Source organism: Dermacentor silvarum, chromosome 2 (genome assembly GCF_013339745.2).
Source record: "Dermacentor silvarum isolate Dsil-2018 chromosome 2, BIME_Dsil_1.4, whole genome shotgun sequence".
In the NCBI taxonomy this organism is placed as follows: domain Eukaryota; kingdom Metazoa; phylum Arthropoda; class Arachnida; order Ixodida; family Ixodidae; genus Dermacentor; species Dermacentor silvarum.
The window spans coordinates 16,235,013-16,307,101 of record NC_051155.1 but is presented as its reverse complement, the minus strand read 5'-3'; the positions used below and the strand labels follow the sequence as shown (position 1 = coordinate 16,307,101).

Below are 72,089 nucleotides of genomic sequence, written 5' to 3'. Positions count from 1 at the left end.
GTTTCAGGGTCTTTCGTGACAGTGGCTTTATTGCGAACACTTTGGCGACGTCTTTTTTGTCTGTCGCTTTCAGAGTGAAATTGGTTAATATTGGTGAAATTCGTAAGCAACAATTTGAGCAAATTCTCTTGGTGCCCTGGCTTCGAACACATCAAAGCTTTGTGCTCGCGGAGGATTTCGGCAGCATTGTTCACAGCCTCCTTTAGAGGGTGATGCATACGCCTTCTTCTTGCTAGAAGAACTTCGACGAACTTCTGTAGTGCGTAGAGAACATCTAGAAGTTGTGCGGACGGGTAAAGAAGTCCACCGCGGTCTTGGTGTTTAATGAGCGATTCCGATGGTGTCGAGGCGTTTGGCTTTGTTAAGAGCGCAAAGCACGACTCACATTCGAAGTTTTCTCGTACGGCTCTTGCGAGGTAGCCACCAAACATAGCCAATGCGGCCACATCTGGAGTGGGAAGTAGAGGCTTATCTTGGTTTAGTCGCTCTATGAGCTCTCTGCGTGCATCGCTGGTTTGCTCCCTTGTGTTTTTCTGTTGCGGCAGCGTTGACAAGCAATCACTCTCTTCTGCTACCATTATGTTGCTTGTACTCAACGTCGATGCGATACCGGTCTTGAGGGTTTTCTCAATGCCTGTGAGCACGGCGCGGACGTCCGTTTGGTCATTTGATCCTGCTGATTTCCTCAGCCAGCCAAAGAACGACTCGATTGGGTCCGATGACATTTTCCTCGTCAAAACGAAGTGAAAAGACATCTCTTCAAGAAGATATCTAATGCACTCAACATTCGAACGAGTTGTGATCACAAGACCCTCATAAGTCTATTTGGTTAGGAAGTTCTTTGCCAGTCACTGCCTTTTGAGATCGGCCAGGTAGTCGAGGAAGCTTGTCTCTAGCCAGATTAGCCATTCATCGCCTGCAGATTCAAACTGCTTGCAGTCTGCATTCTTCTGATGTTTGTGCTGGGTACAATTACTCACGTCCATGAGCACGAACCAGCGGTGCACGGTGTCCATAAATTGCACCGTCGGTCCGACACCCGCGAAGCTTGCGTCGCACGTGTGGCCCGCCTGCTCTTGCAAGAGCTTCATTGCAGCTGTCACGGGAGGAGAAAAAACTTGCACTGCTCTCTGCACGTTCATTTTTTCCATATTCGTAGGGAATACGTGCTTTCTCGTCAAGGCTGCCTTGCTGCATTCTGTAGAGGCTCTTCAAGTGGTTCACTGATATTTCGCCGCCTTTTCCGATGTCACGGGACAAAAACTGTGATCGCAAGTTTTTGATCAGGTGGCACTGATCGAATGCAAGAAAGAGCTTTTGATTCGGTTTTCCAGGGTGGTCAATGCAATGCTTGCGGCTTCCGTTGCACAGAAGTTGCATAGCCAAGACATTGATCTTGTGGGTGTCTGTGACAATGCGCACGACGAAAAATCCTATTTCTTCAACTTCCTTCAGAACGTGTCTCATGAGCATGTGCAGCTCACGGCCAGTGCAGTTTCTCGCGAAAAAGTATGCCACGGGTATTTTGAACGAAACTGAAAGGCCGTTAAGGACGAAACACAAGAGTGAGTTGGCCAACACAGGCTCATTTGTTGTTTCTTTGGGGAAGTTCACACCTTAGTCCACTTCGCCGATGAAGGCATCTCTTTGCTTGTGATACAGTAGCCGTTGTTTGACGTGCAGTTCCTGTTTGTACTTGTCGACGGTGTTCTTGAGTCGCTCAATTCGCGTGTTCAAGTCTCGCTTCTTACGTCTCCACTTTCGTTTGTCCATTGCCGAAACCGAGAATAATGACGACACCTGCACGGTCTTAGTGATGCAGCGCTCTCTTGCACCGTTTTCCAGAGGTAGCGGCAGTTCGGTTGCGGAGCAATCCATCGGTGATAACTCTTGAGAGGCGACGTCGACGGATGGCAAGTCATTGAGAGGAAGCGAAGGAGACTCCAGTTGGCTCTCAACTGCTCTTCGTTTCGGCTGTGGTGTGTTACTGGCGCAGCTGCCTCACGTTTTCTCACAGATGCGTCGCTTGTCTCTCTATTTTTCGGAGGCTGCAGGTAGGCAGGATACTCTTCGAAAATGCTGGGAACAGCGTCTTTCCTGAGTTTGCGAATTTAGCAGCCCTCCTTGAAGTCGGAGGAATCGAAGTGTCGGCTGCATACAGTCGAGTAACACGACGTCGTATTCGGTGTCCAATCGTCCAGAGAAATGACCTTTAGCCATTTCGCTCGCAGTTCCAGATCGCTTGGTATCTCGTGGAACGATATGCCCGGCGTTCGTTGTTTGCTCGATGACTTGCAGCGTGGTATGCAGCAGTGCGGCATCTTGTTGGGCGCAGGGCACCCCAACTGATTCCACACTGCAGATAGAAAACCAAATTGGTATGTCGAAAGTAATGCAGCATAAAATATGCACCGTAAATCACGGTTTTTATAGTAGTAAATAATATAGGTTGTGACGGCGCTAGCAGCTCGCATGTGGTTCCGTAAAATCGAGTAAACAAACGGTCGCTTCATTCAGTGACACTGAACCTTAACGCTCAGAACGCTGTTTCAACAATAAACGTTCATGTAATTAATTTATTGTACAATGCTCAAGGAATTAAAAGCGATGATTTAGGGCTATGTATTAAACGTACTTCCACTTCCAGCGTCCTGAATTTGTGCTACGATGGCGTAGTGCTGCCTCTTACACTTACATCAGAGCCCACGTTAACATTATCGGTCAGATTTGCAGCGATATGACGTTCTTATCACATGGAATTGCACATACCATTTGTTGTTTTTGAATGTTTACAAGTCGCGTTTTATTCCGCGAGCACTGCACACACTGATTGCGAGTTATTTCATGCTTCCCTGATAGTTCAAACAAAAAAAAAACATAATTAAAACCGTTGCTTCCGCAAGACACACAAGCTTACCTGCGGCCATCACGACGGACACGGGACATTTGCTTGTAGAGCCACTTTGGTAGGTACTTCGAGGAGCCTGAACACGTTGCAGCGTAGCGAACTATGCTTGGTACGCTCCGCAGCATGTACAGGCAAGTATGGGGTGCGAGCGCCTCTTGCGGAGAAGGTAGGCGTAAATCGAGGAGGCAGGGGGAGGGCAGCGGACGTAAAGCCCCTATATATAGGAAGTAGCGACACTCTCCTCCTCCGCCTTCCCTCCTCCTGGTTTCTCCTCTCTTTCGCGCTCCTTTTTCGACCGTTGCGCCGCCTACATCGCTTGAAATACGTGCACTTGTTTATCTTTCGCCGCTGATCAGATTCGACGATCGCCGACTGTGTTCGCCGCTATCGTTGTGCTCCTCGCAGTCGGTAGACGCTTCTCGGGCGAAAATGGCGATGGAGCGTGATCGTAAACAAACGCAGCCAGCGCCCGGCGGCGCGACGGTCCACGTGATGCCATTCCAATCCAATCCAATCCAATGGCTACCGCATGTGTGTTTTTGCGCCTCCGTCTCCTTTTACTTTTTCTCGCGCTTTTACAGCTCCGCCACCAAAGCTTTAGTCATCTCCGACCTCGTGAGTGCTCCCGGCGTCTTGCTACAGATTTCTACGGAGCCCCGTTTCCGAGAGAGACCGGCGCTCAGCCGAGTGGTCGCTTAGCTGCTGCTAGGCCTACTCCCCCGCTGCCCCATGGCTACCTCCTCGCCCCATTGGCTTTTCCACATCGGCGCAACTCTCCCACAACTGCAGTCACCCGCATTGCCCAACACCACTACCTCGCCATATTCCTCCTCCTCGCCGGTGACGTTTCTCCCAACCCGGGCCCGCCACAACCCACCTGTGCATCCTGCACTAAACGAGTGCGAGACGATCAAGCTGCGCTATGTTGCGATTCCTGTGACGGCTGGTTTCATCGTCGCTGCGTGCACCTAACTATGGCTCAGTATCGCAAACTGGGTTCCTGCAATGACCCTTGGCTGTGCCTCGTTTGCTCCTTGCCCCAGTTCTGCGACTCCCTCTTCACTGATCCGCAGCCGCAGCTCCCACACTCACCGAGTCATTGTACTACATCCCCCCCAAGCACGACTCCAGGACCCCCGGGAAGACCCCGCATGGCACTGGAACTGTGGTACACAAACTGCCGGAGCGTGAAAAACAAACTAGTTGATCTGCAGTCCACAATAGCTGCCCTTCCAGCCAACACAGTTATCCTGCTCACTGAGACGTGGTTGGACCCTGGAGTGCTCGACGGTGAGCTCATGGATATCTCTTCCCACACTATCTTCCGTAGGGATCGCCGTGGTCGAGGCGGGGGTGTCCTCGTTGCTACCCCTGTAGGGATTTCCGCGCACCGTAGGCACGACCTTGAGCACGACGACCTTGAGGCAATCTTCTTGGAGCTTCACCTTCCCCGAGGGACTCTTCTTGTTGGATGTGTCTACTGCCCGCCCAAGCTCCGAGATCGCTCCTACAGGTTGCTTGATGCTGCTCTGTCCACAGAAGCTACTAAGCCGTACATTGATGTAGTGCTCATCGGCGACTTCAACGCTCACATTGACTGGTGGCAGCACGACGAGCCTCTCTCCAGTGATGCAGCCGATGACACACTCCTTGATACCGTCACTACCGCTGACCTACATCAAGTCTGTCAGCATCCTTCTTACTCATCGCAAGGTCGGGCCAGCTTCCTTGACCTCGTCTTTGTCCGCAACATCAGCCGGGTCACCTCCTGCGAGGTCCTTCCTGGTCTCACAGGGAGCGACCATTCTGCCATTGAGATTTCTTATGCGACGACCCTACCACGCAAAGGTCACTTTGCACGAACGTTGTGGCATTTCGGGAGGACAGACCTGGCTCATATGGCTCAGCTAGCTCATCTTGCTCCCTGGTGCTTAACCACTGGGAGTGACTGTTCCACGAATTTCGACCTGTGGTGCGACTTCATCCAAGCAATCCAAGCAGACTGTGTTCCTCAATCCACCAGGAAAGCTCGTCGACGAAGACCGCCTTGGATTTCTCTTGATATTATTAAGATGGCCAGCCACAAGCGAGCCTTATTTAAGCGTGCTGCGCAGCTCAAGTGCCCTGTAACACTAAAGAAAGCCAAGGATCTCCAGCGCTCAATGAAGGCTACCATCCAAGTGGCCCATGATGATTACGCACGAAAAATTGCTCTCAAGGCTAAGGAGGACCCCAAGCTCTTTTGGTCGTATATTAAACGCTTTCAGTCCACTTCCCACAAACCTTGCTTTATGGACAACGCCGTACCTGTAACCGAACCCTCATCGATAGCACGGTTATTTGCTTCGCAGTTTTCATCCACATATAGCTCTGCCACTTCTCTTGATCCTGATCTCCTTGCCCAAGAGGTAGAAACCAGAGTCACTACTCCTGCAGCCTCCATCAGTACCATCTCCTTCTCACATGATGACCTGCACGAGGCCGTGCGTTTCATTAAGCCGTCCCAAAATCCAGGCCCGGATTATATTGCTCCTTCCTTCCTGAAACTTATCTACCCACACGTATCCTACTCCCTCCTACTTATGTTTCAGTCTTTTATGGACAACGCCTTTGTTCCCCAGAAATGGAAGGAATCCTTTGTCACCCCTGTCCACAAGGGCCGAGGGAAGCCCACATGTGAGATGTCCAGCTATCGCCCAGTCTCAATCACCTCCATCCTTTGTAGGACCTTCGAGCGTCTCGTCAATCGCTCCATTATAGCCTTCCTTGAGCAGAACAGCATTCTTGCTTCCTCTCAGCACGGATTCCGTCCCAATCGCAGTTGTGAGACCGCCCTAGCCACGGTCGCACATTATGTCAGTTCCAACATGGATAGCGGCACGCCAACAGATCTGATCCAATTGGATCTCACTAACGCATTCGACACACTCGACCACGCCATTTTGGTGACAAAAGCAGCCCAAGCTGGTCTTCAAGGCACATTGCTCCTCTGGTTAGCACGCTTCGTGGTGGGACGCTCACAGCGGGTCCATTACCACGGATCGCACTCCGAGAGCCACCTTGCCCTTTCTGGAGTTCCCCAGGGTTCTGTGCTAGGTCCGACTCTCTTTTCCCTCTATGTTAACGACATGCCGCAGTCGAACGACGTTCTCCTGGTGCAGTATGCGGATGACACATCTATCTTGGCCCCTGTCTCATCGTGTGATAACTCCTCTGTCCACCTGCAAGACTACCTCACCCATGTTTCCCAGTGGGCATCGGTCAACCATCTCTCCATCAGTGAAACTAAGAGTGTCGTTCTCCGTTTTCATAACAGCAAGAGAGCTACCTCGCCTGTTTACACGCTTGAGGGCCATGTCCTGCGTAATGTTTCCTCAGCAGCAATTCTAGGAGTCACGTTCACCCCAACTCTTGATTTCTCACTGCACGTCTCCAACGCAGTGGCCAAAGCGCGTCGCACACTCGGTTTCGTGGTACGCACGTCGAAACCGTGCGGCCCGGATGCTTTCCGTTCACTTTATACTGCCCTTGTGCTGCCACGACTGGAGTACTGCTCTTCTGTGTGGAACCCCTTTCAGGTTCACCTAACCAATATGCTGGAGAGCGTCCAGCACCGTGCCACCCGGACATTGTTCACCCGCCTCGGCTGCAGCCGCGAAGCACTTCCACGGTATGAGGCACGACTGCAACGCCTTGGATGGCAGACGCTCCAGCAGCGGCGCACTGTCGCCCGGATAGGCTTTCTCTGCCGCTGCCTCGATGGATCCCTTGACGACTCCTACATCAGCTCAGTCGTCCGCTACAGCAAGCGAACGGGTCAGCCCGAACCAATGTATGCGAGAACAGTCCGCCACCAGAATTCACTCATTCCGGCTGCAGTGCGGGACTATCTTTCTGCCCCCCGACATGTGCGAACACCCCTCCCTTCGGACCGTGCGTCATCTAGGGAGCTGTGCAGAACAGTGGCAAGAAGCCTCCGTGACCGGGCCTAGATCCTGAATTAGCTGGTCAATCATTTGCCTTTTGTCTACCATCCTCCACAGTGTTTTCATCCTCCTCCCCCCTCCCCTGGGTGGATGGCTGGCAGGCGCTCCGCGTACGGGTTTGTACCTATCTGCCACGCCTAGCACGCCACCCAGGGCGATCCCCCTCTTTCTCTTTACTCCTCTCCCCCCCCTTTTTTTTCCCTTCAAGTGCAAATAAAGATTATTATTATTATTATTATTAGGCCAATACCGACGCTGCGTCGGCCTCGGACAGGGTGTGCGAGGAGGCGGCGGCATTCTTCAAAGCGTGACGCTACTTTTTATATATAGGGGTTTTAAGCGGACGGCCTCCGCCGCTCCACTGCGCGGGCATGAAAAAATATAGGAGGCTATGGTAGAGCACTGCACGGGCCGATTTTTTCAGCCCGGGCACGTTTTTACGTTGGGCTGCCGCCCGAGCCTGACCAAAAGTTTTATGACGAGACCTGGGCCGGGCCTGGAAGTAATCTACGTTACCCACCCGGCCCGAGACCGAAAAAGATCACCGAGCGGCATTAAAATATAAAGTAAAGAAGAGAATGAAATGAATTTATTCTTAAGGCATAAATAAATACATGTTATGCATATATGAACACCATTTGAGCGGTCTGAATGCAAATACCAGCGCGCGAAGTAGTACGAATGACCCTGCCGAGCAGTATCGCCAGTAGTTTCCAACGGCGCGACCTTGATGCGGCCCAATCCACTTCTATCGCAGCGCCGCCACAGTATTTTTCCACGTCGGGCGCCTCACTGCAAAGTATGCGCACTTAGCATGCGCCGCCCCAGCCGCTTGTCCCACTCAACCGTATTCTAAGCGCAGCCACGACCGGTCGTGAGCGCAGCGCATGGATGGAGCTTCTTGTTCCTCCATGGTGCAGCGTAATGCGCTGCTGCTAGGCCGCCGGTTGGGAACACGCGTGCAATCATGGATGGACGCAGTGCCATATTTCAGCCGCGTGACGAATTATCTTGTCTTACCAGTCATCGTTTTACCAATTCGCCTATGAAGAATCAGAAAGTCGCGAACGCGCTTGCACCACGCTGAAAGCATTAATTACATTTATTTAGGTAAGGAATACAATGGCATCCTTTAGTTTGAGGCGACTTCGGTCTTTCTGGACTTTTACATTCTGTTCAAACAGCGCAAAATACGACGGAAGAAGAAAAGGGAGGTACACAGAAGTATCACTGCTAGCTTCCAGCTGCGTCGGGGCAACAGATTTTTCAGAGTCGAGACGCGCGAGGATAACTCGCTGCACGTTACATGCACACCACCAGAAAGTCCGAGCCGGGCCCGCGCCCGCGTCAAAATGCCCGGCCCGAGCCCGTGAGAAAACTGCCCTATCCGGCCCGGCCCGCGGGCCGGGCCCTGGGCTTTTGGGTAAGCCCGAGCCCGTGCAGGGCTCTAACCTGGAGTCACATAACGCTAGGAGCCCCATCCGAGCACAAAGTTTCAAGGGCGTTTCGATGGCAAGCTAAGGTCCCTGTATTTTTCAAAGGTAGCGCAAACTCCACCTCTCCGCGCCGTTTCCTCCTCGCTCCTTCCTCTCGGCCGCCATTAGAGAGCGAAGCGCGCGGCCGCTGCCGCTCGCTTCATATCGTATCGCATGCGGCGCGTTGAATCGCTTGCTTGAAACGCGACTGTTCTGGGCGCATTTTCACAAGGTTGTTCGTACGATATCTACGTAAGATATGTAGTACCTTCAATTATTAGTAGAATCTGCATCGCTCAGACAAGGAAAACGATAGGTATAACATGTTAAACGCAATCCTAAGCAGTCTTTACCACTGCCGATTGTTTCTCGGAATCGAATGGTGTTCTGTTTACCTGACACATTTACGAAAACAGAGGTACATCAAACTATGCACATACAACACGGCAGAGACATTTATGTGCTAAATACCATCAAAGTGTTTTTTTTTTTTTTTTCCAAAATGCATCCGCGTGCTTTTCTTTCCCGCTCAGTTATATGCCTTGGTTCCCGGGTGTGAGCGCGCTTTCTGCGCTTTCCTCTTTAATTGGCAACTCTTCCCTTATGCTCATTTTATGAGAAGTCATGCTGGTATTTATATTGCGACAATGCGTCCTTTTGTTCGCCGCAGAGCATAAACCAAGACTTTTTTTTTTATCAGTCGGCTGATGGTGAACTCGCGAACACACCCACCTTACCCGCGTTCATCACTAACTGGGTGAGAACAGCGATCAGAAATCCCCTCAGTCATGACCTCCCTCGGTGGCAGTCAAATTTCTTTCTTTCCGATACGGTGAAGCCATATCGCTCGCCGTTTGAGGCTTCGTTTGCCACGATGAACCTCAAAAAGCTTGCCCCTTTTGGCAATGCTATGCGAACATCCAACTGCACAGCAAATTGGCATCGTGCTGCAGCCGAGCGCGTCTTCAAAAATTTTAAAAGCCTACGTTCACGCACAGCGCACATGTGTTCCGGCGTTTCTACGCTCACTAATGGCGCCGTTTTCCCGCGATAACGAAAGCCACGCGGTTTATTCGTCACGTGTTTAGCCTCGTCTAATGGGAGAGCGCAAAACGACGAAGTCAGGAGAGGGGTGGAGGGCGGGGAGGAGGGAGGAGGAAATAACTTTAATGAGTCCTGAGGAACCCCTCCCCACCCACTCTTTGTTTAGTGGTCGGCAGGGGTCGCGGGCCGCACCCACGTTGGGACGGGAAGACCGTGAGCCTCCGCCCTTTCGTGAGCCCTCTGGACAGCCTGGAGCTGGGTCTGGTGGTCGTCGCTTCGCAGGGCGTCCTCCCAGTCTTCTTCTTTACGGAACATGGTGCAGCTTAACGCGGAGCATTGCCAGAGCATGTGCGCTAGCAGTATGATTCGCCACAATCCGGACATTGCGGCTCTACCTCTGGTGAATAAAGGCTCAGTCTGCCTCTCGAGGGGAACGACCCTGTCTGAAGCATTCTGAATATCGATGACTGTGGTCTATTGAGTTTAGCGTGGGGGAGCGGGAAGGCCCTCCTCGACAGCTGATAGTGCGTTGTTATTTCGTTGAAGGTGAGCAGCGGGTCTCGGTGCTCCCCTCCCTCCCCGCCACTTCGCTCGCCACGATCGCCGCGGTGCGTGAGTCCTCGCGCGCGGTCGTGCGCCAGCTCGTTAGCGTTGGGAAAGTCGGGGTGCACGTCGGCCCCCATGTGGGCCGGAAACCATTTGACGATGTGATGACCCGCGGCTCCCTCGATGCCGAGGACGGCCGCCGCTTCCCGCGATATGGAGCCCGAGGCGAATGCTCTGGCCGCCGATCGCGAATCTGTGTACACGTAAGGACGTTCGGGGTCCCTCATTGCCATGGCTATTGCCACCTGTTCGGCCACTTCGGACGTTACCCCCTTGACCGATGCCGCGTTAATGATCGTGCCATCCCAGCGTATCGAGACGGCCGCGTACCGGTCGCTGCGCCCATACTGAGCCGTGTCTACAAATGCCGCCAGTCCCGGGCAGTTGGCGGTCGATTTCAGTAGTGCTCGGGCCCTCGCCTTTCGGCGCCCCTCGTTGAATTGCGGGTGGACGTTTCTCGGAAGCGGTTCAACCTTGAAAGTGCCCCTGACCGACGCGCTGAGCGCGACCTTGCGTGCGTTGCACTCTGCCTGTGCATTTATGCCTACTTCTTCTAGGATGCGTCTGCCGGCCCTGGTGGTCGACAGCCGCACGACCTGTGCCTTGGTCTGTGCTTCGATGATTTCTGCTAGCGAGTTGTGGACCCCTAACCGATCGAGCCGCTCTGTGCTTGTAGTAATCGGAAGACCTAGCACCCTTTTGATGCTCTTGCGCATCAGTGTCTCTATCTTGGCCGCGTCTCTCTTGGTCCATTTTAACGCCGAGGCTACGTAATTTACGTGACTCATGAGGAAGGCGTGGTAAAGTCTGATGAGACTGCTCTCGCTGAGCCCTCCCCTGCGGTTGGTCACCCTGAGGATCAGCCGGAGCATGTTCTCCGTTTTGGACGTGAGTTTCATGACGGTTTGCGTGTTACCGCCTTTAGCCTCAATTAGCAGTCCCAGGATTCTTATAGCGTCCACTCTAAGGATCGGCTGGCCGTCGGTCGTATGTAATTTGATTGGGATTTGATCGATCGGCGTCAAATTCCTCATGCCCTGTTTCGAGGGCCTGTACAACAACAGTTCCGATTTCCTGGGTGACAGGCGGAGTCCCGTTTCCATTAGGTACTCTTCCGTTGTGTCCAGCGCCTCTTGGAGAGCCCGCTCGAGATCTGCGTCGGACCCTCCCGTGCACCACACCGTAATGTCGTCTGCGTACAGGGCGTGATTGACATTGGTCACTCTTGTCAGCCGGTCCGAGAGCCCTTTCATTGCTAGATTGAATAATAGTGGGGAGAGCACCGCCCCTTGTGGGGCGCGCGCCCTTCGCACCCAGCGTATACCAATCGGACGTGGCCTGTCCTATTTTGATCGTGGCATTCCTGTCTCTGAGGAAGGAGCTTATGTAAGAGTGGAATTTCCGGCCGAGCCCCATCACCGAGATCGTTTCCAGTAGAAATCTACGTTTGACCGTGTCAAACGCTTTCGTTAGGTCCAGGGCCAGTATGCCCCTGGCGTCTCTGGTCATGCCGTCGATTATATGCTTCTTGAGTAGTAGCATTACGTCCTGTGTGGAGAGGCCCGGTCTGAAGCCCACCATGTTGTGTGGGAAGAGGCTCTCTCTCTCTCTCTATGTATCGCGATACTCGGTTATGTATGGCATGTTCCGCTGTTTTGCCCACGCACGAGGTTAGCGATATCGGCCGCATGTTCTCCGGCGCAAGTGGTTTACCGGGTTTCCGTATTAGTATGACCGAGTCCTCTTTCCAGACCTCGGGTACTCGTCCCCTTTCCCACGCTCTGTTGATTTCTTCAATGAGCTTCTCGACCGACTTTCCGTCTAGGTTTCTCAACAGTTTGTTCGAGACCCCATCCGGGCCCGTCGCCGAGCGTCCGTTGAGGCCTTGTAAGGCATCCCAAATTTCTGATTCCGTGAAGGGCGCGTCGAGTTCTTCGACCTCTGCGCCAGCGTATTGTGGATAGTCGCCGTCGCCCGACGGGCTCAGTGGCAAATACGTCTCCGCCAGCTCCTTTAGGAGCTCGCTCTCCGTTTTGCCCTGCTCCTTTTCCTTGTGTAAAATCCTATCGATTGCCAATCTCTGATTACCTTTGGATTGGCTGTCGTCTAACAGTTTTTTTAGGAGGTTCCATTTGTCTCCGGCTCGCATTTGTCCGTCTACCGACGCGCACACCTCGTTCCACTGTTGCTTGGAAAGCTCGATCGAGTGCGCTTCGATTTCCCTATTTAGTGCAGCTATTTTCTTTCGCAGTCTGCAATTAAGTCTTTGCGTTTTCCACCTGGCCGTGATGGAATTCTTTGCCTCTAATAGGTGTGCCAATCTCGCGTCCATCCTTTCCACGTTCAGTTCGGTTTGGACGACACTCGTCGCGGTGCTAACGTCCTCTTTGAGCCTTCGAAAGAGGCTGTCTAGGTCCGCGTATTCGCTTGTGTCTTCCTTCCTTATTTTGCGTAAGGCGTCCCAGTCGGTGACCATAAATTCTCTCGGTGGTGCCGCCCTGATGGGGATCGTCACCGCCAGAATGTAGTGGTCGCTGCCGAGGTTCTCGTGCAGGTTGCGCCATTCGGCCCCTCGCACGTTTTTGACGAAGGTCAGGTCGGGCGTCGTATCCCGCGCCACCGACGTGCCTAGTCGAGTCGGATAGCGGGGGTCCGTCACCAGCTGTAGCGAGCACTTAGTGACTGCCTCCAATAGCCGCTCTCCCTTGGGCATTGGCCTTACGTAACCCCAGGCTTCGTGGGGCGCGTTAAAATCTCCAGCCACTATTAATGGGGCCCCCCTGGCCATTGAGGTCGCCTTCGTTATTATCGATGCGAACGGCTGTCTGTGGTCAGAGGGCGAGCTGTAGACGTTCACTACGAATACGCTGTTTTTCAGCCAACCGTTCGGTATGATTTCGATCGCGGTTGCCTCCGCTTTCACGTTGCCTAATTTTAAATCTAGTTCCTGGAAAGAGCATTTGTTCGCGACGAGGGTCGCCACTCCGCGTTTACCCCGTTCGAATTTCGACGAGCCGACCCGGTATCCGGGCAGGGTCGCCTCGCTACCCAAAGTTTCTTGTAAGATTATGACGTGCGGTTTGTCCGCCTGTGAGGCCAGGAACTGCAGCAGTGGAGCCTTGCGCTTTTTGAAGCTAGCGCAATTCCACTGCCACACAACCAGCTCTCTAGTTGAGTTGTTCGCCATGATTGACACCTTGGATTTGTTTAGCACCTGCAGGTGCCATGTGTGCTTCGATACGTGTCACTCTTGCCGCGAGCGCTACCATGCTTTCCGCTAGTTGCTGGACCATTAGCTGCAAAGAGCTAATCGACTGCTGAATTCCCAATAGGATGCTACTGGACTCGGGTTCCGCCAGGTTTCCCTCCTCCGTCAGAGGAGGGGCCCTGCGTTTGACCGAGCGAACCGACTGCTCCCCTTGCGGGGTCGGTGTATTTTGCGACACCTGCTGCTGCTGTTGTTCGACTAGCTGGGGAGTGGAACCTTGTTTCCGAAACGATTCGAAATCCGCCCTCATTTGCTGAATCTCCGCCTTGAGGCGCGCGTTTTCTTCCACAAGTTGAGCTATTCTAGGGTCTTCCCTGTTATGCTTTGGCAATGCTACCTGCGTTACCTTTGGTTGTGGTTTCGGCTGCGGCTTTAGCTTGACCCGGTCCGCCCAGGTCGGCCCCTCTTGAATGCGTACTTGGGAGCGGGAGCGCCCCCTGGAGCGGGAGCGACCTCTCGATCGGCTGCGCTGTCGTCGTGTCGGCGTTGTCGAACGTCCCCGTCTGGGGGCGCTTGCCACGCTGGAATCCTGCATGCTGCAGGATCCTGTATGCTGCATGCTCCTGTATGCTGCAGTAAAGATCCAGAGACCACTCAGCACATCCTAATGGAATGCGACGGGATCCACCCAGCGAGAACCGTAGGTAACGTGCAACTCCCAGAAGCGCTTGGGTTTAAAGTGGAAGGAAACAAACAGATCAGCCGTAGAGATCAGCAAGAGACGATTAGAGTACTGGTGGAAAAAAAGTAGGGAAAAGATGGATGCGACCTGATCTCTTAAAATCATAGGCAGCGGTACAAGGTAAATTTTTGAAAAAGAAAAATAATGATAGGTATACAAAAATGCTAGATAAAGAACATGTATAGTATACCTGATTAAATCAAGCAGGCTAGGTGACTATTTGTCAACGCCCCGTTTCAAAGGGGATGCCAATAAATCATCATCATCATCATCATCCGCGCTGGAATCTCTCGAGTGAAGCCGAACAGGACGGTCGTGGCCGATTGGAGCTCAGCGCAGCAGGAGCAGTGAATAAGTTCAATTTCTGTTTATTCTTATTTGGTTGATAGAAGTGTTAGGGTACCCGAGCTATCTATATATATTGTTTTTCATGCTTTTTTAGTTTCTTGGTTAGTTTGGTAGGGCGTTAGTAGGTAGCGAATAGTTCAATTTTTTAATTTTTTTGGAAGCGGGTTGTGGCGCACGTGCTGCATGGTGAAAGCAGTGTAAAGCGGCAGTTTTAAGCCGCGTTAGGGAAGCTAGCGGAGGTAGCCGGATAGCGAGTTTGCCGTACGGCTTACCGTGGGGCTTTGTTCAGGTATTTTGGTGGGCTTTCTCGTTAGGTGGACGGGTGGACAATGGTGCGGCAGGCTAGGAAGGACAGGGGTGATGACGAGCTGGTGCAGTGCGAGGAGTGCAAACGTTGGTGTTATTTGGACGAGACGCACTTCGCCAGTTTAGCCGACGCTGAGGAGGCTAGCTTCGCGTGCAGGTCGTGTGAAGGATTTAAGGCAGCTGTGCGGCGGATGGAAGGGGAATGGGCAGTCAGTGTGGAAGAGCTCAAAGGGGAGCTGAAGGTGGAGCGAGAGCGGCGAATTGAGCTCGAAACTCGGATCGGCGAGTTGCTTCACAGGGAGGGGGCCGAGGCCGTCCTGGTAAAGCGAATAGCTGGTGAGTTACAAGAAGAACGGGAAAAACGTGCCGTGCTGGAAGAGCGGGTGGAGGCGCTAATGGTACAGGCGGCGCGTAATCCCGGGTCAGCTCAGGCGGGCGGCGGGGACAGCGCGGAGACTCGGGCAGAGGCATGCCACGAGAGCAGGGAGGGACGCCTAGGGGCCGTTGAACAGCAGGCGAGAGCCGGCGGCAACACGGCGGTTCCACAACTCTACAGCGAGGTAGTGCGGCAGGCTTCGGGTGGGAAGGGACGAACGGCAGGGAACACATCGTCACGTGTCAGTGGCGCACGGCGGGTGGAGAACCAGCTAGCGCGAACTGGAGGACAATCGCAGGCGGGAGGCAAACGTGTAGAGCGAAGGGTCCTAGTGGTGGGGGACTCCAACGTAGCTAGGGTTAAGGAGGGCGTCCTTACAACAGTGAAGGCAGACGGGCGGGTGAGGGTGGAGGCCCAGTCAGGGAAGTGCATGGTTGACGCAATGGCAGAAGCTCAGAAGGTGGTATCGGACAACCTCGAGCATGAACATCTGGTCGTTATCCATGCTGGTCTCAACGATGTGCTGAAGGGAAGGAGCCAGAGCCTAAACGGACAGTTAGAGGTTGGGTTGCGTAAACTCAGAGAAACCTCTGCGAATGTGCATGTGACCATATGCACAATCCCACATGTCCGGGGCCAGGCTAGCGGGATGGAATGCAGGGTGCTTGAGGCTAACCGGGTCATTAGGGGTCTGAGCAGACCACTTGGGTACGGCATAATGGAGGTAAACCGGGAAGTGTACGAGTCTGGCTCCCACCCTTTTGCACAGGATGGCATTCACTACAGTGGTGCCACGGGCGGGAGCGTAGGTAGTAGGATAGGGCGCCAAGCTACGGCTTTTTTGGGGGGACCCAGAGCCCTAAGACCACCAGTGTAGACGAAGACGGACCCAGAGAGGCTCCAAGATTCAAGAAACGTAGAATCGGTAGAAGAAATAGACGTAAGCACCAGGGGCAAGGTCATTCTGACATAGGGTACATTAACATGCAAGGTGGCAGGAATAGGCTGAAGTGGGAGGAGATAGACGAGCAACTAAGGCAAGAAAAGCTGATGGTATACGGGTTTGTGGAGACACATCTTAGGGACATGAAGCAACCTCCCTGTAATCCTGACTATGCATGGGAATATTGCAATAGAACAGAGGGCAGCAGAAAAGGGGGTGGAATTGGTGCATTCATTCATAAAAGTATGAACTGGCAAAGGGTCAAACAGGAATGCAAGGAGCATTTATGGCTAAAAGGGAAAGTTGCAGGAGAGCAGACACTCCTTGGCTTTGTATACCTGTGGACAGGAGCAAATGCCAAAGAGGAAAACAAAAAAAATGCTGGAATGCATATCAAGTGACATTAATGAGCTAGGAGAAGGGTGCGAGATTATTATACTAGGAGATATGAACGCACACATAGAAGACATGGATGGGTACACAGACTCAACAGGCAACATGATGCTGGATATGTGTGAAATGCATGACTTAGTTGTATGCAACAGTACTGAGAAGTGTGAAGGGCACATAACATGGGAGGTAGGGAGCCTGCAGTCGGCGATAGATTATGCACTAATGTCACATAGGATGCACGATAGGCTAAATGTAATGAGCATAGATGAATATGGCTCCAGAAGTCTAGGTAGTGATCACAAACGTATTAAGGTGAGTTTTAGAAGGGAAATGAAAGTAGGTAGGAGGCAAGATGAACAACCAGGTGGGATATTTTACTCGGAAAAGCAGCTTGAAATAGCAACCCAGCAAATTGAGGAAGTAATTTCAGAGGATACAAAAACAGAATGGACATATGCAAATTTAACAGGACTATTTGAGCTAGAGCTTACTAAGGTACAAGTCAGGACAAAAGGGAACAGAAGACGTAAACCCAAGAGCTGGTGGGATGAGGAGGTTAAGAAGGCCATAGAGAAACGTCAGGAAGCATCCAGGGAACACAGATATTCAAAGCAGAGGGGTGAACCAGAAGCTGATGTAGGCAGAGAATGGAATAACTTCTTAAACTGTAGAAGGGAAGCATCCAATTTGATCAATGAGAAGATCAGAAGAAAGGGGAGTCAATGGTTGTCAGAAGTAAACAAAAAGGATAGAAAAGCAGCGAAGAAATTTTGGAAACATCTCAACTCCTTGAGTAATAAGACTAGCCTAGAGCAGAGGTTTATAGTTACAGCTCAAGGTGTTCGACTAGAGGGAGATGAGGCAATGGAACATATGGTGACAGAAAAATTTAAAGAACGAAACATAGCATGTGCTCAATCAGGTGAGGATGGACTAGTCAGTGCAGTCGACAGGTCCTGATGGCATCCCAATTATGTTGATAAAGACATTGGGCCCAAAATCTAAGAAAGCATTAATAGAGGCAGTGAGCAAAATGATAATGGACGGTAAAGCCCACGACGGGTGGAGACTGAGCAGGATGAGCATGATATATAAGGGAAAGGGGGACAAAGCCGACATAAACAACTACCGTCCCATAACAGTGACGTCAGTGGTTTACAGGGTGGTGATGCAGATTATAAAGGACCGACTGCAGGCATGGGTGGAGAGCTAGGAGGTGCTGGGGGAACTACAAAATGGGTTCCGAAAACAAAGAAGGTTAGAAGATAATCTGTTCTCATTGACACAGTGTATTGAAATAGCAGAAAAGGAACACAGGCCCCTATGGCTTGCCTTTCTGGATATCAAGGGAGCCTATGACAGTGTAATCCAAAAGGATTTGTGGGACATACTGGGCACTCTAGAGGTGGAAGATGGAGTAAGAAATCTTTTAAAAGATATCTATAAAAGTAACAAGGTGCTTATAAAATGGGAAAACAAGGTATCTGGGCCTATAGAGATACAGCAGGGGCTTAGGCAGAGGTGCCCTCTGTCACCTCTGTTGTTCATGCTGTATTTACAAGGATTAGAGAAAAAATGAGAGAGGAGCGCACTTGGCTTCAACCTTTCCTATTTCAAGCAAGGAGAATGGATTAAACAGTCATTACCAGGACTGATGTATGCTGATGACATTGTACTTATGGCTGACAGCAAGGAAGACTTGCAGAGATTCATGGACATCTGTGGTAAAGAGGGAGATAGCTTAGGTTTGAAGTTTAGTAAAGAAAAATCGGCAGTCATGACTTTTAATGATAATCAGGGCAGCGAGCATAGGATACAGGAGGTTACGCTGGAGGTGGTGCATAAGTACAAATATCTTGGAGTGTGGATAAACAATGGGGCTGAGTACCTAAGGGAACATGAAAAATATGTGACGGCTAAAGGTAGCAGAAATGCAGCTGTGATGAAAAATAGGGCACTGTGGAATTACAATAGGTACGAAGTGGTGAGAGGGATTTGGAAAGGGGTGATGGTCCCTAGTTTGACTTTCGGCAATGCGGTCCTGTGCATGAGATCAGAGGTTCGAGCAAGGTTGGAAGTTAAGCAGCGAGGGGTAGGTAGACTGGCTCTGGGAGCACACGGAAATACACCAAATCAGGGGGTACAGGGTGACATGGGATGGACGTCATTCGAGGGCAGGGAAGCCAGCAGCAAGATAGAATTTGAGGAGCGATTGAGAGAAATGGCAGAAAAGCGGTGGGCAAGGAGAGTTTTCAGTTATTTGTACATGAGGAATGTTGATACAAAATGGAGGAAGCTGACCAGAAAACTGTCAATCAAATATTTGGACTGCAGGAGGGGTGCAAACCAGGAAACAGCGGTTAAGAAAAAGGTTACGGAAACAGAGAGGGGTCTGTGGAAAACAGGGATGTAGACGAAATCAGCACTGGGAACATACCGAACTTTCAAGCAAGAAATTGCCAAAGAAAATTTGCCAAAGCTCTTTGTTGTTTGAAGCCAGGACGGGAGTATTGCGGACTAAGATGTACCGAGTCAAGTACCAAGGTATAGACACGTTGTGCTGTGCGTGTGGAGAAGAAGATGAAACGGCTGAACACCTCATACTTTTCTGTAAAGGGCTTAACCCTACAGTGCAAGGCAACGGGGCTGATTTTTTCAAAGCATTGGGGTTTAGGGACAGTGAAGGCAAAATAGACTTTAAGCGGGTAGAAATAACCAAACAGAGGTTATCTGATTGGTGGATAAAATCAAGGCAGGGGTGAAATTTCACCCACCACAAAGTACAAAATATGTTAATAGTCATGGCTAGGTGGCGTATGCCACCGCCCGGTTTAAAGGGTGAGCCTCATCCATCCATCCATCCATCCATCCATCCATCCATCGCGTGATCTGCTCTCCAGCCGTTGTGGCTGACTTTGCAGCTGCGGTTTCTTCGCCTATCGGCGTCGGCGCCTCCTGCGCCGCACGACGTAAGGAACTTGGTATCGTTGCTTGCACTTGCCGTCCGCCGTCGGGTGTGGGCCCCCGCAGAGGGCGCACTTGGGCGAGCACTGGTGGTCTTCGGCAGGGTCGTTGCCTCCGCAGCCGCGACACCTCTTTTTGTCAGGATTTGGGCAGACGTCGACTCTGTGGCCCAAGTCACCGCACCCGTAGCACACGTCGTTCTGCCGCCTGTATAGCGTGCAGCGTATTAGGCTTACGCCACACATGACATAGTCCGGCACTTTTATGACGTCGGGGTGTTTTTGATCCGCTTGGCTTCCAAGACCTTGGAATTTCTTTGGTTCACGATCATGGCCTGAAGCTGGGCCTCGTTGATTTCGGGGTCCACTCCTCTGATGACCCCCTTGCACGTGTTGTCCGCACGTGCTGTCCGGCGCCGCAATGTATGCGGCCACTTTGAATGCGCCTTCTTTTAAGTGAAGCTGGTGAACTCCGGCGTATGCGTTCGCGTTTTTCTCGGTCGGCGTGGACACGACGAGAATGTTCTGGGTTGCGTTCGGGCAAACGATGTCTTCCTCGGCCTCGTTCGGCGTGAGCGAGGCCGCCATTGCTAGCGCTTGCGCTAGGCGAATTTGACTCACCTTTTTCACGTCGAGGCCGTCTCTCAGCCTCTCTATGATGCGAATGTGATCCCTCGGTAGCCGGGGGAGCCTCGATGCGGCGACGAGGCGCTTGACCGCGCTCTGCGGGCCGGCCGTGCGGCGGCCGCCCTTCGTCTCTGCTCGTTCCTCGTTGCCTCGGTCGGTCCCGGTTTGGCCTTCTTGTTTCTGCCCATAGCCGTCGTCCAGCCCGGGCGATTCGCTTCTTCTCGGGAGATGTCCTCTCCCTCCACGACTGTCTCCATAGCGGGCATACTGCCGCGCACACGTACGAGCGAGGCCTGGGCCTGCTCGCTCGATCCTCACCGCCGACGATAGGCCTAGTCGGGCAGGGCTAGCCGAGCCGCGGCGTAGTCCGAACTAACACGTCTCGAAACTTGAAAAAGGGTACACTGACCGGCAAACATCAGTCATCGGCGTGTTCCTTAGAAGAAACTGCGTCGAATAGTGCACATTTCGCTGCTAGGAATCACAAAAATCAGTCCGAAAACGTGTGCAGAAGCGGGAGCCGAAATTTCCACGTCCGCACTGGTCGCCTTCTCCTTGCGCTACCTTTGGAACATACAAGGACATACGGCAGGCTAAACGGCAGGCGGGCTCGTCGCGGCATCTCGCGGCGGCCGCGGAATCTGCGGAGGGTAAAATAGCGAGGGATTCTGGGATGCGCCGTCTGCTAGCTGTTTCCGGTTCGAGTCGGCGCAGCCGCCGCCACCGCTTCGCCGTTGAAGTCCATTGATGCGTTTGCAGTCCGTTTTTCTTTCTGAGGTTTTACGTGCCAAAACCAGTTATGATTATGAGGAACGCTGTAGTGGAGGGCTCCGGACTAATTTTGACCACCTGGGGTTCTTTAACGCGTACTACAACGCAAGCACACGGGCGTTTTTGCATTTCGCCCCCATCGAAATGCGGCCGCCGCGGCCGGGATTCGATCCCACGATCTCGTGCTCAGCAGCGCAACGCCTTAGCTGTCTAAGCCACCGCGGCGGGTTCAAATTCAAGCGGTAAAGGTGAACGCATGTAACTACTGCCTTGCAGCAACCCTTGCAAAGTCAGCTGTGCACAAGCATCAGAGGAATGGCTGCCACTTCCAAAACTGTAACAAGGCAGAGACCATCCGTGAACAAAAAGAAAACCTACAGTGTCACTTATCAGGCGGCGATTAGCTGTGTAAGGGCCGACACGGAATGATTCCCCAAGATATTTCTTTCTCTAACATTGACTCAGGCAACCAGAACTATTTCAGTACTCGCATGCAGATATAGAGGTACTATGAAACGAGGTTTTACAGCGCGAATTTAAGCGGGACACAGCGAAATACATACATAATACTCATAACCAACTAGCCCACCTTAGCTCCTTCAGCATAGATAGAGATAATGCGCAGCCGTAATATAACGGCGATACGGTCATTGTTGACAGAAAAGCGAGAACGTCTAACTACCTACCACCTCAAATGAACCTAGAGTTTCGACCGAGAAATGCAGATGACAGTGCGCAGAGTTACCATTTTCAGCGTTGGCTGCGCCGTTATACCGACGATAACGGTTTTTAGCTACGATTACAGAGCAGCATGCACCGCTGTATACGTATATAGCCATCGCCTCAGCACCCGATTTTCTAAGTAATGCTTCTAACGCTTCTAAGTAACGCTTGATAAATTATTGGATAACGATAACTTTTTCACCTGTCTGACTGACCCGCAGGCAGAGCAGTCAGTGACGGTGCGTCCAAGCAATGGCAAATGTCGTAGAGCTAAACCTCGCAGAAACAAAAAAGGCCGCCGAAACGAAAACCAGAGTTCCTTTATGAATAAAAGCGTATCCTTGCCTTTCTTGGCTCGTCATCGACGCGCCCAGAGTGAACTGAAACCTAGAAATCAGCTGCATGAATGGTACGACATTGCTTGTCGACAAAGCGGATGGAAAGCTTCGCAGGACTGACAGTTGAAACCGCGTAGAAAAACACGTGCGCCGGGGATGCCGCTGATGCCGCCGCGTCGTCCGTCGAACCGGAAACTGCTAGCAGACGGCGCGCCCCACAATTCCCTGCGATTGCTCGTTTTACGGGTCACCTATTGCGAAGCTTTATGGGTGTTGACCACGGAGTAAGTTCTTACTCCGTGGTCTTGACCCTTTTCGCGGCGATCCCGTGGGCGCTGCCATGTTTGATCACGTGGTGACGCGCAGGGCCAGATGCAGGTTTTTTTTCTGAAGGGGGAGGGGGGGGGGGGGTCAGCGTCTGTCAATGATGATGATAGTAGTCTTTGTTTATTTACCGGAATTCACCGTTTCTGTTCACAATAAAACCGCCTCTTACGGCTAGTGTAGAGTGTACTAGACAATGGTTGAGTGGGCCGAACGGGGCTCTTCCGCTGAGGCTCCGCGTGTGGAAAAGTAGTGCGAGGGCGCTGCGAGCGAACTGGATTGGGGCGAAGACGGTCCGCGGCATATTTAACGTACTTTCGCTGGTTGCGCTTAGTCCGCTCTTAAAATAGTGCTTTATTTCTACTGTAAATTTACGATCACACCATTTTTCCAAACATATATATTTGAGGCATGGATTATACAACGCGACGTCTTCAATTTTGCTGTTGTTGTCAAGCGCGTCGTCTGCTAGCGAGCGCGCGTTCGCTACACGGACGCTGGCGGACGCCCAGTTTTTCTCGCAGAACGTCTGTAGTACATTTTGTTTTATGTTTTAGTTGCTTTGGTGCGCCCATGACTCTTGAAGTCCGGTACAAAATGTAGTTTTAGCCAGGTGAACTGCTGTTTTTACCACTGTCTCCTATACGTAACTGGCATATCTACAACATGAAGCTACGTAAGAAAATTTTATTATTGCTATCGTGTCATTTTACGCGCGCTTGTTGGTGGACATTTATCAGGCACAATGATCGAAGAAAACAGTATTAGAGTGAAATAAACCAGGTTTATTAACTGCGTGGCGTGAAGAATGACCAATGTATTTCTAGGTAATTAAATCAAAGGGTACATAGAGATATATATTGTAAGCACATATATTTAACGTACTTCATCGTTCTCATTTGTATATAGGCATCATCATCCCTGTTCTTCTTCTTCTTCGTGTTTGAGCCTGGGCAGTGCCTGCGGAATAAACGGGTCTGCCAGTGCTGTCTGTCCTGGTCGTCTTCCGTCTTTCAAAGTGGTGGAGGTGCGTCAAGATCCCGACGTCCTCCTGCGTTCCTGCCCTACCTGCTATACTATATTACCTTAGAGTTTGTCACTATATTACCTAGAGGGAAAACTGGCGCTGCTGCGCTGTGGTATCCATGGGAATGCCGGTATATTGTGACTTCGGATTGGCATCGTTCTTGGAGAGCCAGAACGCCTTGAAGACGCGCCTGGCTAGCACCATTGCGTATGTCACAATGATTCGTTTCCTGCTAAAACAGCACGTAAAAACTGCTTTAGCTTTATTATTACACAAAAACATGTCTTGTTTAATTTTGAGGACTTACTATTGGATGCACAATTATATGAAACGCGAAAAGTATCAGCTGGCCGCTAAAGTCGGAAGGTAGACGACAACATTATCGCTCGCTCTGGAACAACTTGTCGTCTATTCTTGCTTTTCTTCGCTTGATTCTGCATTATAGGTGAGTAAACTTTATTGAGAAATGTAATATGGGTAAATGAAAGCATTTTATGTAAATTTTACTTTAAGAACGCATTATTTGTGTAGCCATATCCACGTTTTAGATGAAGCCTCGTTCAACACCAGCCAACACAAGCCTCGCAGACACATATCCTACCCATCTAGCCACCGTACTAGGGTGGCTAGAAGGGGAGGTGTGAATACCGGCGGCGCAAGCGTGACCCCCCAGCGCACCGATGCCGCAGGGCGGCGCTGCTGACCGAGGCGCGGGCATAGATGACGATTTCGTGGAGCTGCTGAGGGAGATATTCGAGACAACCAAGTACAAGTGGCATGGGAAGGCCGAAAAGGAAATGAAATGGTGGGAATTCACCAAGGATTGAAGCAAGGATACCCTCTGTCACCATTGTTGTTCACGCTTTACGTCAAGGGCATAGAAAGACGACTGGAAAACAGCGAATTAGGTTTTGATTTATCCTACATGCGTAATGGACAAATGGTGCAACAGAAGGTCCCTGGATTGATGTACGCAGACGACATTGTGCTACTAGCGGACAATAAAAAAGATTTACAGATACTTGCGAATATCTGTGGGAACGCAGCGACAAATCTAGGCCTTAAGTTTAGCACAGAGAAATCAGGGATTATGATCTTTAATGAACACACGAGTAACTTCGTGGTGTCAATTCAACAGCAAGTAATACCCATAGTGAAGCAATATAAGTACCTCGGCGTACACATAAACGAAGGAAAGAATTACTCAAGCAACCACCAAGATAATCTGAAAATAAAGGGGAAGCGGAATGCAGCACTAATGAAACACAGAGCACTGTGGGGCCACAATAAGTATGAGGTGGTGCGTGGAATCTGGAAAAGAGTAATGGTGCCAGCGCTAACATTCGCAAATGCCATTATATGCTTAAAATCGGATATATTGGCGGGTTTGGAAGTTAACCAAAGATCAGTAGGCCGGTTGGCTTTGGGAGCACACGGTAATACGACAAATGAGGCAGTGCATGGAGACATGGGTTGGGCCTCTTTTGAAGTCAGAGAAGCACAAAGCAAAATTAGTTTTGTAGAAAGGCTCAGGAACATGGATGGAAATAAATGGGCGGCTAAAGTGCACAAGTATCTCTACATGAAAAGCGTGGACACAGAATGGAGGAAGAGGTCAAGGAAGTTGGCAACCAAGTACAGGATAATCGAAACTGTAAATAGACAACCAGGGGTCATCAGAAAGAAAGTGAGAGAAATAGAGACCGTGAATTGGATGCAAAGAATGGAAACGAAAAGGACAATGGAGATTTACAAGAATGAGAAGAAAGAAATTAGAAGGAAAAATCTGTACACAAAGGGCAGTGCCTTGCTATTTGAGGCTCGAGCCGGTTGCCTAAGGACGAAAACATATCGGAACAAATATTCGGAACTAGATGAGACATGTGTATGCTGCAATAAAGATCCAGAGACCACTCAGCACATCCTAATGGAATGCGACGGGATCCACCCAGCGAGAACCGTAGGTAACGTGCAACTCCCAGAAGCGCTTGGGTTTAAAGTGGAAGGAAACATAAACAGATCAGCCGTAGAGATCAGCAAGAGACGATTAGAGTACTGGTGGAAAAAAAGCAGGGAAAAGATGGATACGACTTGATCTCTTAAAATCATCGGCAGCGGTACAAGCTAAATTTTTGAAAAAGAAAGATAATGAGAGGGTATACAAAAATGCTAGATAAAGAACATGTGTAGTATACCTGATTAAATCAAGCAGGCTAGGTGACTATTTGTCGCCAACCCGTTTCAAAGGGATGCCAATAAATCATCATCATCATCATCATCATCGGGAAGGCACGCAGCCGAAATGAGCGCATCGCCAGCCTCGGGTATCGCGCGCTTTCTGCGAGCGTCATGGAATACGTCTTTATCATGAAATCAACGTTTTATCAGCCCACATCATTACTCCTGTGAGATTTTCGGGCCCAGTCCGCATTGCGTCGATAGATTCAAACGCGTTTTTTTTTTTCCTCAGGGTCATATAGGGGCTGGGGGCTCTGGAAAGTTTTCGACCACTTCGGGTTCTTTAACGCGCACTGACATCTTACGGCACACGGGTGCCTTGCACTTCGACTCCCTCAAAATGCGACCGTCGTCCTCGAGGTCAGCAGTAATCACCGTATGCGTGCCGTACGTACGACCTGTAAACTGCAGTCATTACCCGATTACTTGTCGACGTACAAACCACTTTATGCCAGCGCGTGCTGACCTGTAGCATGTCCTTTCGACGCTCAAATAAGCAATTTCCTATGATTGCAGACAGCAACGGATCTGGTCATAAAATCGTATATTTAAGTGAGGAAAAAAACTATGGGAAGATTTGATCTACAACACGCAAGATTTCGCAAACACGCAACACGCTTTTAGTTTATTCTCAGTGCCCTGCTGAATGACACCTTTAAGCAAAAAATGAATCCTTGTTACACAATAAAAACGTACAACTGATGCTGTCAGGGCAGCAGAATGCTCTAGGCAACCAATTTTTAGCACACCACGACTGCAAAGCACACCACCATGATCGACTGCATAAACTCTGCTGCAGCTTTGGCATGCAAACGAGTGAGCTTGTTTTCAAGGGCATCGACCAGCTTGTAGAATGGTTCTGATGGATATAGAAGGCCCCCAAGGTCCCTTCTGTTTGTTCTTTAGATTCCACAACGGTTTCGTTGTGAAGCTGCCCAGCCAAGTAGATGCTACAGCTGGCAAGTCCTTCTCCAATGAAGACCATTTTGATTAACACAACAGCCGCGGCATTTCGTTCATTGCAAACTCTGCAGTCTGGTAACGAGCAATGTTTTGTTTAAACTTTTGCAGTGACCACAGTTTCAAAGGTCGCTTCAACTCGAAAATTAACAATTCTTCTGCGACTGGATTGGGCATTCCGTCCCGCTGTATATTTGCAGCCTCCCCGGTGGGCATGTATTCCCCCGTCTTGTCAATAGACAAGCGCCGCTTCTCTTGTAAGATAATAATAATAATAATAATAATAATAATAATAATAATAATAATAATACTTTATTCGTACTCAGGGAGTCGAATATGTAGTCCAGGCATACAGGGTCACAGAAGGCGGAACTTGCTGCACCGAAGTGGTTTGCGTGCTTAACCTGGGACCCGTGGAGCACGTGAGACATCTCTTCTTTTTCTTTCTTTCGTCAGAGTACTGCAAATGTATTTTGGCAAGTTCGGAAGTACTGTGGGCACGGCATCTTCTGAGAGGGCAAGAATGCGACGTGGTATCAAGACTGCAGTTCCATTGATAAAGTCGCGAACGATAAACCTAAGGGAAAAAAACAAAAAAAAGTGTCACAGTTTCGCCCTAAGGGCGAAGCAATGAATGCGATAGCAACACAGCAATGTCATACGAAGTAAGGTGAGCGGCCTTGGTAGCAATATGAATTGTAGTAAACATGAGCTGATTAAGTAAGCAGGTGTGCTGCGGCGCAAGTAGACCGACATGAAGAGAGACTCGATGACCACGAGAAGGCGCGTGTGAAACGGTGGTGTTGATGAGAAGCGCTTACCGTGGGCAGCGCGTGCGAAGGGACACACCTGTAGTGCTGCACTGCCGATCTGGGCAGCATTGCATGTGTAGCGTGCGTTGGAAAATGTGGCCCGACTATTACTAACTGATGAACAAGCGTGGTGTGAGCGCGCACAAACAAACATGGATAGATCACACTGAATGACTGCAGCCAACGACTGTCAAAACGCTGGCAGCGCAACGTTTCGCCCGCGCAGGTACGTGCGGTCTATCGCTTCAACGGAAACTGAGGGCGCATAAAGGTCAGAGCCGTGTGGAGAGAAGAGACGGTGCGGTCGAACGAACGACGACCGCGGTTGTTGGCAGCGTTGAAGTGCGCCTCCCCCCGCTCCCTCCGGCGCTGGCTTCCCGCTTCCTTGCTTGCGCGTGGGAGAGATAAGAGACTGTGCGGACGAGCGACGAGCGCGGTTGTTGGCAGAGAAGTGCCCCCCCCCCCCCCCCTGCTCCCTCCGGCGCTGGCTTTCCGCTTCCTTGCTTGCGCGTGGGGGATTGAGTGCGTTCGCTCTCCGTAATAGCACGCGTCCCCGCACGCTTCCGCTGGGGCATACGGCGCGCGGCGAAGATTTTATCTATACGGCACCTCACGGCGACGGCGACGGCGACGCCGACGGCAGAAATCCGGTTGAAGTGTCCATATAATTGCTATCGCAATAAAACAGACGGTGGTGATCAGATTGAGCTAGCGTGAAAGGCCTCGTGAATAATACTAGGATGGCAATGCCACGACGATGCTTTGCAACACGCTATGTATCGCGAGAAACACCCCAAAACTGGCGACGAGACCAAAACTGACGGCGAAGGCACGGAGGCGAGGCCGGCAGGCCGGCGCGGCTATGCTTACCGCGCCGCGAGCGGTAGCGCCATATTTCCCCTGGTGGCATTGGTGCGCAAGGGGGTCACGCGCGCCTCAAGGAAATCGCCGCCGGGGCGGTATTCACACCTCCCCTTCTAGTCACCCTAACCGTACATATCCCGTCATTCCCATGAGGGCACGGCGCCCTTTAAGAAACTTGCATACACGGTGGCGCCAGTTTTCTCTCTAGTTGTTATAGTGAGAAACTCTATGCCTGGAGCAAGGAGGATTTTTTTTAAATCCTCCTTGGCCTGGAGCTACGTTCCGGTCGGCGCCTGCGCCCGCCACCGCTACAGCCAATGCCTCCTTTAGTAAAGGAGGCATTGCTACAGCTATGGCCACCCCTGCGTCGGCCGCTGGCACTTTCGCTACCCCTAACGCTCCCACACAGGCGCGGATCCAGGGGGGATGTCCGGATGTCCTGACCCCTCCCTCAGATTTCTGCATCACCCCCTCGCTGAGGGGGCGATGGCCCTGTCGCAAAAAAAATATGGCCACCAGCGTTCTTCAAAAGTATTTTTCGCGAGTACCAGTGGTTTCAGCCATGTAGAAGTAAAGCTAGCTCGCTCACAAGCTTAGTTGTATTCCGTAGGAGTGTGGTGTCGCGAAGTTGCCGTAGTTATTTTTTCTCATGAACACCTTGGACTTCCTGGCGCCTGCCGTGCCTTACTCGTCCCGTCGGTGGCGTTGAATGAACGAGGGGACGTCCCCTTTGCCAAACACGCCGAGGTCCGCTCGAGCGCCTTCGCGCCTGATTAACTTAGTTTCCCCTTGGGGTGTCAACGGTTGCCTCATTGGCTGTCATCGGTTCCGCGACCAACCTGCTTAATGAAAGAGATCTCTTGCTCAAGTGTTTATATATAAATAATAACAACTAACAGCTAAACTAAGAACTACGCATAGGCAACTTTTTTTAACTGTAGCATTCATTGTGATCACAGTTACACGTTGACAATATCCAGTACGAGCACAGTACCGTTCGTACGCTACAAGTTTTTCATTGTAACTTCGCAGTTTTATTGTCGTACATTAAGCATAGGAGGCTCAAGCCCACCGGATCAGTTTATCTGAGTGGGCGTTCTCGCGGAGCGGGGCGAAGCCTCGAGCCGCGGTTGCGAAGTGGGGTAGCGTGACGTCAGCGGCCACCGCCAGCGCGCGGGCCTAGGATGGCGTCGCGTGGTTAGAGAAACGGTAGCAGATGTGCGCCTTGTGTAAAAGGATGACGTCGCGTGGGAAACAAAACATGAAGACGCTGGCTCGCGCTCTCGCCTACTACGCCACATCGTTATTCTTGTAGGTGGCGTCGTGAGTCTTCATACGCGGTGATTCGCATATCATAAACAACCAGCGTAGTGGTTGCTGCGTTCGAGCGGACCGTTACGCCCGTATTCAAGAACGTTCCTCTAGTCAACACACCACCACGACTCAAGAGAGGAGATGGCACCGCCATCCCTCCACAGAAGTGGTCACTGAGCTTCATGATAATTCACGGGAATTCATGAGAATTGTCGCGTCTTTATTCTCGATTATTCTGCGCAGTACGACAATTGAAATTTGGAGTCTGATATCTCGGAGCACGGACACGCTAGAATAATTATTCCGACTGATACTGTGTAGAAACTCGACTGTCTCTAAGTTTTCAATACAAACATACCCACTTACTGCATTCAACAAAAAATAATTGTTCAATTTTAGTCAATTGGGCTGCTCACAGCGATAATTATCATCTCACTTTGTGCCCCCCTAGCCACATAACTTATTTGCACAGGTGGTCTTCGAGTGCCTCCCGGTGCCTAACTTTAAGAAAACCATAAAGCTTAGTTTTGAACACCCTGTATTATCAGGCGCAGCCACCAAGCACATGGCTGTATTGGGTAACGTCCTTTACCTATAAGCTCGGAGAAACCGATACCTGGCTTCGCTACAGGTCTTCTTCCTCTTTCTGGGGTTTTACGTGCCAAAACCAGTTCTGATTATGAGGCACGCCGTAGTGGAAGGCCCCGGATTAATTTTGACCACCTGGGGTTCTTTAACCTGCACTACAACGCAAGAACACGGGCGTTTTTGCATTTCGCCTCCATCGAAATGCGGCCGCCGCGGCCGGTATTTGATCCCGCGATCTCGTGCTCAACGCCTGAGCTGACTGAGGCACCACGGAGGGCTACAGGTGTTGCTTTAACCTTATAAAACGCGGGTTTATCGTGAGGAAAAACGGTAAATTTTGGTAAATAAGAAAGACTACTATCATCATCATCATCATCATCATCATCATTGACAGAAGCTGACCCCCCCCTCAGAAAAAACCTGGATCCGCCCCTGCTCCCACACCCACGACATCCGCTGCACTCACATCGTGCACCCTTAACCAGCCCTCAACGTGATCCACCAGTCTTTGCGGGTCTCCGCGGGGATGACGTCGACGACTGGCTCGACAATTACAACCGCGTGAGTTCAGCCAATGGGTGGACCGACACACAGAAGTTGACTAACGTCGCGTTCTATCTGACCCACGTTGCGAAGACGTGGTATTTTAACCACGAAACTGACTTCGCTGACTGGTCAGCGTTTACTACCAGCTTGCGGCAAATCTTCGCGTCTTCATCTGGCCGTTCAGAAGTCGCCAAACAGAAGCTCGCTGCGCGTGTTCAGCTTCCACAACAGTCGTATACATCGTACATCGAAGATGCCCTGGCTCTATGCCGCCGCGCCAACATCGGAATGACGGAAGGCATTGGTTCCATCGCATTCAACGCCTTAGCTGTTCAAAATCCTACCTCGGTTCAAGATATTACGTCGACGTGCCAGTGCTTTGACGAGCTTCAGGCCCCTCCGTCTTCACCATGACAGCGACCTTCCCTTGCCAGCTCATTCTGATTTACGTGCTCTTATCCGCACTATTATTCGCGAAGGACTTCAGGAGCAGCAACAGAGGCGATCCACTGTTGTTTCCGCCCCATCCCCAACGTTCGTATTGCGCAACCTTGTGAAGCAGGAGTTGGCAGCTATGACGACGCCGACAACGTCTGTTGCCACAGCAGCGTTCCCGATGCCCACATACGCGGAAGTCGCTGCAATACCACCTGCCACTGTCCCATCTGGGCCTCCTGACCATGGTGTAAAAAGGAAGGTGATCCGACGGCGGCTCGAGGCGCGGCCACTTAGTGTGACTCTACGCACGCCGCTGCCGCAAGGGGCAGCACATGTTCTGGGGGCCACTTTTTCGCTCGCCATGCTGGCGCTTTTATGGGCACGCGCGGCAGAAGTGCTTTATTTCGATGAATATATGTCGTTCGCTTGCTTAAAACGACTCTACTTGGTTGGAGGAACGTCCCTTTATATTTCTGCCGACATTCCGACTGACTCCGACGCGGCGAGCAGCGGTAAGCGCAGCGCGCCGTCTGCTCGAGCAGACGACGCGTCTCTCTCATGTTCGAAATGACGGTATTTTGACTGTAAGTGGCATGAAACCTTCTACCTGCTCAGGATTTGGCGTCTAAATAGCGAAAAATAATCACAGCATATCCACGGGGTGAATGATGGTGAGGTGGGCGAAGCTCCGGAGGTTATGGGTGATACCGTTAATCCTCCGAGAAGTTCGTCCGATAAAATCATCATGCAAACACGTGAGGTACGGTGAAGAAAACTTTTATTGAGATTTCAAGTTACCTTTATATATTACGCACTTGTGGTCGGAGAAGTGCACAGCTAGGGGTTCGAGTACCGGTTTAAGGCGAATGTTAGCAAACACGATCTCTATGCACGACCCCCGCACGGTAGTAGGTGCAAGGTGGTCTAGGGAGATGCACCTGAGCGAGTATCTGATGGCCATGTGCTGAACGAGCCAATCGTTGGTGGAGCGGTCCGATATGTCGACTTTAAAGTCACCCACGAGCACGAACGGTCTGTTTCTGGAAGCTGCCGCTCGCTTCGCGGCAGCTTCTCGAGCTCGCACCGCGGGCTCCTGCCGACGAGCACGAGCCGCAGCGGCCATCCGCGCCCGCCGCTGCGCATCGTCCATGCTCCACGAACGATCCGACACGTACGGGGACGATCCAAGAAATGAGAGAGGCGCTCGCTCCCCGCGCAGCCCGCGCAGCAGCCAATCGGAGAGCAGCGGCACTTCCAGCGCCATCTAGTGTCGATTCACACAAGCGCCATATTGCACACAATTCTATTGGACCAACGCCATCTAGGAAATGAGACGAGAAATGGTGATGACGACACAGATTGTGCACAGCGCCATCTAGAATATCGTCCCTGAACTGCAGTTTGTATGTACTTCTATGAGACAGCGCAATCTATTGCATTATACGGGAGATACTGCCGTTTACTGCTGGGAGATACGCCGGACAACGGAGACGTGACAAGGTTAGACTAAGAGGAGCTACGCCCCTAAAATTGCACATCTTTGGGTATGGGTGTTTATATGCTGACGGAGGTCGTAAATTATCCACTGTTGCGCCGCTTCTCCACGGCCTCCTGAACACGTGCTGCCCCTAGCGGCGGCGCTCACTTCCGGTCACACGAAGTGGCCGCTCTCTCGCCCCAGCGCGGGCGCGCCATCGGAGCACCTATCTTCTTACACCGTGCTCCTGACCTTATACCTGCGGCCATTTGGCTTCTATGGGCACCCGAGCACCTGCTGCACCTTCGTATCCTCAGTGGCGTCCACCTCGTCTGGTCTGCTTTTACTGCGGTATACGGGGCCACATATCGCGTTACTGCCGTCGCCGCCAGCTAGGTGTAAGCCGAGGCTATGCCGATTTAGAGCGAGACGAGATCCGACGACACGACGCTTACTACCCAGGTCCGTCCGCTTTCACGCAGCGTCGTTCTCCATCTCCTCCAGCGTCTCCGCATCTGCCTCAGTGCTCCCGTTCGGCCAGACGACGTTCTCCTTCGCCCTACCGCCGCTCTGCATCACCGCTTCGCCCCATCTCCCGCCTTGCTGAACACTCGGAAAACTAAGGATTGTAGTTTTTGGAGGGAAAACTGCGTTCTGTCGAACATCGGAAATACCTCCTTGTCGCCTGGCCAATATGCTATCTGTAACTCTCGAAGGTGTTCCTGTGCAAGCTCTCGTCGATACTGGTGCCGCTGTTTCCGTTCTGCGTAGTGATTTGTGCTCACGGCTCCGTAAAGTCAGAACGCCTTATCTTAGACCCGTTTTGCGCCGCGCTAATAACGCACTCATTCACCCCGACGGACAATGTACGGCTCGTGTTTTGATCGACGGCATTCGTCACCACATTGAGATAATTTTGCTGCCTGCGTGCATCCATGAAATTATTCTTGGTTGGGACTTCCTGCATTTTGCCTCCGCTGTTGTATCATGTAGGGAGAACGTCGTCCACATGTCACAGATACCACGGGTGCACCTATTTTGGAGTCGTCACCCTCCATCTTGAACTTGGCTGTCGCTGCAGACTACGTCCTGCATCCTGGTCAAGAACACGTTGTAGCTGTCACATCCAGCCAGGTAACCGGTGGAGATGCACTGGTTACTCCATATTCACGCTGCACTTCACGAGGAATTCTAGTCGTCCCTTGTTTCGTCCGGTTTTCATCTTGCCGAGCTCTCCTGTTCGCCTGCAACACAACCCCAGATCCTGTGCTGTTGCCCAAAGGGATGACCGTGGCAACCTTCACCGACCCTCTACTGATCTCTGTCGCAGCGCTTTCCCCTTCTTCGTCGCCAGTACCAGCCTCAGGTTTGGATTCTTCACTCTGAGCCCTAATTGGTTCTTACCTAACCGCTGCCCAGTCGGATGCGTTACTCGCCCTTTTGGCTAAACACAAATCCTGCTCTGATAGCTGTGCCGCCGCACTGGGCCAGACTTCCGTGGCTGCACACCGCATCGAAACCGACAGTTCTGCAATTATACGCCGTCGCCCATATCGTGTTTCGCAGTCGGAACGCAAGGTCATTGAAGAACAAGTTGATGACATGCTAGCACGAAATATTATACGACCTTCATCCAGTTCCTGGGCGTCTCCTGTCGTTCTGGTGAAGAAAAAGGATGGTTCCGTTTGCTTTTGCGTTGATTATCGAGCGCTCAATAAGATTACACGCAAGGATGTGTATCCCATATGCCTCTAATTGACGACGCCTTAGACACACTACAAGGAGCGGAATATTTTTCCAGCCTTGATCTGCGATCAGGATATTGGCAGATTCCCATGAACGAGGCTGACAAAGAGAAAACCGCTTTCGCCACGCTGGACGGACTTTATGAATTTAATGTAATGCCATTTGGCCTGTGCAACCTCCAGCCACGTTTGAGCGTATGATCGACACTGTTCTTCGTGGCCTAAAATGGAAGACTTGCCTCTGTTATCTGGATGACATCGTTGTTTTTTTCCTTCCAGCTTCAGCCAACACCTGCAGAGATTAGACGAAGTCCTCCAATGCCTTTCAAATGCTGGCCTCCAGATAAATACTAAAAAGTGCACATTCGCCAGCAGAAGCATCAAAGTCATGGGTCACGTCTGCAGACGAGTCCACAACAAAGCCACCCATTCCGTGCCGTGGCTCTACATCAAGGCCGGAGCGAATTGGAGATGGCCAATGACTACTGTAAACTTGTGGTGGCTACCTCTAATACCGCAATTGAAGCTCTTACCACCATAGCGCCCCCGTCACCTGATGAGCGTCTCGAGGTGCCTTTTACGATGCAAGAACTTGACGCTGCAATATCAGTCTCCCGACGCTTATCGGCTCCAGGTCCAGACGTAATCACGTACGCTGCACTCCGTCATCTTGGCACAGAAGCACGACAAATCCTGTTGTCCTATTATAACATCTCGTGGGAATCAGGAAATGTTCCTGCCAATTGGAAATGCAGCCGCATTATTGCACTGCTCAAACCAGGCAAGTACCCTAATGAACTTTCATCCTCGCCTTAGCCAGCTGCGTCGGCAAAGTAATGGAAAGGATTGTACTGTCTAGATTAGAGTGGTTCCTAGAAAGCAATAACTGCTTTCCCCAATTTATGCATGGGTTCAGAAGAGGCCGATCTGCCATTGACGGTGTGGTCAACTTGATCTTCGATGTTGAACAAGAAAGAAGTCGACGCAGATTAGTCGGGGCAGTATTCCTTGACATTAAGGGCGCCTATGACAATGTTCTGCATTACGCGATCCTTGATGCGCTTGACGATTTAGGCATTGGTAGCCGACTATATAAATGGATCGTTAGTTATCTGAATGGCCGTACCGTATATATGTCGACAAGCGATGGAGACACCGGTCACTATAATATTCACCGCGGTGTTCCCCAAGGAGGAGTTCTCAGTCCGACTCTCTTCAATGTGACATTGATTGGACTTGCGTCTGAGCTTCCCAGCACAGTAAAGATTAGCGCATATGCCGACGACATATGCATATGGGCATCTGGAGCTACGCGTCCGCAACTGCGTGCGCGTTTGCAACGTGCAGTGACTATTACAGCCACGTACTTACGACGTCAAGGCCTCACACTTTCAACTGAAAAATGTGCAGTGCTTGCCTTCACGCGCAAACAAATGACTAAGTATCCGATAGTCGTTAAAGGAACATCAGTACCTTACGTAACACACCACAAGTTTCTTGGTGTAACCATCGACCGTGAACTATCCTGGTCAAGGCACGTCACTGCACTGAAGTCAAAACTGAAGAGTTTTGTCCTTGTGCTTCGGGTGGTGGCGGGAGCAAGATTGGGCCCGTCGGAATCGCCTCTTCTTCAATTGTACCAAGCCCTGTTCGTAGGCTATATAAGATACAACATGCCGGTGCTCGCGAACATGAGATCCAGCTGTGTGCGGACGTTAGAGAGCATACAATCTCTCTGGTTTGCGCACGTGCTTGGGCCTACCACGCTGCACCTCAACGAATGGAACCATTGCGGAAGCTCGGGCTTGTCCCATGAACGTATATATGCTCTCCGAACCTCTTCGAGTGCACCTACGCTTCTTGACCCGACATAGACAACATCCCCTATCAGCACTCCCTGCCACACAACCAAACTGCAGTTTTTCAAGAACTATATTGCGCCATGAGAACATTCTGCCGTTTAGATTCTCTTCCCCATGCATTCCTAGTGCACCTCCGTGGGTCCTGCCTACACCGCTTGTTAAACTTCAAATCCCTGGGATTACAGGAAGTCCTGTGTTTCATCTATTGGCCTTAAGCAACTTACCCTATCGCACATTTTTACAGCATACAGTGGTACTTCTCACGTGTATACCGATGGCTCTGTTACCCCATGTGCCTCCGCCGTAGCCTTTGTCATCCCGCAAATGTCCATCGCTTGACGGTTTAAATTAGACCACAAGACCACTTCAACTGCTGCAGAACTTGTTGCTATCCGCGAGGCAATACGATTCCTTGCAAGAGAGCCTCCTCGCATATGGACTTTATTTTGCGACGCCAAACCCGCTCTTCAAGCCATTGAGTGCGTTATGAGACAAGGCCCATATTATATTTTAGCTCTAGAAATCGCAGAGCTTCTCGAAATTGCGACCAAATGCGGCCACCACGTCACCTTTCAGTGGATACCTGCACACTGTGGCGTGATAGGAAAGGAACAAGCAGACACTGAAGTTAAAATAGCTGTAAATAATGCTCGAGAAGTAAGCATCGCGTTCTCACGAACAGACACGAATGCCCTGTTTCGGTGCGTTATGCGGAACTCTACACTTGAGTACTGGACCAATCCTGATCGACGACACAAGCGACTGCACAAATGGGACCCAGAAATGAGGTTCCGCATGCCTCATAAACTAAAGAGGAGTATAACAAGTCTGCTACACCGGATTCGTCTTGGTGTTTTACTCACGAGGCGTTATACACATAACATCGGCTGCAGGGACACGGGTCCCAACGGCGATCACTGCCCAGTGCCAGAAACACTTGAGCACATATTTTGCTCATGCCCAGCGTACGCGCGAGAACGGCAGAGCCTCATTTATACTATTCAGAGAGTGACTAAAATACCAGTGTCTGACGAGATTGCCTTAGGTCCTTGGCCTGACGCCAACAGCACTGCTGTGGTCATCGAAGCGACTATAGCCTTCCTTCAAGCCACTGGACTCCATGCACGGCTCTAGTACGACCTCAACGGGATGGACATGTGCATACGCACCTCCTAATCTTATCATCATCATTCATCGCTCTTTTTATCCCCTCCCCCCTTCCCCAGTGTAGAGTAGCAGGCCAGAGCAAACTAACGCTCAAGCCGACCTTTCTGCCTTTCTTCAAATAAACCTCTCTCTCTCTCTGGGTCACGTCGTTTCAAAAGGCGGCATCCAACCAGACTCTGAGAAGATTGCAGCTGTGCTTCAATTCCCTTGCCCATCGAATCAGAAAACATTGCACAGCTTTCTTGGCCTGGCGTCTTTCGCCGTTTTATACGCAATTTTGCTACAATAGCAGCTCCTCTACATAAGCTACTGGTAATCGGCGCCTTTTTCACATGGTCCGTAGACCGTGAGTCGGCATTTCAAGCCCTTAAGGAACATCTCACTTCCGGCTCGGTGTTTCGCCATTGTGAAGAGAGCGCCCACTATACTCCACACTGACGGAAGTGCACAAGGCATCGGAGCAGTGCTCCTGCAACGGGGTCCCGCGTCTAAAGAGCAGGTTGTGGCGTATGCCTGCCGGACCCTCTCGCCATCTAAACGGAACTACACGATCACAAAGCAGGAATGCCTGGCTATTGTTTGGTTCGTTCAGAAGTTTCGCCCGTATCTCTACGGTCGCCACTTCACCATCGTCACCACCATCGTCACCGACCTTTGTTGGCTGTCATCTATGAAGAAGATGTAAGGACGCCTGGGACGCTGGATACTGCGCTTACAAGAATATGATTTCACGATAACGTACCGGTCTGGCAAATGTCATCATGCTGCAGACGCACTGTCTCGATGCCCGCTTTCGCCTTCTATCAATCGTGCGCACTCCCCGTCTCTACCACCTCGCTGACGCAACGCCTGCCTGCTACCAGCTCACGCTAATGTCACTGGATCAGGCTCAGCTTTCTTCACGCTCCGATTTAACTTCCCTTCAGCACGCAGACTCCTACTGTCGAACTCTCACTGATCGCCTTCGCGGCCTAACTAAACCACCCACCGGCCGGTTGCGACGCCAGCTTCGACAATTTCGCCTTCAAGATGGGTTGCTTCGTCGTTACATTTATCATCCCACGGGTAGCAAGTGGATCCCAGTCATACCTAGTTGCCTTCGTCCTCGAGTTTTGGAAGCATTTCATGATGACGTTGCCGCCGGCCGCTTAGGCTTCCACAAGACCTACGGCCGCATCAAGACCCGCTGCTTCTGGCCTGGATTGTCCACAACGGTAGCCAAACACGTTGCCTCGTGTGCGTTGTGTCAGCACCGTAAACGCTCCACATCCCCTCCTACCGGTTTACTTCAGCCTCTGCCATGTCCGACCGAGCCTTTCGAGTTCGTTGGAATTGACTTATTCGGTCCCTTGCCGTTGACGCCCTCCGGTCACCGCTGGATCGTCACTGGGGTAGACCACTTAACAAGATACGCCGAGACTGTGCCTCTTCGATCTGGTGCTGCTACTGAGGTTGCTAACTTTTTCTTGCAATCCATAGTCTCGCGCCATGGTGCTCCGCGCGTTATTTTGTCCGATCGTGGCAAAACCTTCATGTCCCACGTCCTCGAGGAAGTCTTGCGGGAGACTAACACGAAGCATAAAAGCACTTCTACATATCACCCGAAAACCAGCGGCCTTACTGAACGCTTCCACCGAACGCTCTCTGACATGATTTCTGTGTACTTACGTCCTGACCACGCAAACTGAGACAACATCCTTCCTTTTGTTACATTCGCTTATACTACTGCGACACAACGAACTACCGGTTACAGCCCTTTCTTCCTCGTGTATGGACGATCTGCCTCCTCCGTCTACGACACCGAATTCTTTTTCTCTCCTGCTTCGCCTAACACCTCCCTCCCAGAAGAGTTTGCAGCTCGAGTCGCGCATTGCCGTGAAATTGCCCGTCGCAACACCGCAGCTACCCAAGAAGAAAGAAAACGACGCTGCGACAGTAAACGCCGCGACATCGCCTTTCATCCTGGAGACCAAGTCCTCCTATGGACGCCGGTTCGAACCCCTGGACATTTCGAGAAATTCCTTCACCGGTACATTGGGCCCTACACAGCCCTACAACAAACTTCCGCAGTGAACTATCAGTCACTGCGCTTCACTCCGTCGCGGACCGCCCTCGCCGTAGTACAGAAATTGTTCACGTCTCCCGCATGAACCACTTTATTCCCTTTTCAGCCGATCTTTAGATTGCGGCCACGTCGGCCGCTTCCACGAGGGGGGGGGGGGGGTAGTTAGTGTAAGCACATTTAACGTACTTCATCGTTCTCATTTGTATATAGCCATCATCATCCCTGTTCTTCTTCTTCGTGTTTGAGCCTGGGCCGTGCCTGCGGAATAAACGGGTCTGCCAGTGCTGCCATTCCTGGTAGTCTTCCGTCTTTCAATATTCACGATATATATGTAAGGGAAGAAATAACAAATATTCTAAATGCACTAATTGAAAAAGTGAGAACTCCCGACCGGACGTGTATTGTGAGAACTGCCGGCGCACGTGTATTGCAGTAACAAACACACTTATTAGTAAATACTACACAGAAAACTCTCATTCGCAGAAATAATGTGCATAGCAGGCCAAACCTATATATATATATATATATATATATATATATATATATATATATATATATATATATATATATGGTGTTTCAGCGAACACTTTCAAAAATTCATATGGCAGATAGCACAATTCAAGTTCATGAGCTGGTCTACTCGGCGGACATTACTTGCACAAGGAATTGAAATGCATAATCGAATAATTAAAAAAAATCACTAAGTTTTTAACTAAGTACCTGATGGCCCATATTGCAATTTACAAATTGTAGCCGTGTAGTTCGCAAGACGGATTCACTTGGAAGGAATTCTCGGGATGACACCAGTTTCGAGATATTAATTCCCGAATTTTGCGGAGAAATGTATTGGCGTTCCAGTTAGGTTCTTAACAAAACGTCGCTTTATGCCTTGAAGCACGAACTTAACTGGAACGTCAATGCATTTCTCTGCAAATTTCGGGAATTAATATCTCGAAACTGATGTCATCCTGAGAATTAATTCCAACTGGATCCGCCCTATGAACACCACGGCTACAATTTGTCAATTGCAATATGGGCCATCAGGTAATTAGCTAAAAACTTAATTAGTGAATTTTTGTTGATCAGTCGATTATGCATTTAAATTTTTTGTGCAAGTAATGTCCGCCTCTTCGAGTAGACAAGCTCATTAACTAGAATTGGGCTATCTGCCACAGGCAACCTTAAATAAATTTTGAAAGTGTTCGCTGAAACATCCTGTATATATATATATATATATATATATATATATATATATATATATATATATATATATATATATATATATATATATATATATATATATTGTCGCGAAGCACTTTGGAAGTAAGCGTTCGCGACTAGCACGATAGAGCAGCGAGAAGTAACACAGCCGATCGAGCACCGAAACAAGGTTTATCTTTCTCGTCGTCGTTCTCGCTCCCATAGCCACATCCCCACTGCTCCCTATTTCACAGTACAGTTATGTCCCCCGCTGAAAAGGAAGCCGTCCTGGCAACCTAGGGGTAGCACAACACAGGCGGATCATAGTACGGCTTGAGACGCTGGACATGCACAATGTCGCGTCCTCGACGGCGATGATCCAAAGATAGCTCGAGGGGTTCGACGATATAGTTGACTGGAGACGTTTGGCTGATCACGCGGTATGGGCCCTGGTACTTTGACGCGAGTTTCGGTGACAGTCCAGGGGTAGGGGCTGGAACCCAAAGCCACACTAACGAGCCAGGAGCATAGGATGCAGGAGCATGGGAAGTTTCTCGAAGGTGCTTCTGGCGTTGCTGGTCTTCGGACGTAAATATACGCGATAGCTTGCGACATTCTTCTGCGTGTGCTGCAGCTTCAGACAAGGTAGTGGTTTCTGTGTTGTCAGGGCGGTACGGAAGGGTAGTGTCCATTGTGAAAAAAGGTTCACGTCCGTACAGGAGAAAGAAGGGCGAAAATCCCGTGGGAGTCTGCGTGGTGGTATTATAAGCGTAGGTCAGAAATGGTAGAACATGGTCCCATTTTGTTTGGTCCGATGCAACGTACATGGCCAGCATGTGACCAAGAGTTCGATTAAATCGCTCGGTCATGCCATTAGTCTGCGGATGGTATGCAGTAGTGGTGCGATGAATGGTGCGGCATTCTTTGAGAAGAGCCTCGATGACGTCGGAGAGGAAGACGCGGCCTCTGTCACTGAGTAATTCCCTGGGAGCTCCGTGGCGAAGTATGATGTGGCGCAGGAGAAACCAGGCGACGTCACGTGCAGAAGCGCTGGACAAAGGGAAAGTTTCCGCATAGCGCGTAAGATGGTCGATGGCCACGATTACCCAGTGGTTGCCGTCTGATGTGGTAGGCAGAGGTCCATAAATGTCGATACCTATTCGATCAAAAGCACGTGCTGGGCCAGGCAAAGGCTGCAATGGAGCGGTTGAACGACGAGGGGGATCTTTGCGGCGTTGGCAAACGAGACAGGAGCGGACATAATGACGGATGAATCGATACATCCCTCGCCAGTAGTAGCGAAGGCGTAGACGCGCGTAAGTCTTTAGTACATGCATGTGCGCACTGGGGATCGTCGTGGAACGCTGCACAAATATCCGAACGTAGATGCCGAGGGGTGACAAGTAACCATTTGCGGCCGTCCGGGAGGTAGTTACGACGGTACAAGAGCCCGTCACGAATGGAGAAGTGATGTGCTTGGCGACGTAAGGCGCGATTGGTAGTGGTTGTCGATGGGGTGTTCAAGAAACTGAGCATTGACAAAATCCAAGGGTCTTTCTTCTGCTCCAGAAGGATATCCGTGGCAGCAAGGGAAGACTCGGACAATGGGGCCTTCGGGGAGGTAACCTAGTCTGTTAGTGGCGAACGAGACAAGGCATCCGCATCCGAGTGCTTTCGGCCAGAACGGTACAGCACTCGAATGTCGTACTCCTGCAATCGAAGCGCCGATCGAGCAAGACGACCGGATGGTTCTTTTAAGGATGACAGCCAGCACAGCGAATGGTGATTAGTAATCACGTCAAATGGGTGGCCATACAGATACGGGCGGAATTTGTTTATGGCCCAAATTATAGCCAGGCACTCTTTTTCAGTTACAGAATAGTTTGATGCAGGTTTAGTGAGCGCACGACTGGCGAAGGCGACGACGTATACTCATCGAAGCCAGCCTTTCTCTGAGCGAGAACGGCACCAAGGCCGACGCCACTGGCATCCGTGTGGATTTCTGTTGGAGCGCTTGGGTCGAAATGGCGCAGGATTGGGGGATATACGTCAAGAGACGACGCAGCTTCGTGAATGCGGCATCGCAATCCGGTGACCAGGTCGAAAGGTTGTGGTCACCACCAAGAATCTGCGTTAAAGGTGCTATTATGGTGGCAAAATTGCGGATGAAACGGCGGAGGCATGACGCTAACTCAATGAAGCTGCGCAGGTCTTTCAAGGTCTTTGGTCGTGAAAACTGGGCAACAGCTTGTAGTTTCGCTGGATCAAGGAGTACACCTTCTTTCGACACGACATGGCCGAGGATGACTAGCTGCCGGGCAGCGATGCGACACTTCTTCAAGTTAAGCTGGAGGCCAGCATCGGCGACGCATTTGAGGACGCGTTCAAGTCGAAGTAAGTGAGAAGGAAAGTCCGGTGAAAAGATAACGATGTCGTCCAGATAACACAGGCATATCTGCCATTTGAGGCCGCGCAAGATGTCCATCATTCTTTCAAATGTGGCAGGTGCGTTACACAGGCCAAATGGCATCACGGTGAATTCAAATAAACCGTCGGGTGTGATGAAGGCCGTTTTTGGACATTCTGACTCAGCCACTGGCACTTGCCAGTACCCGGATCGTAAGGCTAAAGATGAGAAGAATTCGGCGCCCTGGAGGCAGTCTAGCGCGTCGTCAATGCGGGGTGATCTTTCTGGTGATCTGAGGCGCCGGTAGTCCACGCAAACGCGAATTGTGCCATCTTTCTTTTTGACAAGCACTACAGGAGAAGCCCATGGACCGTGCGAAGGTTGTATGTCACCGCGTTGGAGCATGTCTCCAACGTGCTCAGCGATGAAGCAACGCTCCGTGGCGGATACACGATACGGCCTCAGGCGTAAAGGCGCATGGTTGCCGGTGTCGATGTGATGCACAACAGCGGAAGTACGGCCTAAGCGAGATGGTTGTAGGTCGAATGACGTGCGGAAGCGGTCAAGAGATCGACGATCTGGGCGTGCTGACTTGGAGTGAGGTTGGGGTCAATACATCGAGAAAATGTTGGGTCACATGGCAGTGTCGGAGGAGAAACTTGAAGGGCCATAGCGTCAACCTGAGGAGAAGCCGGGTCGTCAGGCACATCATAAAGGAAGCTTGGTTTGATTGCAGCAGCATAACCAAGACACTCATCGTGTAGCAGGCTAGCAGGGCAAGGAAACAGGTTCGAGACATAGAGTGCGCTGGAAATTTGTCGAACGGCAAGAAGGGCAAAAGGGAGTAAGAAGGGGTGACGGCGAGCAACAAGTTTAGACGGCGTGAAAAGAACAATAGAGTCGGAAAACCCAACACAGGAAACGGGTACAAGTGCGGCAGAGTATGGAGGAATCTCGGTGTCGGTGGTGACGAACACACGACCGGAAGCGCCATCAGTATCTTCAAAAACGTTGGTGCCGAATGGCGATAGAGCGAGTTCAGCACGGGCACAATCAATAAGGGCATGATGAGATGACAGAAAGTCCCATCCTAAAATCATGGCATGGGAGCAGCGAGGCAGAATAACGAACTCAACACGGTATAAAGTTCCACTTATAACAACACGCACGGTACACTTTCCTAAGGGTTCAATCGGCCCAGCGCTTGCGGTGCGTAATGAAACGGCAGAATATGGCGTCGCGACTTTTCTTAGTTGAAGACGAAGCTGGTTCGAAATCACTGATATTGCTGCTCCCGTGTCTACAAGCGCATGAACGGCAATGTCTTCTGCATAAACTTCATGGACGTTCGCAGGCAATAAATTAGGGCTTGTGGAGTTTGTTGAGATCGCAGTTCTTGCCTCCGGAACTGCGTTCCTTAGTTTTCCTCTCGGATAGCTTCAGGGCGACGGACAAGCGGCGACAGAGAACGCCGACGGGGTGACGGAGACCGACGGGTATTGAAGGTGCGGGAAGCAGGAAGTGAGGCTTCGAAGCGCTGAGAGACTTCAGACTCTGCCCAGGCGGCGCTGCGGAAAAACCCGCCACCAGCGCCCCCATCGCAGCCTTGGCGCAAACTGAGTAGTGCAAAGGGAGCTGTCCGCAAGCGAAGCTGCATAGGCCACAATGGAGCCACCGCTTTCGGTTGTGTTGAGGCGCGGTTTCTTAAATATCAAGGACCTGGAAAGCTTCTTCCGCCCATCCACGCTTCGGAAAGGGAGCAGAGCGAAGCACGTGTACAATGTAAAAGAAGTTTCAGGTGTTATTTCGGCGCGCTGCAACTCGCAAGTACAGCGAGCATCGTACGACGTCGACATCAAGCACTCCGACGTCCGTTCTCTAGCGCCTAAATGTGTTAAATTTGGGTACGTACATAATGTGAAAGCGATGAAGTATATATATGATTAAGTCAGTTAGCTATGTAGCTTACGGTCAGTGGAACAAAGCTCGCTTTATCAGGGGCGAATGGCCCTGGCGACCTTCGCCTTTTCAGTTGCGTCCTCGCTTCAGCTCTCGCTTCCTGGGCGTTCGAGCGTGTTATCGCGCATCTTCGAATGTTTTCTTCACGGTTGTCTTCCGTTTGTATTTACTGCAAATGGAGATACGTGCGTGTCCGCTTTCGCGGGATACAACCGAAGGCAAAACAAACCAACAGACGCTTAAAACAACACACGCGCACAAATTAATGTAAATAAACGCGACATTTTTTTTTCTAAACACGTGCGTTACTTCGCGATTACTCATCCAGTGCTCCCACAGCAACTTTATTGCTCAGATTACAAAAAAAGAAAAGAAACGCTGTCAAGAGGACTCAGTGCATTGCGAAACGTGCTCGTTGTATCGAAAAAGCCGGAACTAGAAATAAGCTTGCGATACCACAATGCCCTGGAACATGATTTTGAATTCATAAATGAACCAAAATGTTTGGTTAAACTGACCTGCCACATCTCTCCGTTCCACTTGCTGAGTAAAGTGGAGGCGGACGTGTGTAAACAGGTAGAAACATCGATGGCACATACGCAGGATGGTTCACAACTTTGTTTATTCTGTTGCCAACGAAGAGGCGGCTGCAGATTCCTCAGTTTTCGCTTGGTTGCCATAGTCCCCCGTCAGGGCTACGCAACACAATTACAGCAGAACAACATTATCACACTTTCTCATGTGAGCGGCTGTGTTGTGGAGAATGCGAGTAATTCGCTTACCCAACACGCGAACGGCCCGTATCCAGCGCTCTCTCCTTTCTCCTTCATACGACCGCGATGGAAATCGGTAAAACTGAACGTTGTTATTCAGTCCTTCACGTTCATGGCAATTTACAACGCAACAGTAACGTCGATTGCGGCGTTTCTTCGTAGCGCGCGGAGCTGTCGCGGTTGCCGTCGTTCTCGCCATCGCCATAGAAGGAGTGAGCCAACAAGAACTTTACGGCAGTTCGGCGGCACGTCCGACTAGCGGAGAAATTCATAGCTCTCATTCTGGCTGTTAAATGCGCAAAACATTCGCAATATGAACCAAAATTAAGTTAAATCGTTGTTTCGCACTCGCTAGCTGCTTAGGCAACTTAGCAAGGGAGTCGGACTTTGCACTGCTCAATTATTACCTCTTCGCACCGACAGGTGGCGCTACGTGTCTTGCAAAACTCCAGAGTCTGACGTCTAGCGGCAGGATCGGAACGGAACGGAGAGTCGAAACCGCTGCGTTGCGCCCTCGGAGAATCCGAAGGATACCATCCGCGCCGGCGGCAAAACCGTGCTACATGCCCAGGTAGGCCGCACGAATAACAGATAGGGCGGTTGTCGTGGGTGCGCCATGGATTGACAGCAGCGGGCTGAGACTGATGGAGATATTGGTGAGGTGGGCGCACAGGCTGCTGTGGCGGCCAGTAACCGCTCGTAGTGGTGGGAGATATCTCACAAAAGAGGGCGTAATCAAAGCGCGCGCCGCGTGTCACGCAAGCTAGCGAAAGAACACGCCGGCCCCACGGCAACTTCAACAGAGGGGGAGAGCGCATATGCCTCAAACAGCCGACATGACAAACGGAGTCTAGACGTCTAAAACAACGACGAAGCGACGGTAACTGGAGAGAGGGAGAGAGCACACGCGCGCGCCGAGACACCTTCTCACCCGGCGAGTCGAGAGATTGCTACAGCATGAGCGCGCGCCAACAGGATGACTCACCACCCCCTCAAAGACGCTCCTACGGCGGCGGTCGAACGTACGAGAAAAGACTAGAAGATTCCCAGGCCATGCTGCGGGATCACGACTCCGATAGGAAGGTTTGAGAACCCCGTCGGAGGCTATAAAAACGGCGTGCGAGAATCAGAAGAGGTCAGTTGGGACCAGACCGCTCCTGTAAAGAGATGTAACGTGAATACTGAGCGTCTGTGGAAGAAGGGGATTCCCCGGCAAGCTATAGTCGACAAGTTCATCGAGCGTCTGCATTTCCGGAAGAAATTCCTTCTTCGAGATTAACCCCGAGCTACGCCGAGATCGTCTGACTCTAAAGACCAGCACGGTGAATACGATTGGACGCTTAGTGTTCCTATTCATTTTTCACTTTACGTGATGGACCCTTAGTGCTTGTCGTTAATTATTTCCTGTGTTTTGTGAGTGCCCTTCTGATTTGTATTGTGCTGTGTCTAGCTTAAGTGAGCAAGTGTGTGTGTAACTGCCTTGTGTGAAGAATATATATTTTTGTGTTCGACAACTCTGGGCTCTGACTCGGTCTTTGGACAACAACCGGCGTTCGCTGGCGCACCAGAGGGCCCATTCTTAATTGTCCTTGCTTTCGTGGGATTATTTTCGGAAGCTGATAAGTCGGCTTTGGAATTTGGTCCGGCGTTTGCGCCTCGTTCACGGTTATGTGACAATATTTCTGACGTCCACGGCAGGACCTTTCTGGTGCAAATTGTGTGTCCATAGTAGGGAGAAAGAGCCTAGGGTCATTTACATTGTTATTGTAAACGATTTTGAGTGTTGCACCACGTTTCGCTAGCTTGTGTGCAGAGAGGAGTTCGATAGTTGAAATCTAGGCAGATATATTTTGCACATGGCTAGTTTTTGAAGGGCATCAAGGATCTCGAGTAATTAGTTGGCTTTGGTGAGAAGATGGGTCTTTCCGGAGCTGAACTACGGAAGTGGGTTAGTTAGAAGGAAAAATAAGCTGTAGAAAGAGAGAAGCTAGCAGCTGAACAGGCCCAAGAAGAAAGAGAGGCGACGGAGCAACAGAGAGAAGCTGAAATAGCCGAGAGAGAAAGAGAAAGACAACGCGAGTTAGAACTCGAACGACTTCGTTTACAGCAGTGCGCAGACGCTTCCGCCCAGGCAAGAGTCGATAGCACTGAAAGGGAAGAAACTAGCTTCCGTCTGAACCCAAGCAAACTGCTTGTGGCATTCGATGAAAGAAAAGATGACTTGGGTGCTCACTTGCACAGATTTGAGACAGTTGCTAAAAGCCAGAATTGGTCAGAGGATGAATGGGCCACTGCGTTGAGCAGGTGTTTGAGTGGCGAAGCACTTGGCGTGTACGGTAGGCTGACGCCAACCGATGCCTCTAATTATGGAAGGGTGAAAGCTGCTCTGCTAAAGAGATTTGGGTTCACCCTAGAAGGCTTCCGAGATAAGTTTAGGACTGGAAAGCCTGGTGATGGCGAGACTGGAACGCAATTTTCCGCGCGGCTCAGCCACTATTTTGATAGGTGGACCGAACTTTCAGAGACTGCACAGGAGTATGGTGCGCTTAGAGAGCTTCTGATCAAGGAGAAGTTCCTCATCAGTTGCCACCCGAGCCTGTCACTCTATCTGAAAGAACGGAAAGCTAAATCGCTTCAAGATATGTCGGAATTGGCAGACCAATTTTTGGAAGCACAGGGAGGCACCAATCTCTCCAAGATCAAAAAAGAGGAACCAGGGGACGCAAAGAAACCGACGTTCGATGAAAGGAGAAACTCTCAGAAGCCTGTTCCGAGGTGTTATCTCTGTAACCGACTGGGCCACCATGCTAACAATCGTCGGACCAATTTTACGTGCCCCAACGAGGTCAAATGTTTTAAATGTGGGCGAACTGGGCACAAAGCCGATACATGTCGCAACGGAGGGAAAGAAGCTTCCCAGGCATCGTGTGTGTATGCCCCGCTAAAACAACAAAAAGACGTAAACGACCACTTTGTAGAACTCCGAGACGGAAAAAGAATTCCAGTCGTTAATGCGGTGATGACACAACGCCCAGAATTTCCCGTTAAGGAAATGCCTGTGCGTGTCGGAAAAATGGCAGAAAAACAAATTACGGTGTTACGAGATACCGGCACCAGCACAGTGATCGTTCGAAGGGACTTAGTCAAAGACGAAGACCTCACAGACGAAACAAGTTTAGTTTACCTGGTCGATGGTACGGCTAGGAAGCTTGCCGAAGCCAACATTGAGGTCGAGACCCCATACTACAGTGGGAATGTCACTGCTTTTTGTATGGAGAGTCCACTGTATGACTTAATCATAGGGAACATCGAGGGAGTTCGAGGCCCAGACGACCCTAAACCTTTGAAGGAATCACCGAAGATCGAACCCTCGACCATCGAAGAAGGTCGCGGAAAAACATCAACTGCTGACGAGAACAATGCGGCAGCTGTCTTCCGAACTCGAGCGACGGCACAGGCAAGGCCTTTCCAGGTCCTTTCCACTCCCAATTCCGAAAATAAACCGACCGGGACTCATAACCACGCGAAACACTACCACCGAAAAACCAAGGACAGGAAATTTAAATTTAAGAACTGTTGACGATTATGTGTGGTACCAAGCGTTTTGATTGAGTGCACCGAGTGTTTATTTATGCATCATGGGCATAGTGTTTGCTTGTGTTCTGTAAACTACCCTGTCATAGTTTTGTATACTTGCTGCACATGTTATATTTCGTATGTTTGCCTTGTTACGCGAGATATGTGCTATCGTGTAGTGCAAGTGTAATTGTTATGCGATGGATGTGTTATTGTATAGCACAAGTGTACTTGTTACCCGATAGATGTGTTAATGTGTAGTTCAAGTGTACTTGTGTGGCTTGTTTTTGTACTCGATGTGGTGAAGTGACGTGTGAATTGTGGTGGACTGATTTATGGACTTACGGACTCGTGCGTAGTGGACTCTTGTGCGCGCTTCTTTTGTTTTTTCTTGAATATTATTGCATAATATTCTTAAATTGGGGGGCAGTGTCACAAAAGAGCGCCTAATTAAAGCGCGCGCCGCGTGTCAAGCAAGCCAGCGAAAGAACACGCCGGCCCCACGGCAACTTCAACAGAGGTGGAGAGCGAATATGCCTCAAACAGCCGACGTGACAAACGGAGTCTAGACGTCTAAAACCATGACGAAGCGACGGTAACTGGAGAGAGGGAGAGAGCACACGCACGCGCCGAGACACCTTCTCACCCGGCGAGTCGAGAAAGAGATTGCTACAGCGTGAGCGCGTGCCAACAGGATGACTCACCACCCCCTCGACGACACTCCGACGGCGGCGGTCGAACGTACGAGAAAAGACTACGAGATTCCCAGGCTTTGGCCATGCTATGGGATCACGACTCCGATAGGAAGGTTCGAGAACCCCGTCGGAGGCTATAAAAACGGCGTGCGAGAATCAGAAGAGGTCAGTTGATACCAGACCGCTCCGGTAAAGAGATGTAACGTGAAGACTGAGCGTCTGCGGAAGAAGGGGATTCCTCGACAAGCTAGTCGACGAGTTCATCGAGCGTCTGCATTTCCGGAAGAAGTTCCTTCGTCGAGATTTGCCCCGAGCTACGCCGAGATCGTCTGGCCAGCACGGTGAATACGATTGGACACTTAGTGTTCCTATTCATTTTGCACTTTACGTGATGGACCCTTAGTGCTTGTCGTTAATTATTTCCTGTGTTTTGTGAGTACCCATCTGATTTGTATTGTGTTGTGTCTAGCCTAAGTGAGCAAGTGTGTGTGTAACTGCCTTGTGTGAAGAATATATTTTGTTGTGTTCGACAACTCTGGGCTCTGACTCTGTCTTTGGACAACAACCGGCGTTCGCTGGCGCACCAGAGGGCCCATTCTTAATTGTCCTTGCTTTCGTGGGATTATTTTCGGAAGCTGATAAGTCGGCTTTGGAATTTGGTCCGGCGTTTGCATCTCGTTCACGGGGTCTGTGACAAGATATGAACGCTAGACACACGGCTTGGGGCTACCAACAAGACACGCAGAAGGGGAGGTCGCTCATCGATGCGGTTGACCAAACGGGCCTCGAATTGATAACCAACCTCCTCCAACCAACCCGAGTAGGCAACAGTGTTAGTAGAGACACGTTTCCGGACCTGTCATTTGTCAAAAACGTAAGGGAATACTCATGGACGCACCTGGGCGAAACACTGGGCAGCGATCACTAAATCCTCAGCATCACGGTGTCCACCCCGAAACTCAAGAGAACAATTGGAGAAATTAGGCTCACGGTCTGGGAGGCGTACAGGCAGTACCCCCCGCCCGAAAGTGGTATAACGGACATAGCGGAATGGATGCAGCACCTCCGAGACGCCCACATCCAAACCACCAAAGCCATCCACCGCACGGTCGAGACGCCCGAAGTCGACCGCCGGCTCTTACAACTGTGGGAACTTGGAAGCCGTGAGGGCCTCCTCAAACGGTGGAAGCGACAGCGGTTAAACCGGAGACTCCGTCTACGAATCGCGCATATAACAGAAGAAGCTAGATATTACGCGATCAAGCTAACGCATAAAAACAGGGTACAGTTTTGTACCTCGCTCAAGGGTGCCCTGAGTACGGCGAAGACGTGGGCTCTCCTGCGTTGCCTGATCGAGCCCGACAATGCCAAATCGACAACCAGTCGGATGCTTCAAGAAATCGCTCTGCAATGGGGATGTTTGCCTAGCAGCACTCGATCTAGCGTTGTAACGGTAGATCAAAACAAGTCAAAGGGAGCTATGGCGAAGCGGGCGAGCAAGCGTTGCTTGTCTTCTTCTTCCTTCACCAGCACCGTGGCCCAGTTCCTTCAGTACAATCACTCCCCACCGAAAGAGGAGCCATCCTGGCGACCTGGGGGCAGGAGAAGCAGGTCGTGGCACTGCTTGAGGCGGGAGACGTGGGCAATTTCCTGGCCGTGACGACGCTGGTCGTAAGACGCGTCCATCGGCTCGATGAGGTAGTTGACTGCGGATGTTTGTCGCAGTACCCGATAGGGACCATAGTATTTGGAATGCAGCTTGGAGGAAAGGCCCGGTGGAGTAGACGGCAGCCACAACCAGACCAGTGAGCCGGGAGCAAAGGATGTAGCCGTAGTGGACACATCGTGGTGATGCTTTTGGCGCCACTGGTCCTGGGATGTGAACGAGCGAGCGAGCTGGCGACATTCTTTGGCGTATGCAGCCGCTCGGGAAACAGTCGTCGACTCCGAAGCATCCGGCCGGTAGGGTAGAATTGTGTCCATTGTGCATGAAGGTTCGTGTCCGTAAAGAAGAAAGAAAGGTGAAAATCCAGTGGTGCTTTGCGTTGCAGTATTGTATGCGTATGTTACGAAAGGCAGAATCCGATGCCAATTCGAGTGGTCAGTTGAAACATACATGGCCAACATGTCGCCAAGGGTGCGATTAAAACGCTCTGTCATGCCATTAGTTTGGGGATGGTATGCCGTGGTAGTGCGGTGAATGATGCGACACTCCTTTAGCAACGCTGTAATGACGTCAGAGAGAAAACGCGACCGCGGTCGCTCAGTAATTCTCGAGGTGCTCCATGCCGTAATATCAGGTTCTGAAGGATAAAACTAGCAACGTCTTCTGCTATGGCAGATGACAGGGCTGAAGTTTCTGCGTACTGTGTAAGGTGGTCGAACCCATCGGTTGCGGCTTGTAGTGCTGGGAAGCGGACCGTATAGGTCAACGCCGACGCGGTCGAACGCTCGAGCGAGGCATGGTAAAGGCTGCAAGGGGCCGGCAGCATGTTCAGGTGGCGTCTTGCGGCGCTGGCACAGGGGGCATGAGCGTACATACTGGTGAACGAAACAGTACATACCGCGCCAGTAGTACCGAACCTGGAGGCGAGAGTATGTCTTCAATACCCCAGCGTGGCCGCATTGTGGGTCATCGTGGAAAGTGGCGCAGATGTCGGAGCTGAGGTGTCGGGGAATAACAAGCAACCACTTGCGGCCGCTGGAGTTGTAGTTGCGACGGTAAAGCAGGTTATCCCGAATAATAAAGTGCATGGCTTGGCGACAGAGCGTCCGAGAGATCGGCGCTGGTGACCGGCTAGACAGAAAGTCTAGAAGCGAAGAGATCAATGGGTCCTTGCGCTGCTCTGATGGCATGTCGGAAATGTTGACGGCGAAGGCACCGCAGGCGGAAATAGACGAGCAGATAGGATCAGGTGACAGGGGTGACCGGGAAAGAGCGTCTGCGTCGGAATGCTTTCGGCGTGAGCGATAAACAACAAGGATGTCGTATTCTTGTAGGCGTAATGCCCAACGAGTGAGACAACCAGCATAGGGCATGATGGTCGGTCACGATGTCAAAAGGGCGCCCATACACGTAAGGTCTAAATTTTGCGATAGCCCAAATAATGGCCAGACATTCCTTTTCAGTAACTGAGTAGTTCGCCTCAGTTTTGGTAAGGGTGCGGCTGGCATACGCTACGACGTACTCATAGAAGCCATTCTTGCGCTGTGCAAGAACAGCGCCAAGCCCGACACCACTAGCGTCCGTGGGAATCTCAGTTGGAGCAGAGGGATCGAAGTGGCGCAGTACTGGCGGTGAAGTGAGAAGGCGGCGCACTTCTTGAAATGCATCGTCACATGCCGGGGACCAGTCCGCTAGCTCAGAACGGCCGGTAAGAAGCGCGGTCAAGGGGGCGATTATGGAGGCAAAGTTGCGGACGAAGCGTCGAAAATACGAGCATAAGCCGAAGAAGCTGGGAAGCTCTTTCAGGGTAGTTGGTTTGGGGAACGCAGACACGGCACTAAGGTTCGTAGGGTCCGGAAGGATACCGTCTTTTGAGACCACATGACCGAGAATAGTAAGCTTAAGAGCGCCGAAGTGGCATTTCTTCAACTTTAGCTGCAGTCCTGCAGCGGTGAGGCACGCAAGGACTTGCTCGAGGCGGCTGAGGTGTGACGCAAAGTCGGTAGAAAAAACTACAATGTCATCTAAGTAATAAAGGCACGTGTTCCACTTCAGGCGTCGGAGAATGGTGTCCATCATTCGTTCAAAAGTGGCAGGCGCGTTGCAGAGGCCGAAGGGCATGACGGTGAATTCATATAGGCCATCAGGTGTTACAAAGGCTGTCTTTTGGCGATCGGCCTTTGCCATCGGCACTTGCCAGTACCCGGAGCGCAGATCCAGTGAGGAAAAGAATTCCGCGCCCTGTAGGCTGTCCAAGGCATCGTCGATGCGCGGCAGAGGATAGACATCTTTGCGCGTTATGCGGTTAAGGTGGCGATAGTGGACGCAGAACCTTATATAGCCGTCTTTCTTTTTAACGAGGACAACCGGAGATGTCCAGGGACTGTTAGAGGGCTGGATGATGCCACGCTGCAGCATGTCGTCAACCTGCTGGTCGATGATCTGGCGTTCAGCGGCCGACACACGATACGGACGCTGGCGCAAAGGGGTTTGTTGACCGGTGTCGATATGGTGAACGACTGTTCACGCTCGATCCAAGGACGGTTGGCCAATGTCGAATGAGGCCCTAAAACGCTGGAGGAGCTTGATAATTTCCACGTGCTGGACAGGTGTGAGTGCCGAGTCAACGGCATGAGCGAAGACGTCCACAGGGGCATCGGTCGCGCCAGGAGGAGTGACGGCGCAAAGCGGAAGTGATGCCGCATCGTCAAACATGGTAGCCGGGAGGACGCAGTCGAAATATTCAGAGCTCCCCAGGCACTCGCCGCGGAGTATGGATGAAGTGCACGCGGAGGGATTGCACACGTAAAGGGCAGCAGAACCGCCGCAAAAAGTGACGATAGCAAAAGGAAGCAGAAGGTTCCGACGGCTTGCAGAAGAGGCTGACGGCGTAAACAAAACAGATGAGTTCGCGACAAAGTCACACGACACAGGGACCAGAGCGGCTGAGAAAGGTGCGATGTCGATGTCCGAGGCAGCAACAACTTTAGTAGAATGGCGGTCGTCAGGGTCAAAGCACGGCACTGACAACGTAAGTTCGGCACGAGCGCAGTCGACAACAGCTTGATTTACAGATAGGAAATTCCATCGAAGAATGACGTCGTGCGAGGAACGGGATAGGACAACAAATTCGACAACATACAAAACGCCTTGAATGATGACCCGAGCTGTTCATGATGCTGAAGGCTGAATGCGATGCGAGGTTGCCGTATGCAGCGATAGATAGGTAAGTGGAGTGGTCACTTTGTTCAAATTGCGGCAAAACTTTTCACTAATAACAGAAAAGGCGGCTCCGGTGTTAATAAGTGCGTGTACGGTGACGCCATCTACGGACAGTTCAATTTCGTTCGCAGGAGAAAAATGAGGCCTTGAAATGTTCGACGTAAATGCAGTTCTGGCCTCGGGAACTGCGACTGTTAGTTTTCCTCGCGGGCTGGACTCAGTCGACGAACCATGGGGGAAAGGGTTCGGCGACGTAGGGAGGGCGACCGGCGTGAATCGAAGGGGCGGCGACTAGAAGACGAGTCCGGAGGAAGATTAGACACATCATGACGCGGAAGTCGAGCAGGCATGTAGCTGGAGGCGCTCCCACTATCAGGGAAACGGTAGTTGCGACGGCGGCAGAAACGTGCTACGTGGCCCGGGAAACCACAGGAATAGCATATTGACCGGTTATCAGGTGTGCGCCACGGGTTGACGACAGGGGCTCCAGCGGTCGAGTAAGGAACCGGAACCGTACGTGAAGGTGGTGGCGGTACATGGAAAGTTCCGATGGTCCGGTAGGTGTCAGGAGCCGGAGGAACATAAGGCCGGGCGACAACGTTAGCGTACGTCAGTGGTCCAACAACGGGTTGCGGATGAGGGGCAGGTGGTAGCGCCTCAGCAACTTGCGTTTGAACTTTGAAGCACGTGACGAAGCGAAGGAGCCAAGGATGTCACCGGCTCAGGAGGGCTAGTCGCCAGAGACAGTTGCCGCGCGACTTCTTGGCGGATGAACTGCTTTATTTGCGGCATTAAAGCAGAAATGTCGGTAGCGTCGCGGCTGAAATCCAAGGGAGCGAGATCCGCAGTATCCTGATGAGCAGCACAACGTGTTGAGGCACGCTGCTTGCGCAGCTCGTCGTACTGCTGACAGAGCTGAATTACCTCGGCAACCGCCTGGGGACTCTTGGCGACAAGCATCTGGAAGGCGTGGTCAACGATGCCTTTCATGACGTGCTTGATCTTGTCAGCTTCGTCCATGGATGAGTTGACGCGCCTGCAGAGCAAGAGCACGTCTTCAATGTAGCTGGTAAAGCTCTCGTCATTGCGTTGAGCGCGACCACGCAATCGCTGCTCAGCACGAAGGTGGCGAACGGCGGGACGGCCGAAGACCTCAGTCAAAGTGCTCGTGAAACGGACCAGGTGTTAAAACTGGATTCATGATTTCTGAACCATAGGTTCGCCACGCCCGTCAAACAAAAACCTACATTAATGAGCTTGTCGCGGTCGGCCCACTTATTATATGCGCTTACACAGTCATATTCGGCGAGCCAGTCCTCGACGTCGAGGTCCTCTGCTCCGCTAAAAATAGCAGGATCGCGCTGCTGGATGACGCCAGGGCAGACAATGGTCGGGGGTACGGGAGCAGCAGCCTGGGACGGTCCGGGACCATTCATCGCAGAAGCTGGTGGTAGCGTCCGACTGCGGAGTTCCAGGATGTGGACGAGAAACCCAGCGCCTCCACCAGATGCAATGGGGATGTTTGTCTAGCGGCACTCGATCTAGCGTTGTAACGGTAGACCGAAACAAGTCAAAGGGAGTTATGGCGAAGCGGGCGAGCAAGCGTTGCTTGTCTTCTTCTTTCTTCACCAGCACCGTGGCCCAGTGCCTTCAGTACAGCTCACAAATTCCCCGGAAATGACCAGGATCTGATTGACACCCTAAAAACCAGATACCTGTGTAGCGACCCCATATGACCCTGCCTCCTAAAATACGAAGGGGAACCAAGACCAGAACTGGACGCTCCGACCACGGAGGAAGAGGTGTATGCCGCGGCACGAGCCTCACAGCACAACACTGCTCCCGGGGCTGACAAAATCACCCCCACTGAACACACATTGGTCTAGAAGCCGTCTTCAAGACGTCTTGACAAGACAAGCAAGACGTCTTGAAAGCCTTTTTAAACGTTTACAAGACGTCTTGAAGACGTCTTGGCAGGATTTTAGAAACTTCTTCAAGACATCTTGCCAAGATATTGTCGGACGTCTTAAAACGTTTTGTAGCCGTCTCTAAGACCGTCTAACGCACCGCCAAATTTGGGATATCAGACGTCTTGCAAGACGTCTTGTAGACGTCTTAAAGACGGCTGGAAGACGTCTTGGGACATCTTGGGAACGTTTTTAAAACGGCTACAAAACGTTCTGCTAGACGTTTTGAGGATGTCTTAAAAACGTTTTTAAATGCTTTAAAGATCTTCCGGTAAGCTAAGGCGTGACCTTTTTTTAAGTCCCTCTTATTTAGGTAGTTAAGCCTTAATATTGTTTTATAATGGTGTTTGCACAAGCCACTTTAAAGCTCCAAAGCGGCAGTGCAATGTCTCATTTGAATGTTTTGACACCCATTCAACTGCTGCAGAATTTTTTAAAACTTACCATAGGAAAAACACCTCCCAGGCATGTCAATTCATGGTTGAGGAGAGCCCAAGCTGTAGGCACTGGCATACTCTGTACGATGGAATCCCCCATGATCCGTTTACTTACCTTTTTAATAGATTCCCATATTTCATATGAAATTAGAGCAGTTCACCACACTATTGCTGTATTTTTTTTTCTATTCCATTTTCATTTTGGCATGCACACAAAGATGAGAAACACAATAATTGGGAGCCTGCCGACGTTGCAAAATGAACACAGAAAGCAATGGGAATGCTATCAGTTCTTGCATTCTGAATAAGATGTGGCCATTCCAACATCCATGGTCCAATTTTTACACCTCACTCCAGCGTTGATTCTACAAAACCATTGAAGTAAAAATATGGATTCTAGGTCCACATTTAACTTAATGCTTAATTACAAAAATGAAGGGCTTCCATCAATTTTTAATAAGCCAAATTACAAATAAAGTGAGCCACTACACAAGCAAAAATTTACTAAAGAACACTACGAAAAGTATAATGCACAAAACAAGCAAAAAGTAAAAGTAAACACGACACAGCAGGTCATTGTGACAAACAGTTACATAAACAAGAAAATGAAAAAGAAGCATAATGCACATATCAAGGAAAAAAGTGCCAAAATGACATCAGCTATATTTATTTAATTTTATCACTGTTTCGGTGCCTTTCCAGAGTCTTGAAATGGAAGGTTAGTTTAACATCAACAGTTCTACACAAGTTATTAAAAAAGCAAAAAGTAAAAAAGTAAACATGACACAACATTCACAGGTCATTGTGACAAACAGTTACATAAACATGACGCAACAGGTCATTGTGACAAGCAGTTACATAAACAAGAAAATGGAAAAAAAGCATAATGCACATATCGAGGAAAGAAGTACCGAAATGACATCATCTACATATTTATTGAGTTTTATCACTGTTTCGGTACCTTTCCAGAGTCTTGAAATGGAAGGTTAGTTTAACATCAACAGTTCTACACAAGTTAACAAGGAACAATCTAGGACGTATTACAGTACACCAAAATAGAAACAAGGAAAAACAGTAGAGTCCCTACTGGTACAGCAAAGCAAAGAAAAAAAAAGATTGTGCCAGTGACAATACAGTCTAAAGTACAAGGCACTTGAACATCCTAAGCATGAGTTTAGTGAAATATACAAATGTGCTGCATAGGTTAAGAAACAATTAACGACTATGGTACATATAGCCCAAGAAAAAAAAACAGCAGAGTCCTTACACAACATGACTACAAAATATAGTAACAGTGATAATATATGTAGTTTTACATGCAGAGGACATGAAATCTGAACACAACATAGGTTATCTGAATGCAGAATGTGTTTCATATAGTCTTATAGTCTTTAAGGAAAAAAAATTCAAAGAAACAAACAAGAAACATGGTTACAATCAATATACTATAAAGTACAACAAACTTGACTTCTATAAACTCTAGTGGAGAACCTGGCAAAGCTCTTACTGTGACAACAGAATAACTTGGGAAGAAAAAAAAAGAAGAAAGATGGTGGCAGTGAAAATGTATGTACTCTACATAGGACTAGACATCTGAGGTTAGTGTTGCGTAAATTCGAGAAGAAACAAGAACTCAGACTTGCCTCTTTACTGGAAGGACGAACAAATGAACTCTCAGTTGTCCCATATGCACTTGCACTTTCCTATGGTATAGAGAACGCAGCTGGTCGCCAAGGTGTAAAAGTTACTTTTTTTTTTTTATCGAAGAACCTAGGCGGCATTTGTGCTCACGTGAATAAACAGGCAGAGGCCAGAAAGGCAAGAAATACTTGTGGCATATGGCACAATTTGCAGGCAGCCCTGTTCACTTTCTTTTCCACCCCAGTTCACTTTCTAAGGCCCCATTACACAAAAAATGGATTATTGATTAAATAGAAACACATGAAAGAAACAAAAAACAAACAAGAAAAAGATACAGACAATGAAAATTGAGTAAAAAAAAAGGTGGGTCCATAGTAAAGCGTGTCTATGGCAGCACCGCCATCTTGAGTCATCTCTGTAACTTGAAAAATTTGCATGTGTGCAATCACTGTGCTGGATCAGTGGCACCAGGCATGGAGCGGTTCCTGCCACAGAGAAAATGTGAGATGTGTTATTATAATTACTGTTGAAAATAAATGCCTATATATGGTGGTTTTACCATTTAGGTTGACATACATTTTTACTTTACTCTAGCCCTTGAAAACACAGGCATATCGGTACAGATTACAAAGAAGCATGCAGCAATTCTATAGCATGAAATATGGATTCTATGCTACATGGCTTCTCTGCATATTGTACAGGAAAGAATTGGAAAAAGAAATTGATATGGAAATGCACTGCATATTGTAATCCGGGTACTAAGGTGTGGCTGATTTCGTGTGTATGACATCAGAGGTAGGCACACCAACCTGTATAACAGAACCAGCGACTTGCTCGTATGCTACTGCCAACACATTGTGTAATAAATGTTTTCTTATATATCCCTTGTCAGTGAACTGAAGGAAGTGGTGACGAAATAGCTGCGGAATACATGTGCAAAGGTGAAGTGGCAAAACAAACACGGTCTCGTTTTCTTTGCGCATTTCGATGGTCTTATACGATGAAGAAACTGGCAACAATATGAACTATACCTTGGACACTAAATTTGTTTTGCACTCTGAACAGCCTCAAATCTAAACTGGTCGAAATGTACACTTAGGTGAACGTTCCTGCAAGAACTGCTTCTATTTTAAAGTTGTCTTCAATGCAGTAGAAATCCAGGATTGTAGAAATAAGCATGGGCTTACGAAAAAACGTGCACATCACAGTTTGAAACTAAGTTTCAAATCTAGGCTACTGCCTGTAATGCGTGTTCAAATTGCACTACACCACTGCATAAATCTTTTTATTTTAGCGACAAATTCTTATTGTAAAACTTCAGCAAACTCTTCATAACTTCATTTCCACCATTATGCATAGAAAATGTCCTAGCTTAACATTGCGTCGCACTGTTTTACAATTGCAAAAAATTGTAACATGATTTCGAATTATTGCTTAAGTTTGACTAAGCAAAGCACACAGTTCATTGGCACTGCTGTCCTAACACCAAAGAAACATTTATGTGCAATGTTAAGTTGTCACTAAAGGAAAATATGTGCCAATTTTCAGCTGACAAGCGAAAATATAAATGCATTTATTGCATCATGCTTGGGACCTCGTCTTGCAAAACCACATTTATGGAGAAAGGAATAAATATTTTGGTAATGTGTGTGTAAGATGCTATTGTCTTACTTCTTCGCAGCAGTCTTGACACGTGCCGGGCAATTCTTCAGCCATGTCTTTACACCATCTTGAATGTTTCGGAGTGAGGCCATTGACATCCCTGGCATCTGCCGGACAGCCTCTGGCCAAACACAAAAAACCCATATGACTAAAATACAAAAGTGTATGCTCCAAGTTCTAAAACACATCAATCCACCAAACACAATGAAAAAATTTCCTAGCATTGTTTTGCACACATTAAAATATTATATGGTGCGGCCGGTGGAATATTCATCAAAACTTAACTAGAAAAATGAAAACAAGTGCTAAATGAACTGCAGGACACCAAAAAGTTCTTTCGGGCTTTAGTAACTGCGTAGTTGTCATCCACGATCACGGCGATAGCGGCCGCGGTTTTCTCTGCAGTGGTTGCGGTGAACAGTAGTTTCGTTTTTACTCTGTACGCACGTCGGCCGCGTGCCTAAAGAACTGCGTAGTCGCCATCGATGATCGCATAGATAGCGACCACGATTTCGACCGCCAGTTGTTGCAGCAAATAGTAGTTAATTTGCCAGACTTGGTGCGTGCGTTGGGCACGTGCCTTCAGCACCGCAAAGTCGCCGTTCATAATCGCGTCGATAGCGGTCACGTTTTTTTCCGCAGCGGTTGCGGCAAACTGTTGTTTCGTTTTGACTCGGTGCAAAGCTGTCGAACATGTAGACCAAGCATGTATACACGCTTTGTACTATTGCGCGCACATCGCGATTACGTTTTCGCCAGTGAGCTATGATAGTACAAAGCGTGTATACATGCTTGGTCTACATGTTTTGCATACGTGCAGGGCTTGAAAATTGTTGTTTTGGTTATAGTGCGGTACCGCTTATAGTGCAGATATTCGCAACTCCGGCGACTTACGTTATAAGCAGTCTACACTGTAGTAGAAACCATGTTTACCTGTGACCTGTGTAGAGTCTAACTACACTCTTGCCACCTTATAAGCTGGACATGTATACATACTTTATTTTGAAACTAGTTTAATTGGACAAATTTAAGCATTGGGCTGGTTGGTAGTGCATTACCAAAGTGTACCAGCTCGCCCCCAGGAACTGGGCTTGCATCTAGCATTGAAGTTGGTTGGTTCATTTTTCTTAGAGCAGCTATAGATATGCTTCCCTGTCAAAAAAAGCAATTGAAACCAATTGGGAAATTTCCAACTGGTACCAACTGGAAAATTTCCAATCGTAAATTAGTACATAACTGGACCAATTGAATCAACTGGAACGTGATCAATTGGTTTTTGTTGGAGTGACCAATTGTACCCAATGAGTGCCAATTGGTTGGAATGACCAATTACACCAATGGGCAATACCAATACACATATATACCCCACAATGCAAACCTAAATAGGATTCCAGCTGTCAGAAACAGGCTTGCTATAGCCTTAGTACTACTGCATGCATAGCTATAACTCATTCCAGTTTCCTTGAATGGGTTCATAAACTGAAAGTATGATTTCCCAGTTGGTTACATTCTAGCTAGTTTATTCCTATTGGTAGTCCAATTAGACTCAGTTGGGAATGTAAGGTGGGCCTAGCTGGTTCAAACCGACAAGTCCAATTGGACTCAATTGGTTGCATCCCTGATTCAATTGTAACCAAATGGAGGTAAATATTTCCCAATGGGCCTAGTTGCTTCCAATTGGCAAATCCAATCAGACTCAATTGGTTTCACTTTGACTCAATCGTAACCAGTTGGAACTAGGGATTTTCCAATCGGTTCCAATTGGGTCCAGTTCATTTCAATTGGCAACACCAATTGGTTTCTCCTGTGACCCAATCGTAAACGGTAAGAGGTAAGGATTTTCCAATTGGTTCCATTGGTGTCAGTTGATTTTTATTGGAAAAGCTAATTGGAGTAAACTGTTTTTTCTTTTTTTGGCAGGGTGCACACCCGGATAGAGATAAAATACAGACTACAGAACTCAAGCACATAATGCAATCTGCGGAAGCATCCCATGCACACTTCACTTGTTATATGATAGGAATTCTAACTCTGTACTTGACCACAGTCACAGTGACACGCTTGCCATCATGTTTTATCAAAATTTCTTGTGCTTTGATCATTATTCGAGCAAGTCTTTCCTTTAAACTGAGACATGTTTGATCGAAAGGAGGCTGGTAATAATTGCGACAAAGAACACAAAGATGCCCACTAACAACCCTTTTCACATTATACCTATGTTGTCAAAGACATTCATCCAGGAATTTACCAGTTTAGTCTACTTGGCCTAGAGCATCCTTCTCGCATGATGACGGTACGTATACTGCAAATCATGCCTTCACCGCACAATATGAATGTGTCATCATGCTAAACATTGACCGTTGCCTGGAACGAGCTAGTGTTGACCAGATGGCACATTCTGGAAAGTAGTTAACTGGAGAAAATGCGACACTGACACCAGCTTGCTAGGCTATGCCCTTTTTTTGCTGTGGCTAATCTAATGCAAATACAGGAGAACTGAAACTCTTGTATAATATGTGTATCATGATTGTGGTTGCTGGCATTTTTTTTTTCAATCAAGCACCTGTAATCATGAAAGGAAAAGATAGAGGAACACTAGAGCAATCATCAAGGCACAAGAAATTCTGAAACTGCATGGAAAATGCATCAGTGTGGCTTTCTTGCTCTTGCAAGTAAAGAGTGCAAAATCCTACTGTGCAATAGTGACACCTGCAGACTGCACCATGTGCTTTCAGACTGTTGTACACAAGAGCCCAACACATTTAGAGTTACCAAAACAAAAATAAACTCTCAGTTCTTAGTTCTGTACTGTGAGTGTACATTTCTTGTTGTCAAAGTCTTGAAACTCGTGATGCATTAGGAAACTGGTGAATATTGATCTACCGATCACATTTGGCATCACAGCTTTACAGCTGTTTAAATAAACATACGAAAGGCTTCAGCCTATTGACTATTTCTATATACCTGATTTTGCATGCAATTTACGTGTTACGTAAATGTAAAGTAAATGTAAAATGTAAATAAAGAAAATGTAAGCATTCAGTCATTGAAACTTTGTTAAACATGAGAGGCAGAGAGATAATGTTTTCACTGTCAGTGTACTCGTACACAATGGTGTTTCAACCCGATATACCATCTAGTTTAATGAAAAACTTTGGGTACTTACTCTGGAGTACAGTGAAAAGCTGCAAGTTGGAAAACGCTAGCTTCCCCTTCTGTCCGTACAGGCTGTACTTTTGTCCAAGCTGATCCTCGAACAGCCTGGCCATCACACGGGATGCTGCAGAATTAACATTACTGCCTCCAACGCCAGTGAGCAGATTGACCTGTGAAAAATAAAAAATATTCTTATGGTAAACATTGTCTTTATACATTTCATAAGCATCTGTTTGCAACATGTCAAGGACTGGTTTTGTATTCTCTGCGTATGATGTCTTCCAGGTGTCCAGCCAGCCAACCTGGGATATCTTTGTAAGTTCAGAACAATCGCTGTGCACTGCTGAGTGTCCTGTCAATTGCATGGTCATAGCAATATACACCATGCCTTAAATGCAGGGGTTTTACAGTATCAGAAAAAGGTATACAAGGAAGTGTTTTATAATTGCGCTGTACTAGAAAATAAATGCAGCTTAGCAACTGGCACTGGCCCTTATGCAGATAAACTACTGATAATGGCTCTTGTTACCATTTTGGCAGAACTATTTCTTAGCCGATTAAGCCTTCACTGTACAGCCCTTTGGTTCATGAGAGCAGAGTGGCATAGCATGACACGCAAGATTGTAGGATTGAAGGAGGTTTCTCCACATTTTTTGGGCAATAAATTGTTTTCAACTAGAATTTTCTCTGCAACCACAGCACTATTAAAGTAATTTCGTGGCTTTGATCAATAAGCTTTCTGCCGTTTTCTTGAGCGAGAAAAATTGAAAACAATTATTTGCAACTAGAATTTCCTCTGCAACAAAAGCATGATGTCATTGGTGGAAAGTAGACAAATAGAATGGCGCTGATGTAACAAAACTTAGCTGAATAGAGTCAGCAATTAAGAGGTCTATGATGATTTACCACCAACTGTACCATAACCCAAAAGAAGTTAGGAAGTAGACTTGTGCTGATTCACCAGCACCTAAACAACTTTGCTGTGAACCGCTAACGCCAACACTGGCTGAAAAATAGACACGATTCTGCAGAGCAGAAAATATTATGCACATCCCACATAGTATGGGAATCGGTGTTGTGTGCAAAGCTTTTCACGGGTAGTTTAGCTGGCTATCCAGCCTCACTTAGATTTCAGCTAAGTGCCACCAGACAGCCCAACATGTCCATGTAAGGTAACAAATTGTGCTACGTGAGCTTGTATGCGACGACAACAGCAAAGTGGCCATGCGGTAATAAGGACAAAAATAACTTGACAATGAATGGCCCAGCTTGGGGGAAGGGGGGGTGATGATACTATAAAATTGATGCGATGGTGCTATGACCAATATATTGCACTCAAGTGAAGAAACAGTATAACCTGGGCCTGTCCTGAAGGCAGCGTAATAAGCAAACTGGGCCAATTCTGTCGGTTGTGCATTGTAACACAGCATTTCAAAGCACTATATAGCTGTCGCAGGGAAGGATCGAGGAAAATGGCACGCTCATGCTTTTATAAGCAAACTTATGCAACGTGATCTGCCTCGTACTCCAACCATCTCAATGTGCGAGCCGGCACAAGTTCACACAAGTTGGGTAACTAGGCTTTTATTCACTTGGCCTACGTAAGTGGCTATGACCTTATGGGTAAAGAAACCAGCTGCTGTAATGGAGAACGCTGGTTCCAATGCCACCATCGGACACTTATATGTACTGAAGCCCAAACTAGCCTGGACGGGAACCTATTTAGGTGTCTGGTAAGATTCAAAGACTAGATTACATTAAAATATTACGCAGTGAAATGAGCTAACTTAATTCCAAGAACCAGGCTGAACAGGACGTCGACAAAATAAGAGAATCACGTATGTTGTTATTTAAGTGTACTTTGCTGGCAGCATGAATGTGTGCCTTGATTTGCTAAAAACCAGTGCTATACTTCAACGAAGGTAAATTATCCTACAAAAAATATACAATAGATTTGACAAGTCATTTATTTTGTCAGTGCACATGCATAGCTCTCTTTGGATGACTAGCTTGCCTCTCTATTTGGCTATCACCTAGTAACAAAGCTCTAGAGTGCATGTTGTGAAATTAGTTTAATTGCACTTAGTGTGTGATGTAGGCTCTGTACGTAGGCACATAGCTCTCTCAACTCAACCTTAATGTTACGCACTGCTTGTTTAAAGTATTATAAAATAAGAGGGGATGTGCCAAATTGCATAAGCAGGCTTTCACACGTCTAAGTTGCCCTTGCCAATTAAGATAGACGCATTCCCTCTAGTAGCCCAGTTTAAGGTGAGACATGTTTTTAGGGCTTGGATGGTATGTGGACGCAAGGTGGCAGGAATGATGCAACTGGTAAGCGTGTTGACACTTTATTTATGATTCTAGCATGAGGTCCACTGTTTTGGTTTGTGAGGAAGCACGCGTGCAGAATTTCACATATCCCCTATTTATTCCTACCATTTGCGTGTAAAATTGTTGGCTTGACCGCAGCTTTTTTTCAAGTTCATCAACATCCTCCTCAGTTTTCAGTGGCAGCAACGCATTCACTTCCTCCTCAATTGAAGTTGGCTTTTGGCATTGTGCAATCAATCTTGTGACAGTCCGGAGCTGCCGTTTTATAATACACAATTCTCGAAGAATAAGGGAGGTGTCTGAAAAACATTGTCACATGAAAACCAACAGTTACTGCACTGCCAAAACATTGTAACAATATTACTTCGCCACAATTGAGATGTTCAATATTGTAGACATGTTCAGAATTATAGTTAAATTTTTTTTTCGCTTGCTGAATTTTTTAAGGAGTTGCAATATTTTCTTATGTGTAAACATGTATCTATCCAAATATTCAAGCAAATCTTTTGCAAGTTTTTAATGAATTATTTATATACAAACATGCTGAAATTGCAACAAAATATGAAGTGTAAACAAGTCATTAAAAAGAACATGGAGGCTTGAACTGAGAAACCGTGGTCAAACGGCATATGTCGCTGGAGTGAACGTTTTGATGAGGAGACTGGTCTTCGTCAGGGCATCATTTGCTCTGACGAAGACATGTCCCATAGTAGAAGCATTCACTCCACTGATAATTCTTGTTCAAGCACTGTTATGAAATATGAACTTCTTTTTAGTAACAACACGGAGCTGTCAACTAAATAAATTTTATAATAGTGAATCCTTTACTGAAGCACTGCACATGTGCAGATTGCAATTGCAAGAACGTTCTCTGTATTAATAGTTAAGTTTTACAGATGACAGTTACAAGCAGCAATTGCAACTGTTTTGCTACCTGAAGATGACGCTTGAGTGGTGCTCGCAGGTGCAGAATCAAGGCCCACTGCATTTTTTGTAAAAGGAAGAGTAGGAAAGTTGAACAGAATGTTTTTAAGTAAGATCAGCTTGGGCATAACTGAACAATCATTATATTTGTGTTGTAAAATTTACTTCTTACAGATTTTAAACTGCGGGACACATTTTTGCTCTGGGCTTTCAAAAATACTTCCAAGTAAATACTGTGGCTCTACCAAACTAACAATTGTTTTCTGCTGATTGCAAGATTAGTTTCACATCTGATTAGTCTTAAAATCTGCATACTTGCATGACAAATATTTGCCTTCAAAACACAGAATGAGGGTAACAAATTATTGCGATTTTTATTCTCTAAAAAAATTCCATTTGCCACTAATTCACGTGAAAATAATTTTTGTTTGTTTTGCAACAGCACTACAATACACTTTTTCAACGGTATTTTGCTTTGCCCATGGTGTTGGCGTCGTCAAACATTTAGCAGTTTTAAAAAGGCGCTTCTTTTTGTTTCTGAAGCTGTGTAGGGTCCTGTTAAACCAAGGTTTTAAATAATACCTTAAATACTTCATACATTCGAGTGGAATATAATAATTGTGTGAATAATAAATAAATGTAAGTTCAAGCACTTTTTCTTTATGCAGACAACAATTTTCATTCACTAATTTTCACTGACAAGAACAACAGTTGAAGAAAATTTTTGTGCTTGTCTGCACAATTATGAATCTTCTTACAGTGGTTGTGACAGAGGTCCCAGAGCTAAAGAAAAGAATTAGTGATTGGTCCTTTGTTGAACAGGTTTGCTGGCAGCATTCAAAGTTCTTCCAGCCCAGATAATTATCTTTAAAAAGTGAACTTATTCACAAGTAGACCATATTTCTCTTTAAAACTAAGTTTGGATTTCTGTTCCAGAATTTCAACAAATTTATGAGTGATGACCTCAAACGCTGCGAGATCATGTGAGAACTCGGCAGATAACTTTTGCTGTCTTAAATATATAGTACTATTACAGTCCCATTGTTCCTCCAAGCAGAGGCATTCTATATTTGCTTAAAATGCTTTTTATGAAAAACAAAAAGAGCATATCATAATTGCACTAGTTAACAACATACTCACCCGGTGCAGCAGCTGGATGCACATGACTGAGGCCTGGAAACGTAGATTCAAGATCATCTAGGTAATGGTGAAGAGAGTGCAAAGATATCAACAAAAGTTAAATAAACTTCTTGCAATGAATCGGGATTCAGCAAAACCAGAAAAACTGGGCCGCTACCACGGGGGTAACCAAGGTGATTTAAGTAGCCTCTCACTATGCCTCCCAAAAAATATTGCTGGGACAATATACAGCTCCTGCACAACTTCCTCAAAAACTCAACTTCTGTCAATATGTACACAATAGGTGAAACAGCTTCTTTTAGTGCTTGCTGGAAGTGTACCTGCCAAGAATCCCTATTTCCCAACACATCTCCCATCCACAACAAAATTTCTATCCCGACCAAGCCTTATCCAGAATTTAAATATAGTACACCCCAAAAAGTTTTTTTTTTTTTGCATCAAAGTAATTCATTTCAGAGTACCCCTCCAATTGTATGCCACAATGTACATAATTCACACATGAAAATACATCAATATATATATTTCAATATAGCTATCATTGTCTCCAAAATCCACTACACACGATCCTTTAAAAAAGCTGGGTGCTGCAATCCCCATCTAATTTTAAAAAATCTACATCACCAACTTTATAAAGCAAGAAGCCAAATAAGCATACTAACACAAAAGAGAAGCACATATAAAGACCCGACATATTGCATAAAATCAGAGGTAAAGATTTATTTAGCTACTTCCATACAAATAAGAGTATGAAAACTGTTCAAACAGCTGCTTAGCAACTTTACATTTAGCAGCAACTAAAAATATATGGCTGTTTTGCATGCCCAGATTAACTCGCCCTCAAAGAAAAAACACCAAGTAGTGCCTGATATCAGCACTGATGTCTCTGGCCAAGTTCTGCATGGTGGTGCTACTCTGGGAGAATTACATTGTAGCCCAAACAAAGAGTACACAATGTGCATATAATGCAGAAGTTTTACTTGAAAAACGACTGCTTTTCTACAATGCAGCTTTATTGTGACAATATGAAAGTTTTCTTAACTGTATTTGGAAACTTTATGGATGTAAACTATTAAAAACATTTTATGTTACTTACCTGGTTCTGTCAATGAAGCAACTGCCCGATGTCTGCGTGATGGGGTTGACTGTGAATGCACTGCATTTTTGCAAAAAAAAAAAAGAAAAAAACAGTATTGTACAAGTACTGAAGCTTTGCCATTAGCAGGACCATTGGTTTCCTGGCATCTAGGCTTCTTTATGCAACATTACCAAAGCCTTCCCACTTCTATTTACAAACACTGTGGATATACAATATCAACATGCACATCGTGGAACATGCACATTGACAAACTTGGTATGGAACTAAGCAGAACTGTTGGTTGCTTATACAGACTGGGTACTCTGGTTCCTCCATGGTTGAAAAGCTCATTGTACTACGCACTCTTTTATTCTTGATTAACCTACTGCATATTAATTTGGGGCACTACATCGCAAAAAAATAATAAATTGATAATACGGTAAAAAAAAGTCTTACGTGCATTCGAGGGATAGCATGGCCTTGCACAAAACTTTAGAACGAACCCATTTTTGTAAAACATTCTATGTTAAAGGCAAACCAGGTGTATTACAAGTTGATGCAATACATTAAACAAAACAAACCGCAGTGTATCTTTAATGTACCCACCAATCTGCACTACAGCCTTCGACAACATGATATAAGAACCACCAAAATAAGAACCAATTACAGAAAACAACTAGTCAGTTACCAGGCACCTTCACTACTAAATCGTCTACGCAATTTTTAAGATGAAATTATGGAAGGTTCGAATAAATCACACAAAACTTTTCTCATTCTGAACAATATTAGTTTGTCTGATTAGAACCACAGTATAAATTGTCAGTCTTTTGTTTCTTTTGTTTTATGGTTGTAGTTGGTCTGAAACAAAATGTCCTTTGGGTATTCTGATGGATTCTCATATTTCTTGTAGACATGTTCTGCTTTACGAAAATAAGCAACACTCCAGTTGATTTCAGTATGTCTGTATGATACATGTTGCTGCATACAGCCTGCGTGCCGAATTGTTGTAGGAGCAGAAGCATTTGTCAGGCCACATGGCCTTTAGCTTCTGCTTCCTTTCTATTGTAAACAGGAGAAATAAACTCATTCGTTCATTCAAAGTAGTACTCAAACCATTCATTTACAAGGTGCTGTGAATGAAGCTATTGTCTGACGGTTATGGGGTGGATGGAGTTGACTCCAAATGCATTGCATTTTAGAAAAAAGAAAGTACTTAATGCACATTTACCCCTAACTGAAAAAAAAATATTGTTCTCTTGCAAAGAATATAAAAAAGCCTTTTAGTCCAGATATACCTAAACAACCACAATTCCTGTGAGAAAATTCAAAGTTGCAACTTTTACCAGCCCAAATGTTGTCACGTATTGTATGTATGATACACCCTGTAGTTGCTGGTATACTTTACAACTGTGCTCAAAGACTTTGACAACAGAAAACCTGCAAGAAATATAACCAATAAGAAAAACTTGAAACTGCTTTAAAAATAAAGTCTATTATTAAAATAAAGTCTGGTAAAAGTTGCAACCTTGAATTTTCTCACAGGAATTACGTTTGTTTAGGTATATCTGGACTAAAAGGCTTCTTTATATTCTTTGCAAGACAACAAAATTTCTTTTCAGTTAGGGGTAAATGTGCATTCAGTACTTTTTTTTTCTAAAATGCAATGCATTTGGAATCAACTCCATCCACCCCATAGCCATCAGACAATAGCTTCATTCACAGCACCTTGTAAATGAATGGTTTGAGTGCTACTTTGAATGAACAAATGAGTTTATTTCTCCTGTTTACAATAGAAAGGAAGCAGAAGCTAAAGGACATGTGGCCTGACAAATGCTTCTGCTCCTACAACAATTCGGCACGCAGGCTGTACGCAGCAACATGTATCATACAGACATACTGAAATCAACTGGAGTGTTGCTTATTTTCGTAAAGCAGTACATGTCTACAAGAAATATGAGAATCCATCAGAATACCCAAAGGACATTTTGTTTCAGACCAACTACAACCAGAAAACAAAAGAAACGAAAGACTGACAAGTTATACTGTGGTTCTAATCAGACAAACTAATATTGTTCAGAACGAGAAAAGTTCTGTGTGATTTATTCGAACTGTCCATAATTTCATCTTAAAAATTGCGTAGGCGATTTAGTAGTGAACGTGCCTGGTAACTGAATAGTTGTTTTCTGTAATTGGTTCTTATTTTGGTGGTTCTCATACTATGTTGTCGAAGGCTATAGTGCAGATTGGTGGGTACACTGAGGATACACTGCGGTTTGTTTTGTTTAATGTATTGCATCAACTTGTAATACACCTGGTTTGCCTTTAACATAGAATGTTTTACAAAAATGGGTTCGTTCTAAAGTTTTGTACAAGGCCATGTTATCCCTCGAATGCTATTTCGTGCAGCTACTGCCAATATAAGTTTCTTAAAATATTTGATGACTTCATCCTTGATTGACAATTGTCAGCTTCAGTATCTAGGCTGAATGCTTTAAAGCTACTGATGAAACTTTTAAACCAATTTTTTTCTTTGCATGGTACAAAGGATCTTGACACATGCCAAAAGAAAACCTTCTGCCTCGTCTGATAGTTATTTTAAACCAATTTTTTTCTTTGCATGGTATAAAGGATCTTGACACATTCTAAAAGAAAACCTTCTGCCTCGTCTGATAGATATTTGTTGCTGCTGCTGCTCTTTGAATATGGCAGGCCACACACTATCACAATTTCAAACACTATCATTTTCATTTTTTGATCAATTAATCATCAATAATGATGCCAAGAAACAGTAGAGCACATGGAAACATGTTTTGCCACCAAACTTATTCTTTTGTCAGATAACAAGTCTGATGTCCTCCCTGAAACAAGCCATAACTGTATGCGGTGTCATGTATCATACAACAATTAACGCTGCCTCACAGAACTACCCGAAGTCATTCACATTCAAAACGTCACAGTAGGCTAATAAGTAAGCAAACATCCATATTTTTTTTGCACTGTTTTCAAGTGTACAAATTGTAAAAATGACTGTTGGTATAAAAACTTTCGCATGCTCTGTGGGACAAAAAGGT

The 72,089-nt window shown here is 48.4% G+C and overlaps 1 protein-coding gene and 1 long non-coding RNA gene across 2 annotated transcripts; both read right to left on the bottom strand.

Moving 5' to 3' along the window:
* Positions 1-45,353: 45,353 nt before the first annotated feature.
* On the bottom strand, positions 45,354-45,824 carry LOC125942916 (uncharacterized). The gene is made up of 2 exons (XR_007465416.1): positions 45,533-45,824; positions 45,354-45,445 (listed from the first exon to the last, which is right to left on the bottom strand). It is a non-coding gene; the product is annotated as an uncharacterized LOC125942916 (long non-coding RNA).
* Positions 45,825-58,954: 13,130 nt separating this feature from the next.
* Positions 58,955-69,652, bottom strand: LOC125943377 (uncharacterized). Its single transcript, XM_049662665.1, has 7 exons — positions 69,625-69,652; positions 67,944-68,000; positions 66,814-66,861; positions 65,985-66,178; positions 63,556-63,715; positions 60,399-60,510; positions 58,955-59,212 (listed from the first exon to the last, which is right to left on the bottom strand). Exons 1-7 carry the CDS (start codon positions 69,650-69,652, stop codon positions 59,173-59,175), a joined length of 639 nt encoding a protein of 212 aa, XP_049518622.1. The 3' UTR covers positions 58,955-59,172.
* Positions 69,653-72,089: the final 2,437 nt, after the last annotated feature.

Bases quoted from the DNA above. Each gene is read 5' to 3' on its own strand.
- LOC125943377 (XM_049662665.1), bottom strand. From the start codon at position 69,652: ATGTTGTCGAAGGCTGTAGTGCAGATTG. The intron at 66,179-66,813 runs GTAGCAAAACAG...AATGTTTTTCAG, and splicing joins CACTCAAGCGTCATCTTCAG to ACACCTCCCTTATTCTTCGA. The intron at 63,716-65,984 runs GTAGGAATAAAT...TATTTTTCACAG, and splicing joins AACAATTTTACACGCAAATG to GTCAATCTGCTCACTGGCGT.